The sequence below is a fragment of the Fundulus heteroclitus genome, chromosome 6 (assembly GCF_011125445.2).
Source record: "Fundulus heteroclitus isolate FHET01 chromosome 6, MU-UCD_Fhet_4.1, whole genome shotgun sequence".
In the NCBI taxonomy this organism is placed as follows: Eukaryota; Metazoa; Chordata; class Actinopteri; order Cyprinodontiformes; family Fundulidae; genus Fundulus; species Fundulus heteroclitus.
In genome coordinates, this window is record NC_046366.1 from 21,853,110 (window position 1) to 21,925,198 (window position 72,089).

The following is a 72,089-nucleotide window of genomic DNA, read 5'->3' on the forward strand; positions in this document are numbered from 1 at the left end:
AAAAAAACAACAATAAAAAAACAAAAAAAACAAGGATACTTTTTTTAAACTTGCCACATGGACAGGACTGACTGCAGAATATGCTCCAGATATGCAGATAGGTTTTCCAGGTTGATGATTCATGATGGTTCATGATTTTTGCCACACGTACAAAAGCACACTAACTGTGCTACTCGCTTCACTGCATGTTAGCATGAATTAAAAAGCAAAAAAAAACAAAATGTTCTTCTTCTTCACAGGCCTCAATGGCTGTTATGTGAAGCTAAAATCTTACTTTCTCAGTCCTTTTGTTCATGTGAGCTGGACTGGAGTACCAAAACTGTTGCAAGTGACTAAATAAATAAATGATGGAATAGTTATTTGTTTATGACACAAATAACTGGAATAAACTGGAAATAAAACTGTGAATAGAAAATAAAGCCTTTTGTGTAATTTATTGTAAGAATTTCAATGACTGATTTGAAATAGGTCCTTCAACAAACATAATCAACTGTTAAATTCAACAATTAAAAATTAAAGAAATGTAAAAATGAATAATACATTTTTTTAAATCTTTATTCAGTCCTTTAATTGTTCATTCGCTGTAGCAAACAACCACATAATTTAGACGGTTACTGTGACGCTCCAAATGATATCTGACTGGTTGGCTTTGTTAGCTTTCGAGCTTCATGCTCTGACAACTGAATGGAACATATAACAAATATGTAACATGTGCAGCAGCAAGTGACCAATTAAAATGTTTATTTATCTATTCATTTGTTTATTGGATGAAACAAATATACGTAAGAAAGTCTATTTTTATCAATTACATATTTAATATATGTAAATTGTGTTATTCATTTTATCAATTTATTTATCAGTTATTTTTATAGGTTGAAATCAATAAACTAACAAATACATATTAGTTCAGTTGCATGCTTAATATATTCTTATATAGTTGTTTCTAATGGTTAATTAATTAACGACGACTCACATTAATTTGTTTATTACCAGTTATTGAAATGTGACGCCAAAGAACTCAAGCAGATTGAGGTTACGTTCAATGATGAAATGGCGCCACCTTGTGGCCACTGTTACTTAAAGCAGATTGTTGACCAAAACTTTAATGAATTGTTTCCCTATACCTGTCTCAAAAAGTGGGAAGTTATTTTATTTATTTATTTACTGTATTTTAGGACTGATAAACTCAGGGTGAACAAGTACGTTAAGAAAATATACCAGCGAGGAGCAAATTACCGTCTTGCATTATTCATTCCTGGAGATTGGGATGTTTGAGGAGCAGTGAACAATCACTTGGATTGTTAAAATGATAAATTGAGAATATGTGTGATGTTAAATAAAGAAAATAAAGACAAGTATGTGATTTATTTTTTTTTAATTTTTTTTTTTACGTCATAATGTGAAAGTGGGTTCATATTACGGCCAGGCAATTTATATCAAAGTTTGGGTCCTGGATTATACAGGCCATTAGCTATTATGCCCGCAAAGACAGGTATATAGGTCAATAGAGTCTGTTCCTCCTTACCCTATGTGTCAAGAGTTGGTGCATTTTAGGATAAACCTGCTTGTTCTTCATTCAGTGAAACAAAAGAGGTATAATAGTCAGTAATTGTACTCAAATAGCAGCAGTGTTACTTCAAAATAATGTTATTCAAGTAAAAGCAGAAAGGATGGTGTAGTAAAACTACTCCTAGAAGTAAAGTTACTCAAGTGAAGGTACCTGGGAAGTTTCTGCCAAACTCTGTTCAGAGTTATATATTTCCAAGCATATTTAACAAAACATTGCGTGGAAGGAAAACGCGTGTTAGGAAAAGATTGATTGAATCGATTGATTGAATGGCTTCATCTGTCCCCCTGGGGGGAAATTGCATTTCAGTACAGCCCATCCAAGAAAGACAAACATAGGTAGGCAGGTGACTGAAGCTGCTGCCACGAGGAGCAGAGTAGAAAAAAATACATAGGGATAGTTGAAGGGGGAAAAAAGATGCAAAACCAACAGAAAGTGATACTGGGATTGGGAAGCAAAGCCCATTTAATCAGTTTGAGAATGTTATCAAGATGTGAACTGTAGCTGGAGTCGATGCTTCAACAGCCAAGGAATACATACACATCTGTGGACAGTTGTCCAAATGCCCTCGTTTTAGATAAAAGTTAATTTTGCAGTTCTTTTATAAATTGATCTCTAATGTTAAAGAGAGATTCTTTATGCACCATCTTCATCGGTTTTAATGTTGTTTTCTATCCACTGAGCAAAGCTGTACAATTAAGAGGTAAAGGGAATATAAAGCAAATATATTATTAATTATCAATGGAAGCACCTTGCAATGTTCTGATGTATAAACATGTCCCTTCTGCCTGAATTTCTTCTTTTGTCATTTTGCTTACTTGTTGTAATTTTTTATTTTAGTATTTGAAATACCAGAATTTTGCAATTACATAGAAACAATTTCCATCTGATTACGTATTTTGTTGTAAGTGCAGCTTCTTTTCACAATGACCCTTTGTCGACGGTGTTTATCTGAAGATACTGATGTCTGTTCATTAGGCATCCATAAATTCAGGAATGTGATCACGCATTAACGAAGACTAAATGATTAAACATTTGGAACCTAAACTTTTTAACACATACATTTTTTCAGTGATGCTGTACGTTTCTGTTTCATCAACTCCTTTAACAACAACAAAACCAACAAAACAAGGTGAGCTTTGTTTAAACTCTACCTCTACCTCCCATATATTCTTTAAATCCTCGGTGCTGTAGGCCAAACCTGCCCTTAAATTTACAAATTATTGATTTATATATATATTATAAAATATTCTATAATATATAGTTGTGTAATTTTATCCAGATAGGATAATTTTGTTATACATCTCTTTTTAAAATTAAAGTAACCACTAATGCTTCTCACATCCGTCTGGTTCCACATCACAACGCGAGGAATGTGACATTTTTAGCCCATGCCTTGGCCTCATCGGTGTCTGGTGGTTCTTGAAGTTCTCATATTCTTTATTGTGGTCTCAAGCCTTCTCAAGAATCCAACTATCCTTTGTTGCTTGTGCACTATTTCAAGCCCATTTTTCCTTCCACTTAACTTCCCATTTATATGCAGTGTTCTGTATACAGACAGCTTCTTTAGCAATGACAATGTGGTTTACGGGGATGTTGAGGCTCTCCTGGACCGCTGTCAAGTCAGCAGTCCTCCGTGTGATTAAGTAGGCTGTAATGTAACATTTGCGTATAAAATATGTATATTTTTATTGCTCTGATTTTATAATTCTGATTGTATGAGAAACTACACATAGCTTTTCATTTGCTGTCAGCCATAATATGAGTTTCCCTTGGTTGCGGTGTAGCTCATATCTTGGATAGGGCTAGTGCTGACTTCAGTTACCGTTCACTCCTTTGAATCTCCTCCAAAGTCATCGCCAGTGTTGTATAAAGTACTGAAATCTCAGAGTCAAGTAAAAGTATAGGTACCTCTCCAAAATATGACTTTGGTAAAAGTCCAAGTGACTGACTGAAATGTTACTTGAGTAAAAGCCTTAAAGTATCTGAAATGTCTTGTACTTAAGTATGAAAATTACTGTAAAAATAGATTTGCGTACGTGAGTCTCTCTCTCTCCTTTTGTAACGAGTAAAAAAACCAAACATTGAAAATGTATTGGAGTAAAAGTATGCAATTAAGTTCAGAAATATAGTGAAGTAAAAGTAAAAGTTATCAAAAAATGTTATACTCGAGAAAAGTATAAAGTACTCCAAAATATACTTAAGTACAGTAGTGAAGTATTTTTACTTCATTACTATACAACACTGGTCATCGCTTAACAATCGTGTGAAGACTGCGGATATCCATGTTCCTTGAGCAAGCTTTTCCCACCACACCTTTTCTTTCCACTCAAGTTAAGAGAGTCAGAGTGTACGCCGTCTTAACAATTTCTGCCGGCTGTTTCCGAGCCGAGGAAATACGCAACCTCTTTTAATGTGTGCTCTTTGCTGCTTCTGAACACGACATAAAAGTGAAATGGGACAGAAAAGAAAAAAAAACAGGATAATGGAAGAAAGGTGTAAGCCGAACGATGACAAATGGCAATCGGTCATTGGAAAAGAAGCTGCATGTTTGAAGAACGCTGTATCCTGGTGTGTTAAAGGAAAGTTAACTGTGAGAATACGACGGTGTTGCACTGCAATGGTGCGTTTGTCAACGCATTCTGCGTCAATTACGTTTCACCTGCAGTCGCAAAGTTCACTTACACCTCGGGTTGGCCGTGAGCTCCAATCAGCAGTCCACCCCTCCCCCTAATTGTATAGACTGACATCTTATCTAACATTAGAACATTTCCAAGAAACACATTTTTTCTTGTGTGGGTTTTACTTGTCATAGTCAGAATCAGAATAAACTGCACCTATATAGATAAGATGAGTTTAACTCTTTTTATTTTTTTGACTGGATGAACTTCTGGGTGATATTGTGTGGAGCTGCAGCTGTACAGAGCGTCCTGGGGGGCAGCACGTCTCCTCTTCTCCCGTGCAGGCTGCAGCCTATAGGGCAGCTCTTGTGATGCTGCGCTGTGTGAGGAATCAAAGCGCAGGCGTGGAGTCGGGAGGGAGCCTATCTTGCGCAGACTGGGTAGCTTTACTGTACATGGCCATCGATACCGCTGTGGATGGATGCAGCCGCTGGCGTGAATCAGAATGGCGAGGGCAGCAGCCGTGACGCGCCGAGTCCTCTCCGCTTGACACCAGGGGCACGCATCTCTCCAGCACGTCGTCGGCGGGATTCGCGTTTCTGAATCAAAAGACGTCTTTTTTTTTTTTTTTTTTTTTTTTTGGAATCGGGCCGAATCCTCGCCTTGACAGCTCGCACCGATGGTTTTCATTTGACACAAAGCAGACGGGCGGCTTCTCCTAAAATAAACAGCGAGGAAGGAAGAAAAGCGGGTCATTATGACCTTAGTATCCGCCAGTAAAAGAAAACCACCGGATTGCTTTTACGCGGCAGCGCTCTGCTTGCATCTCTTGCTTTGGATTTCGCGATCCGTGTCCGGAGAGGAGCAGCATCAGTTCAGCGTTGAGGTAAGATTTATTTTTTTTGATCTCCCTCTTTGCACGGCCTCCCCTCCTCCTCCTCCTCCTCCTCCTCTTCCTCCTCTCCTCCACATCAGCTGCCTCTGCGCGGAAAAACAACACATATGCATGCTGAATCTGCTCTGGATCGTCATCGTGGAGACATTGTGAACTGCAAAAGCAACAAAAACACACATACACAAAAAAAATGGACATGTTCCTCCTTGGATGCATTATTTATAGGGAAACGGCTCATATAAAGGTTGTTTCATTGCGATGCTTGAACCAGATAGGATGCCTGTTTTCATGTTGAAGGTGTTTTCGTGACAGGTCATCATTAGGTGAGAGAGACAGGTTATTATTATTATTATTTTTACAGGATCATCTAGTGTTGGAGCAGATTAAACATTTACACGTTGCATAATAGGATTTGCTATTAGTTTGTACCTGATTAATTGATGTCATTACCATCCTCACCACAGGCTGCCCCCCCCTCTCTTTCCACTGTGAAGAAATTAAACGCTGAAGCTGACAGTAACACATACGCATCATTATTCAGTTTAATGGCTTGCTTCATTCTGCCTAGTATGTGTCTAAAATGTGTGCCTGCAGACAAGGCACAAGCCGAGCAGAGGCAACACCAGGATAAACAAGAGGTTTAGACGAGCAGAAAAGGGGAGCAGTTGGGGAGGAAGGGAGGAGGAGAGGGGGGGGGGGTGGACAGGGGAAGCAGGTGGGCTGCAGATAAGGTGGGCACACCTGGACCTCATGTTTTCAGCTCTGAGTCTGGTGATGCTCTTAAAAGAAAAAAAAAACAGTCTGGTTTCGTAGAGGATGAGCATGTAGGACCGGGCCGCACACTCACCGACCGGAAGCTGCAAAGACACAAACACTGGCTGCTGTCACCATCCGTGCTGTCTGCCTGCTCCCTCAGCTCCTGGTGAGAACATTTGAATCCAAAGCTCGGCCCGAGTGCACCGTTTCTAACGATGCACGGTTTCATTTCTGCTGACATGCTCCTCTAAGCACTCCAGGCTCACCGTAGAGAGAGGCTTGACAGTAAAGTGTAAGATGATAGATAATAGGCACTGGGTGTTGTGAGATTTCCACTGTGGAATGATACCACCGTTCCGCAATGATTCCACGCAGATTTAAAACGTCCGGCATCAAATAATAGCAGTTTTAGAGTAAAAATAATTCCTTTTGCTGTTAAAATCGCATGCAGTGACTGTAAAAAATATTCCCTTCCCATTCTGTTTTTTCCCCCCCCACATTTTGTGTCGCTACAAACTTGTTCTACAAACCCATCTGAGTGTATTTTGATTCACTTTGAATGCAGTTTATTTTTATACCGCTAATTCACGGCACCTGCCATCCGAAGGCCCCTTTAAAAGACAAACACCTCTAATTTATATGCAGAAATCTGTGGTTAAATTATTCCAATCATAGACACAGAATATAATTATTTCACTGTAATTCAATCCCAGTTTTAATTCAGTGCAGTGAAAAAATCAGTTTTGGTAAAGTATATTTTTTCGCACATTGTTTTCTTTCTTTTTTATCTACTAAAAAACAGCCCTTAATTACAAATTCAAATACATTTTCACCGATATTTTTGGTGTAAAATTATTATTATTTTTTTTTAAAAACCAACATTTAACCATAAATGGTAAATATGCTCACTTTGGTATGAAGGCCTAAACTGAGCTCAGGTGCCTGTGATTTCCACTGAGATGCTTCTGCAGCCTGATCGGAGTCCAACTGGGTTTCATTCAGTGGGCTGAACTTGAGTTGGTGTGGAAGACACTTGACTACATCTGTCTTTGAGCTGACCGCGTATACTACATATGTTTCTACAATGGAAACCAAGCAGGGAAGTCAAATGAATCATTTGTAGACCTCCAGGATCTGAGCGTACCGAAGAGTTCTGCAGTGTCCATTATTTAAAGAAGAGAAATTCAGAACCAGCAAGACCATCTTCTGATCAAACTAAGGTATCATGGATCAAGGGTTTTGGTCAGAGGTGACCAGGAACTCAATCGTTGTTCAAGCGAAGATTCAGTGTTCCTTTGTGGAGATGGGAGAAGCATCTAGGTCAGGGATCTGCAACCTTTCCAGTCCAAAAAGTCATTTTTTGCCCTCAGTCCAGCTAAATATGTTTTATTTAGAGCTGCAACATTAGTATTACCTTCTGAAAAAGACAGCTTGTTATTTTCATGAAATATCTATAATAGGAAACTTGTTGTCATTTGAAAAACATACAGTTTTATTTATTATTATTATTTTAAAATAAGAAAAGTGGATGAATACGTCTTATTCTATGAGATCTTGATAATTTTGGAAAATTACGTACAAACATTGCACATAGTTTCCTACCCAATGACGAGAATGACGAGAATCTAAAAAAAAAATTTAAGGACTTTTTTTACATACTAAATACTTAAAAAATTTTTTGTATATATTCAAAAATCTTAGTTGCTTCTTTATCATTTTTAGTCAAAGTTATCAGCGGCCTTTGTGGAAGGTCCAAAGAGCCACTTGCTGCTCCGGAGCCACGCGTTGCAGACCCCTGATCTAGAAGGTGAAATACTGCTGAAGCACTCCACCAATCAGACCTGTAGGCCTGACAGAAGCCACTTCCCACTGAAAGGCTTATGGCAGCTTGCTTAAATTTTGACCAAAAAAAGCATTTTAGAGAATGTCAAACCATGAGAAAAAATCTCAAGTCTAATGAACCAGAATGCCCTTTTTCTCCTAAACTCCAAGTATCAGTCCTGGAGAAAAACGGGCACTGCTAATAAGCAGTCTTACACATTATTTACTCTGAAGCATGGTGGTGGCAGTATTATGCTGTGGTGATGTTTTTCTGTGTTGGGAACTGGTAGAAAATACCGCACAGAGGGTAAGATGACAGAAGCTAAGCACTGAGAGATTCTTTGAGAAAATCTGCTTCAGAAAATCTGCTTCAGAGTGCTCTGGACCTCAGACTGAGGTGACGAGTCATCTTACGACAGGACAATAACCTGAAGCGCACAGCCTGGATAATAGAGGGGTTCAGGGACAGTCTAAGGTTGTCTTTGAGTCCAGTTGAGCATCATGTATAAGAAGCTGACATCGTCTGGTTTAATCTAGTCAGGCTACCTGCTTGGGGCAGCAGTTAGAGCTGTTGCCTTGCAGCAAGAACATCCTGGGTCTCCTGCGGTCTTTCTGCATGGAGTTTGCATGTTTTCTGCATGCATGCATTGGCTCTCTGTTGGTTCTGCAGTCCAAAATAATGCATGGTAGTTAGTTGGTCTCTCTAAACAACCCTTAGGGGTATTTGTGCATGGCTGTTTGTCCTGTGTGTCTCCGCATTGCCCTGTGACAGAATGTCAACCTGTCCAGCGTTTACTCCGCCTCTCGCCTAGCGATAGCTGGAAATAAACATTATAACCTTTCCCAACCCTTGGGAACATTTCTTTAAACCGTAGTAACATTGCGAATCTTAGCAGTTGTTAAAAGTAACTTTTTTATACCTCTATTTACCATTGTACCGGTAATTGTCCCTTTTAAACAAAGGTTTTGGTGAATAGTCATGGAAAAGACAATGATACCTTCCATCAAAACAATGTTAAAATGCGGTTGACAACAGAAGAAAATAAATCAAGGCATCAAAATGGGCCCACCAAGCCTAGTGTCTTTGCTTACTAAATTTGGAAGGACGTGTGGGCTAAAGTTGTCTAGCTTTAGGGTGTTTTTCTGGGCTAGAGAGCAAGGATTGGTCAACCTGAAACAATTATTAAAAACAATTGTCCACTGACCTCCCGTGGAAGGTGGTCACTGCTTCAAGACACAAACCTTAATATTTACTGTTTACATCTCCACCGGGGCCGAGATCCATCTTCATTACTGCCGGTCTGCCAGCAGGTTTAGGCCAAGTCTGCCAACATGGATTTAACGAGTCTTTGCAGAGAGCTGAAGTGCAGGCAAAGGGTGTACCCATTATAGTTTGGAGCCGATCCAGATCACTTAGACATCTAAGACCTTGTCGCTGGACTTCTCTCTCTCTCTCTCTCTCTCTAAGTGCTCTGCCAATCTACTGTGGGACTGGAAGAGGAGAATGGAGCTTGAAGAATGTAGAACTGCACCATAAAATTATCCCCTTTATTTTCTTTTCTTTTTCATGCTAAGGTTGAATTTTTCGATTCTACTTAAAAAGTTAGCTCTTTTTGCCGGGCAATTGTGATAAAGAAAACGTTTTCTTCAGGGCAGTGGTTTCCAAAAACCTTTCAGCTTATCAGCACCACAACACTGGAAGAGACGTATGACCCAGACTACTGCTTGGTTTTAAAGGAATTTATAAGTGAATGAATTAAAAGATATCACACCAAAACATTGTAATCATCTGTTGTAGGATAAAGACAGTATATGTGTAAATGTGATTTTTTAAATAGGGCTGGGTATTGTTTTCTAGAGTGGACCTTAAATCTGCCTACATGTTGACCTGCGACCAGCAACCTTCTCACGCCGTTGCCTGAACCAGATGCAGAGTATTGTGGCTTTAAATCATTAAAGTCAACGACGCAACACCAGAAATATTTTATGTTCTGCCTTTTCTAAAGCGAATCTGCCATAATAAGGCAAGGTAACCACACCACCATACTGTTTGCCTAAGCTGACTTCATATTAAAAAGCGATTTACTTAAAAGATAATACAGCAAACTTTATTGTTTTCTAATTAGATTGCAGCTCTGACCAAAGCAACATTGCTTTGCAACATCCTGGGATGGGATGGGTTAGGATTATGTGTTTGCTCTCCCCCCCCTCACAGGGATGGCTACAGAGGTACGGGTACCTTCCCCACACAGAACCGGGAATGTCCGTCCTGCGCTCGGCCAAAACCATGCAGTCCGCCATTGCTGCCATGCAGCGCATCTACGGTCTCAATGTCACAGGGACGCTGGATGAGACAACCAAGGAGTAAGTGGACACGCGGCACGCGTCGCAGACGCACAAACACAACCTGTGCAGGACAAACATTTTAGTAGGTCACACGATGTCCTGCTGATGTAGTGGCTCCAGCTAATCAACAGGTAACAAATCAGAACGGACATTTCAAGGTCCATCCATGCATATACACTTGAACAATAGGTCAACATTTGAATGTGAACTCTGGAAATTTGAGTCTGGAAGACTTAGGAACGTGGGGAAATGACTAGGAACAGGCATTTCTTAATGGGTTACTAAAGGAAAGATACACATTTTTACCTCCCCCTCGCTGCCCCCATAACCTCGCCTGAAACAAGACCAGGCGAAGGTTTTAACCCTTTTCCCTTTTCTCGTTTTGCATGATCATGCAGTGATATCACTCTAAGGTGAGAACTAATGTTTTTGCCTTCATATTGTGTTTGTACAGTAGTTGTGATAAACGATGTTGTACGAATGAAAAAGAGCTGTAGTCTTAGAAGTAGTCTAGCGGTGTCTTGCATCCGTTTGATTATTGTTTCTGATTATCATTTTGGCCGTTGTGAGTCAGTGCGGGCAGAAGAGAACCGACGAGTTCACTTCTGCGCTTTGTGTCGTCGTGCAGCCCGAAAACTGCGACGCAGGCGGTTTGAAGGCCAGCGTAACTTTTGTTGCTTTCTCTCCATTCCAGGTGGATGCAAAAGCCGCGCTGCGGAGTCCCGGATAGGATTAAAAGCGCCACGAGGTCACGGAGGAGGAGATACGCCCTGACAGGGCAGAAGTGGCAGCGTACGCACATCACCTACAGGTGAGGGGCAGCGGCATCGGCTGCGGAGGCTGGCGAGCTTCCTGCAGGTTCATCCCATTCCCCGTATTGTTGTTTCAGTCTCACAGTTATTTAATTTTTCTTACTTTATCTACTTATGTATTTTTATTTGTTTTTCATTTTTCGTTTTTTTCTGTTTGTTGGTTGTTTTGCGCAATGTTTTTAATTTTTTATTTTTTTTCACCATCTTCATTCACCTGGGATTGCATGCTGCTTGTTGTCATAGAGACTGAACAAATATGTTGCCTGTGTGGGGGGTATTCACACATGCACAGACCGACAGATTAACACCTAAATTTTGCGCTGCGGGCATTGCTTGCATTGCAGCACAGAAAATAGCATGCAGCACGGTTAAAAAATGAGCTGCGACGTGTTTCGAAACCGTTACATAATCTCTTTTTCATTAAGTTAAACAAACTGTCCTCACCCTGGTGTATATAAAGCCGGGAGTCCAAATGATCCACAATCTCAGCAGAAATAGTCAAACTCTCATCTTATCTGGCATAATTAAGCTCTGGGTTTTTAACGGGCCTGAGGAGGACTGATAAACGGGTCTGCGGCAAAAGCGCAAATTGACAGGTTACAGCAGTAATAGATGATAACGCTGCCAATTTATTTAAATCCTTCTTTGCTTGCTCGCTGAATTTGAATTGATGAGACACCTCTTCTAATGGAATGTCAATCAGTGCTGAGCCGGTGCTGCTGCCCAGGCTTTACGCACCGAAAATGAGGGGAGAGAGAGAGAGAGAGAGAGAGAGAGAGAGAGAGAGAGAGAGAGAGAGAGAGAGAGAGAGAGAGAGATAGAGAGAGAGAGAGCGAGGAAGATGATTTCTGCCTTCCTCTCTGCCTGCCAGGGCCTGATAACGACTGTTGTGTTAAAAAGTTCAGTGAAAGCTGCTGGTCTTGAAATAGTTGTGTCAAGTGTTACTACCCCCCCAAGTGTGGCTTCATTCTGAAAACTAAAAATGTTCACTCCCCGTTAATGAGATAAAGAGTGGAGCGTTTTTACGCCCGTATTTTGTGGCAAACGTTTTATCAGCCCCCGCGCCTCTGCAGCCTCCTAAATCGATGTCGTTGCTTGTCTTCCTGCAGCATAAAAAATATCACACCAAAGGTGGGCGCCCGGGAGACTCATGATGCCATTCGGAGGGCGTTTGATGTGTGGCAGGGTGTGACTCCCCTGCGCTTCGAGGCCGTTCCGTACAGCGCCCTGGAGACTGGCAGGCGTGACGTGGACATCACCATCATCTTCGCTTCTGGCTTTCACGGTGACAGCTCGCCCTTCGATGGGGAGGGCGGATTCCTCGCCCATGCCTATTTTCCGGGCCCTGGCATAGGAGGGGACACGCACTTTGACTCAGACGAGCCTTGGACCCTTGGAAACCCCAACCATGATGGTGAGACGGGAGTGTTATCTCAAATTAGGGTTAGTTACAGAAATAATATTCTGAAAACTGTGGCATGTGGTAAACGTAACCTGCCCCCATTACTCTGATACACCTAAATAAAATCCAGTGCCTTTCAGAAGTAGATAATTTTATCTAAGTGCCTTTTAAATTCTCTGGAGGTTTTTCACAAAACATTAGTGAACAATCAGCATCATTAAGACCAAGGAGCACAGACGACAGGACAGGGAGAAATGCGTGGAGAAGTTTAAAGCAGGGTTAGGTTACAAAACAAGGTTTAAATGCCTCATGGATCAATCCATTGTCCAAAAATGGAAAGAATATGGCACAACTGCAAATCTGCTAATGCATGGGCATCTAAACCGAAAGGGCGAGGCAAGGAGACATGACCATGGTAACTGGAAGATCTGCAGAAAACGAGTGGTCAGATGGGTGAATATCTTGACAGGACAACTATTAGTTGCACACTCCTCTAATCTGACTTTTCTGATAGAAGAATAATGAGAAATCCACTGTTGAAAGAAAGCCATAAGCTATAACCGATAAAATTTTTCCAACTTTGTAGTAAATGTTCACAAGCTGTTTAGGTCAACAGAAAACTAACTAACTGTATATTAAGTTCAGCATCCCTACGATGGCTCATGGTGGTCGAGATGCTTTTCAACAGCAAAGACGTTGAAGCTGTAAGGAGTGGATGGGAGAAATGAATACAAGAAAATCCTGGAGGAAAATCTGTTAAAAGACTTGATACTGGGGCAGGCGGACAAGACCCTTAGAGTTCATGTGTTATATTTGCCCAGTCAAGAGTCCTGGCCTAAATGCAATTGAAAATATATTGCCAGGCTTGAAAGATTTTGTTTATGTCAAATTTAATCGAGTGTGAGCCGTTGTGCAAACAAGAATGGGCAAAAGTCTCCAGATGTGGAAAGGTCTGGGGGTAAGGCCTTTCCACATCTGGAGACAGGGGGTCTGAACGCAAATGCATGCCACACTTTTCAGATTTTATTTGTTATAATGTATATATCTATATTTATTTATGTATCTATATATATATATCTATCTATATATATATATATATATATATATTTATTTATGTATCTATATAATATATATATATATATATCTAGATATATATATATATATATATATATATTTATTTATGTATATATATATATATATATATATATATATATATATATATATATATATATATTATATATATATATATATATATATATATATGCGACGTGTTTCGAAACCGTTACATAATCTCTTTTTCATTCAGTTAAACAAACTGTCCTCACCCTGGTGTATAAAGCCGGGAGTCTAAATGATCCACATATATATATATATATCTATATATATATATATATATATATATATATATATATATATATATATATAGATAGATAGATAGATAGATAGATAGATAGATAGATAAAAGTTGGTTTGTGCAACATGACAAGATTGGAAAAAAGTTCACGGTACCAATACTATATATAAGACAAGAAAAGAAGAGGCAACAACAGAGAGACAGATGACAAGGAAGATGGAGAAATAAATAACCTAAGTGGAAGAAGTGAGGAAAGCAAACAGTAAAAAGTGCCGTCGTGGGGAGAGATTGATAAGAAGTGATGGATGCCAGATCAGGGAAGTACAGATGGCCTGGCTGGAGGGTGTTATGAGAACGACAGTATCTCAGGGCAGAGTGTGAGGGACGCTCAGCCAAAAACAAAGAACACTAAGATGTGTTTGATGCGACGCTGCTCTATAAAGATGCATCGCCCCATCTGTCAGGACTTTAGTTTCTGTCTGTATAATAAGCTCTTCAGATGACAGGATGGAGTACGCTGCTATTTTAAGGTTTTTCCGCGTTTGCTGGCACATGATAATGGTTATCCGCATTTATTAAATTTCTGTAGCACAGTGGTTGCAGCGACGCAGCTCTCAGAGAGGAAAATAGGATACCTTTCTAAGGCATTCAACCAAACACTCTTTAATTACCCTACCTACGGGGTGGCAGGCTTGCGAAAGCGCCACCAGACGGCTTCGCTATTATCAAGCCGCCATGCTCTAACTTTCTCCCCTTCCATTCGGGAGGGAGGAGGGTTGTAGCTCGCATTGTGTTTGTTCAGGGATACCACTTGCCTCCCATCAGCTCCTTCCCCTCATTCTCTCCTTTTGTTCTCTAATGGTAATAGTCTTGGACTCCCAAGTCAGATGCATGCTCGCCCCCTGAGCAGCATCCCTTGGTTATCCATTTTGACCGCTGAGGCTGAAGAAAAAAAAAGAAAAAGAAGAAGAAAAAAATAAAAAGCTCCTTTCTCAGCATGTGTGCCAAGGAAGCAGCACCATCTTTAATGGGCTTTCACAGCAGTGGAACTGTAAATGCTGCATGTTGACATTTGTGCTAATGGTAGCTCCAGTTTGTCTCCAGGGAGTCCTCACGGGCCGCTTTTTTTTTTTTTTTTTTTTTTTTTTTTTTGCCCATGGGTGGGAGAGGCTGGTTGGATGAGGTAAAAAGGGGGAGAGAGAGGGGAGGTGTAACCTTTTTGCTGCTGGCTGAGGGTCAGTGCTGGTTCTATGCAGCGCTCCTGGCACCAGCGCATATCATCCTTGCAAAGGGCAACCATCTCTTCGGGACAGGTTCAGTCACTGTACGTACATATGAGTTGTAATTCCTCCCTAAATCGGACTGACACTCCGGGCTGACCACATCCATCGGCTGCGACGTTTTTAGTTCTCCGTCTGTGCGCGCTTTGGCAACCGGCAACGACTCCCCGAACATATCCGACGCTCCTTTACGCTCAGGTGCATTACATGTGTGTCCTTGGCAGAAACGTGAGCGTGTGTCCTTCTGCTTTATTCGAGCCGTTTTCCCACATGTGACTTATCCTCCTTTGTGTAGGGAATGAGGAGAAAGTCCTGCTGCTTCATGATTGGCTTTCAGTTATCTTTACTCGTAATGTTTCGTGCCATTTTTACAAGAACAAAACTGCGGACCGGGGAAACCAAGTAATTGTTCATTTCAGACGTAAACCATCAGGCTTTTTTTGCATGTGTGTTTTATTTATTGTCTGTTTAAAACAGAGTGCACAAGACTTGGGGCTGGGCGATAAATCGATTTAATCGATTAATTCGAATTTACAATTCTTTAAGATTTCGTTTTTGGAAAATCTGGATTTTATTTTGCCAATAGACTCATTGGGTTTCCATGAAGAGAACAGCATGTGATGCTGAATATATGTTTAGGCAAATGTATTGTCAAAATATTGTAGAAACTTTTTTTTACTATAATACGAGGTACTTCATTTACTTATTTACTCTTTTTTTAAACTCAGTTTGAAGTTCACAAGTGCAGTGCAGCATGTTCTTAGCTCAATGTGTAATACCACTAGCAGCAAATGTTTTGTTATATTTTCATTGTTTATAATGGCACGGCTGCCATCTTGTTTTACAAGCATGTTTCACAGCTTGTTTTTAGTTGCACTTTGAATTCAGGTCAACTCCCTGACAAAATGCTTGACATAAAAAGCAAGGTGTTAAAATAATTTCTTTAATTTCTTTTTATGAAACAAAAAGGAGGAAAAAATCGATTAATCGGATTTGGTATGATAAAATCGGAGATTTATTTTTTAATCCATATCGCCCAGCCCTAACAAGACTGTGCCGGATTGTTAAAATGCTCAGTTCACAGAAACCATTAAAGATGTAACCATTAAAGGGGGCGGGGGTAACATTGATATTGAATATCGATTGAGTAATACGTTTCCATTAAAGTGGTTGATTTATGTTCTGACGTCGGATGCTTAGTTCCCAAATGCACACATAGTTCACGGCAAAAGAAAATAAATCAATATGCATTACAAATCAGACACAGAAGTAAGCAGCTCTGGCAGGCACCAGTAATAGAAATTACAAACGATCAAACTAAATCTGGATTGCATGCGATGGGTCTCATAACCTAAAGCTGAAAGATGCAGGGCCTTGTTAAAGCGTTCATGTTCCTCGGGCGTTTCCTTATCACCTGATCGTAACTGTGAGGTGGACGAAAAAAAACAAAGCATGGTTTTAAAACACTGTAACAAATAAAAATCGGAAAAGTGTCAGCTGCATTTGCTTTCAGCCCCTCGTATATGCGGCCGGGGATGCCGGTCAAAGATGATGGGAAAATAGATGGATCTAAAAAAACAGGCAAATCCTGGAAAAAAGAGACACTCTGCACCAAATCTAATTAAGCTTGAGGTATTTTTCAAAGAAGAATGGGTAAGAATATCTAACTATATTGTAAAGTTGTTCTACAAAGTATTGATCGAGCGTTGACTACAAATGCATGGCACAATTCTCGGACTGTGATTTAAGAAAAGTCTTCAAAAGCATGCACTATTTTTTTTTTTACTTCACAATTATGCATCACTTAAAATCAAATTAAAATACATTGAAGTTTGTGGTTGTGAAGTGAAGCTTGCCGTGACAGATGGATACAACTATCAACACGGGGTTTTGGAGACAAGAACCAATTTCCTTGATGTTGAAAAATGTTTTTATCTCATTTATGAGCCTAATTCAAGAGTCGCTTGCATCATTTGGGTTTATCGAGTCTTGCTCGTCTCTGAGGGACCACTGTGAATCCTACAAATGGTATAGGCCTCAAGTCTGGGTGATACGATCACATAAATATGCAATTACCTGCCATTTGATGTTTGCTTCATGACCACGAAAATAAATATGCAGCTTATGTCAAATAGTAAAGCTTTATGCTGACTTACCTGCTGGAGTTTTTCCAAGTCCGCTAATGTTTCTGCAAAAATAATACATTCATTCAATGACCTAAAACCGCTTTGCCATTCACACAAAATGCATTTAAGATCTGCCCGAGTTGCATTTAATGTTAAATTGCTTACAAACATTCAATTCCCCAGTAAAGTTAGGAGCAGAGCAACTCAGGCAATCAAAAACACACGCTGAGGCTCTTTTTCAGCTTTCCTGCACGTCCTCAGCTGTTTTCTACTCCTAGTTGTCCAATTCAACCTCAGAAGATAGCTTAAGTGGTCTGAATGCTAATTTTACTCCATCCTCCTGAGTTTATTTATTCTTATATTTATTGATCCCTAGTTGTATTCAGATGTTAGTACCAAATAAATATCCAAGTATCCATCCAGACTGAGCGTTACATACTCTCCTTCCCTACGACCGAGGAATTTTATTCTCACTGCAGATCTTCTCTTTCCCTTTCTAGGCAATGACCTCTTCTTGGTTGCGGTTCACGAGCTCGGGCACGCCCTCGGCCTGGAGCACTCAAACGACCCCACCGCCATCATGGCTCCCTTCTACCAGTACATGGACACGGAGAACTTCAAACTACCTCAAGATGACCTGCAGGGCATCCAGAAAATCTACGGTAACGCTTCACTTTACAACAGGGGTGTCCAAACTTTTCGGCACATGGGCCAAAGTTGTCAAGTCAAAGGAACTCGAGGGCCAAAAAAATTAACTCTACGAAATATGATCATTTTAAATAAATAAGTCAGATTTTTGTAGGAAATATATGTGCAAATCATTGCAGATCAAAAATGTAAAGGGTCTTGCTCATTTGTTGTGTTCATCCAGTTTGCAGATTATTTAGAATAATTTAATTTGTCTCTAACAATAATAAACTGAACTCTTTTTGGTCTAGAAATATAAGAACAGTATTTGGGTGAATTGTTCTGTGAAAACACTTGCTGTAATTAGTTAGTTTTAATAACTGAATTCAAAGAAGAGTTAACGCATCAAAGTCAGTATTTGAGTGATTAAATGCCATTGGATTGATGTTACAATGAAATTAAAGAGAAAGTCAAAAGGGTGTTTATTAAAAGATGAATACTTTATGTTGCACTTTACATTTTCAATTGCAGGATTTTAACTTTTCTGTAATAATTTTGCCCTAATTAAAACCTAAAATCTTCCATCTTCATCAGCCACCTGTGCTGGTAGACCAAATCTTTCTTCAAATGCAGTTTGGGGGGCCACCCAAAATCAGTACAGGGGCCACAAATGGCCCCCGGGCCACACTTTGGACATGCCTGCTTTACAATCTCTTTTTAAAATGCTACGTCATCTAGGAACAGTTTGCATGCACCACGCTGTTCAAACACTTCAGTAAAGATGCACCACATCACAAAGCACCAAATTACACAGCCCTGAAACTTCGTCACCATTTCAAATGCTGCGGTGTCAGTCCTGCTGGGTTGAATGCCAGTAAGCAGCATTTGTCAGCTGCTAAAGAGGTCAGCCAATTTGTGTTTTTCAAAGCAACGTGAGTCAACTAACAGATTGCAAAAGAGGGAAAAAAAAAATAATCAACCCAGAAAGAAAAGGTTGCGTTGGTGAGAATATCTCTCAGCGGGGAGAGTCTTGGAAATAGCGAAATCTCACAAAAACACAGCAGTGAAGTTCTGATTCAGAGAGAACAGGTTGTGACACTGCAGCTTGTATTTATAGGACCACCGGATAAAGCGCCGCAGCCCACCAGCCCTCCACCTACGGTTCCACCTCCTCGTTTCCACCTGCCCTCAGACCCCCGGAAACACGACCGCCATGCCAGACCCCACCGCCCTCCGCAGGGGTCCAAGCCGTCCAACCCCAACTCCAAACCGAACATCTGCGATGGAGGCTTCAACACTCTGGCCATCCTCCGACAGGAGCTTTTTGTCTTCAAGGTAAATTGAATTATCACCATGAGGAAAGCATTCCTGCTGATCTTACAGAGATTTAGAGACAATGATGGTTCTAAACTGTGTATTTCTGCAGGACCAATGGTTCTGGAGGGTACGGGACAATTCAGTGGTCCCTGGCTACCCCATGCCAATCAATCACTTCTGGCAAGGGTTGCCCCCCAAGATTGATGCAGTGTATGAAAACAGCGAAGGAAAGTTTGTCTTTTTCAAAGGTAATTTAAAAAACGGCTTTTACTTTGCTAACTAATTAAATATTATGATGTCAATAAGATTAAATGGACACTTACAGTGCTGCTATTCTTTCCTTGTACAATTTGTGATTGTATGCAATAGATCACCACAAGGCAGTGATCTATTGTGATTTGGAGGACAAATTAAGCATGGTATATTAATTTTTTCACCCAAAAATCTGAACTTTTTGGAATAAATCTGTATTAAAATCAGAACCAGTTTTAACTGCAAAAGTTGTGCACACAAACAAAAATTGTAACTTCAGTTCTACTTTAAACTCAATAAAGACTTATTTATATATATATTTTATATATATATATATATATATATATATATGTATATATATATATATATATGTATGTATATATATGTATGTATATATATGTATGTATAGATATATATATATATATATATATACATACATACATACATACATTTGGATATATATACACATATATATATACACATATATGTATATATAGATAGATATAGATATATATAGATATATATATATATATAGATACATAGATATAGATATATAGATACACATATATATCTATATATATATATATATATAAATATATATATATAGGTTCTCCATTTCTTGGGGATGATGGATTGTTCGAAGCAGGAGGTGAACCTTATACAGCTCCAGAGACCTGATGAAGATCTGAGTGCAGATGAGGCCCAGTTGGTCAGTGCAAGCTTTCAAGCATGAGGGGGCGACATTGTCAGGTCCTGGAGCCGAAGGGGTGGGATGTGCACATGGAGCATGTTTGTCAGAGTGAGATGTGGACGAGTCGGTAGGAGCTGTGAACCTGTAGTAGAAGCTGGTATGGTCATCTACAAGATGAGGATTCTGCTGAGGGTGGTGGTGGTGAGAGAAGGTTAAACTATGAGTTTAAAGTAAGGCTGGAAGGTAAATCAATCACGATATATACTGATTGATTGATAGACGTATATCGATGATAGACAAAAGGGTCAATAAAAAGTTCAATAGAATAAAAGTTTTCCTTCCTTGTGCATTTTATCCATGTAGGTTAATATTACATTCATTACATTCTCCCAACCAATCACAACGCAGACCCAGGAACCTCTGTCACCAAGCTCTGCCCTCTTCAAAGGGTTCAGAGAGCAAGGGTCTGTTTTTCTTTTTTAAAAACTTGTAGTTTTGGTAAAAAGTTGGTTGAATAAAAGCTTGAGCTTGAATTCAGTGTTTGTGAGTACTGTATCTAAAAATAGGTTACTAAGGAACAGCATAAAATGGCCAGGGCTGCACTTAACATATGTGTTTTGAATTTATCGAAATTGATGCAATATGATTTCTATTTTATCAATATGATTTTTTCCCTATATTGTCCAGCCCTAGTTTAAACTGAGAGGCTGTGGGAGGAGAGCATTGATCAGAGTGATGTAAGTCTACAAGAGGTCCATGGTAACTCTGGAGGAGCTAGAGGTCGTTAAGGACAACTATCAGTCACGCCCTCCATAGATCTGTCCTTGATATCCTTTTAGAAAAGGGTAGGAAGAGCTCCCGTCTGCAGTTAGACACAAGTCATGTAGGGGGCACGGCAAGCTGCAGCTGCAGAGATGCAGAAATATATCTGCTTTGATCTGCAAAGCTGGTAGAGACATGCCCCAAGGGACCTGCAGCCGTACTTGCAGCACAAGGTGGTTCCACAAAGTCTGGCCTCTGGGTTTGCTAATATGCACTCAGAACTTTTCAGATTAAATTTTTTTTTAACTAAAAATTCAAAACTATGCATCATTTTCATTCCACCTCCCATTTGTGCATTGCTTTCTATTGGTCCACCACATAAAAACCCAAAAAACTACATAAAGTGTGGTTGTCATGTGACGGTGGTGGCATTGGTGCATTGAAAACACGTGTCTCAACCGATATAAATTGAACTGTGAACTCTTAAACACACAATATCCTTTTTTAACCACATGATAACAGAGTGGCTCACTGTGAGCTTTTGCCGACTTCTGTGTGGCTGGAGAATGGGTGCAGGTCCCAGAGAGACATGCGTCCATCAGGCAGATTAACATGACATCTGTCACCCAGTGGGATCAGAGAGCCTCTTGCTTTATTTATTCACTCACAGGGACTTAGCCATGTGTGGACGCATGGGTGTGTGTGCGTCAGCGTCTAGCCACCTAGCCCTCACACACACACACACGCACACACACACACACACACACACACACTGCGCCACACCAGCTTTCCTCCCTCTGCCCGAGGCACTTATGATCAAACTGAATTAAATGCAACAATAACTTCAAAAAGACTCAGAACAACAAGACTCAGCAGAGTTGCCTTCAGAGCACCACCGAGCTTAGATTCTGTGGCGTGCAGATAATCTTTAAACAAGCTTATGAAACATCTGGTCTGTGAAACCTCATGAAGAAAAATAACCCACAGAGAGGGGCGCGAGCGAGCAGAAATCCTGCAGGGTTTTTTTTTTTTTTTTTTTTTGTGTAGTGTGATTTCAGGTCATCGTTGCATGCTAACGTCGTTTTTTTGTGTTAGGAAACCGTTTCTGGGTGTTCAAGGATCGGCATCTTCAGCCCTCCTACCCTCAGGACATCTCTCTGTTCGGGAGCGGCATGCCCACGCAGAGCATCGAGACGGCCGTCTGGTGGGAAGAAGCCGCCAAGACCTACTTCTTCAAAGGAGACAGGTCTGTTTGGATAATTAGTTCCAGTGGCGGTTTTTCTGCTCCGTGCCCAACATATTCAAAATAGAAGAGTAATTTGGCTTATGACTATGAAGCGAGACAAGAAGAGATTTTCCTGTACATCCTTTTTTTTTTTTTTTTGTTGCTAAATTAGCTTTTTTTTATTCATATTACTTAATCTAGTCTGTAACTCTGGTGCATCCTGTCAACGTGGCTTTGCCACTGTCAAACCAGAATTTCCCCATTGTGGGACAATAAAGGTATTTAATTAATTAATTAATTAATTGATTCTACTGCGACAGACTGGCGACCTGTCCAGGGTGTACCCTGCCTCTCGCCCATTGAACGCTGGAGATAGGCACCAGCACCCCCCGCGACCCCATGAGGGATAAAGCGGTTTGGAAAATGGATGGATGGATAATTGATTCTATTCTATTCTCACTGTAGAGTGTTTCCTTCCAGGTTTGACCAGTCTATTTGTTTAGGACAGTCAAGTGCTGTCCTAATCAAAGCTGCACAATATATTGAATCCTAATCATTATTTCCATATTGAATACACGCACACCAGCAGGCAGCTTGGCGTGAGGTACCTTGCACGTCAACCTGAGTTTGCTAAAATATTTTGCATGGTCAGGTCTCCCAACTGGAGGTGCCATTACACCCTCTAGCTAAAACGTACCAACCCCAGCATGGACGTAGCATTGGGCTTAAATGAAATGACCCAGCTGGTGGTTGCATTTTAATTTTTGGATTTATTTCCATCAATTAAATATCAATTGTAATGTTTTTTTTCTGAATCCTTGCGAGATGGGCTAAGAGTCAAAGAAGCCAACTTTTTATTTTCAGTTACATGGTAGCATTTTAAATCAACCTGATAAAAACTGCCTCACTATTTCCCATTCCTACAAACCAAGAGGGACCATTTTCCAGAATATCAGGGCATTTTTATTTATACAACCACAGCAGTGAGACTCAACTTTAGCAAATGCAATGACTTTAACGCCTTCGTTGGAGGTTCTTTATGGGACCAGGTGTTATTTTGATTTAAAGGGACCCAAAAATAATTTTTGGAGTCTCTCTAGGACACCTAAATGAGAAGATCTGTTGTTTATCTACGTGCGTCACAGCGGCCGTACAGTATGAGAACATACGAGTCTGACTCACATGTTCAGCTGTTGAGATAAATCACATCCTGGAGGTTAAAGCGCCCCGTGGAGGGAGCTGACAAAACGCTTTGTCATCTCAATCCGCAGATTGTTACGATCGATAAAAAAGGGATGTTGTGCTGATAATTATAAAGTTGATTTCATCCCTCAGCCGGGATGAGTGGCCATGGGGCTGATGGTCCTCTTCGAATGGCCTTTTGGTTGATCATTTTACGGGTTTGCGCACCAGCGTGTGAGGAGCGCGTCAGTCACAAAAGCTTCTGAGACTAATCTGCGTTGCAGATAAACGCGGCGTGGATGACTGATTGTGTTTTCCTGTCATGTGAAATGAGTCAGTTGTTGGTCGCTAAATACAGTGAGAGATGGCAAAGAGCCGGTCCATAGGTTTCATCATCGTATCAAATTCCCCACCGTTTACATAAGCACAAACGTCAGGTGTGTTTTACAAACCTAGAGCTAAAATTAGCTTCCAACTCTTCATTAAGGAACACATAAACCTAAACCATTTAGAAATAAAAAAGGAGGTTTTCACAAAACGTACTACAGCACTCAGATCAAACCTACTCAGCTTGTGAAATTGCATCACTGCCTTTACATACTAAAGCACAGGCAAAAATTATCGATAAAAGTACGTTTGGTTGGAAAATCTCTTCTATGCTAAATGATCTGGTGGACCTGAAGCAGAGTGCCTGAGAGAAGCTTAAATGTAGCTTTATTTGTTTAACTCCTCACATCCGTACATCATCAGTTAGCTGCTGTCTGCACACTCGCCGGCCAAATACTGCAATCCAAAAGCATCCCCAATACAGCAGCATCAAAAGCTAAACATTACGAAAATGCAAGCAAAAAGGTCATGACTCTGCAGATAATATGCCTTGCATATTTTCATGTGGTTATAAGAAATGATTCAGCAAATTTAACTTAGTTGTGTTGGGGCCGTTCTGCATAGTGTGCATCTTAGGGAACAGAGAAAGTGCAACACCTATACATAATATGCTTTTGTTTATTATAATGTATGTTTTATTAGTAACAGTGAAAATTGTCTCTGTCTTTGTGAGAGAACAGAGCATTTGAGCATGTTGGATCAATTAACAAGAGACAAGCATCAAAAGCTCTAATTACCTGCTGGTGTTTATCACGTTATTTTAATTTTGATTAATTTTTTTTTTAGATACTGGAGGTACAATGAGGACATGAGGACGATGGACCCAGGTTACCCTAAACCCATCACCATCTGGAAGGGCATCCCTGACTCTCCACAGGGGGCTTTTGTGGACAAGGCGAATGGTACGTGGATTGCAACAGTCTAAGAACGCCTAAAAACCCTGGTGAAATAAATGCTAGACGAAGGTCTATATGCATCTTTCCTTCAAACACAACGAGGCGGATGCTTAATGAGGTCAGGCATCTCGGGGTCAAAATGTCTTCACAGTAATTATTTAGACCCAAACCGCATTACAACTGCTTGCTGGGGTGTGCAAACAGGAAAGAACAGCCTTTTTCTATCCTCATGTCACAAGTTTAAACTTGTGGGGTTTGCTAAACTCCAGTGGGGATTTAACTGGAGCCACGTGCTTTGGTCCGGTGAGGGATTTCACTTTTTGACTACAAATGCTTCAGAGGGGGTCTAGAATGTATGGAAGAGTACCTGCTGTCCACTCTTAACACAGAGGAGGATCAGTGATGCTGTGGGCTTGTGTCTCTTCCAAAGGCCCTGGGAACCTTGTTATGTTGCAAGGCATTGGGAATATTTTGGAAATACCAGGAGATTTTCTTAAGAATCAGGTGGCTTCTGCCAGTAAAATGAAAATGTGTCCCTACTGTCTCTCAAAAATACAGCCAAGCTGCACAGAAGAGGTTTACGAGACACAAGATCAACCTTACTCCATGGCCATCACAGTTCCAAGACCTATATCCTGTAGACCTATAAATGTCTTACCTGTCTGCTCCAGCTTTTTGAAATCTTATATAAAAGACAAAGTGTTGACCTGTGTGCAAAAAGAGGGTTGTATTAACGAAGTATTAACAGTGGGGGTGCAAATACATGGAAAAAGAATAACACTAGTGATATTTCTTTATATAGATGTTTTTTTCCCAACTGAATAATCAAGATAAAGGTTGGACATTTTAAAATTTCCAGAATGACATTATGCCACTGCATTACAATGACCATGATACTTGTACATTTAGAATGGATATAACTGTGGTGATAAGATTGTATACACATTTTATCCAGATTTTGTATGAAACTACAGGTTGCTTGAGCTGTGGCACATCCCAACAATTTGATCTTTGTGTTTCTTCTGAGTTGAAGTAATATTAACATTTTGGTGTGGCCCAGCCAGAGTCCCAACTAAGATCTGATAGAGGATCTGTTCAGGCTGATGGAAAGAAGGCCTTTCATCACCAAAGATAAATCATCAAAACACAAGGGAATGGACTGCTGTACTGTCATTTTCTAAATGCAAATTTTTGTTAACTTGTGTTCTTAAAAATAAGTATTCCTTTTATTTTTTATCATCTTTTGAGAATGATCTGTCTTCTGCCATTTACGCTACTGACATTTTTTACCTCACTGTTTTTCTTTACTCCAAAAACAGTAAATAAATACAGCCTCTGTTGTATTGTTTACAATCCTTTACTGTAATTTAGACCTGCGATCAGAGCCCAACCAAACTTAAGATCCCGAAACTCAAGAATATTTTCTTTTGTCCTTTTTTCATCTGAATGTTTTAATTTAATTTTGACTTTTTTTGTCAAATATATCAAATGAAAGTTGCCATTTTTGAAGCTTAAATTATATTTTACGATTGTAAAATAAATGCTCCTATACTTTAATTTGACTTTTCAGTGAGAGAATTAAAAGTGATAGTCTAGTCTATGATCTCCAGTATGATCATATGCCTACCATCCCAGCATGACATACATATATATATATATATATATATATATATATATATATATATATATATATATATATATATATATATATATATATATATATATATATATATATATATATAGAAGGTTGTACAGGAAATGGATAATGTTTTGTTGTTTAGTACGTATGCCGCCCTAGTTGCAGTACTTCACATGACGGCAGAGTAACTAAACAGGTCAGCATTAAAACAACCATAGCTGGGCTAATATTTAATCCTAATTAAAAATAAATAAAACGTTTGTGCTCCCTTATATCCCCATCTCCCTTGCAGGCTTCACCTACTTCTACAAGGGAAAGGAGTACTGGAAATTTAACAACCAGCTGCTTCGCGTGGAGCCCGGCTACCCCAGGTCTATTCTGAGAGACTTCATGGGCTGCGACGGCCTCCCGGCCGACCCCGACTGGGGCTGGAATCCACCGGCGGCGGACGAACGGCACTGTGACAACAACGACGTGGATGTCGTCATCAAACTGGACAGCGTAGGGGGTACGGAGAAGGCCGTGGCCATCGCCATTCCCTGCGTCCTGGCGCTGTGCATGATGGTCCTCCTCTACACCGTTTTCCAGTTCAGGAGGAAGAGCACACAGAGGCACATACTGTACTGCAAGCGCTCCATGCAGGAATGGGTCTAAAGGGACTGTTACTGTATAGAGACTGGTGTGGAGCTCTGATAAATGCCTAGTTTGTGGTTAAAGCCCTAGAAACTGAAGGACTGTAAAGAAGTACAGTGCTTGAGGTTTTGCCGTTTGGGCAGATCTCAGAACAGCTGGAACATGTAAAACGTGAGCTGCAAGGAAGGGAAACTATCAGCTGACCTCGGTAGAAGACAGCGGCAGAGCTCCTTTGTCCTACTAATGTGTATGTATCTGCTTTGATTTTTCTTTGGATCTCGAAATGAACTCAGTTAAGTGGGACAGAAATAATCTACTGTAAGTGGGATCTTTGTCCATCCCCGTCTCTGCACGCCGCTTTAAAAGCCCCCGGCGCTAAACTTCAGAGGACAAATTAGATCTAGGCCTCTACTTTACTTAACGCAGTCGCCCTGGGTTGTGCTTTTTTTTTTCTTCCTCTTTTTTTTTTTTGGTCTAGTATCCCTATATAACATAATTCACCTTGAGGAGATACGAATCCCATACATAAACCAAATATGACGTTTTCTTCCAAAGAGGATTACAGCTTGATGTTGTTTTCGATCGGATATTCTTCCTCCATGGAGCTAACGTTTTGGATCACTCTCTGGTTTTCGTTCACCTTTACCGTTCACACCTACTCATCTCTTCTCTGTAAGGACGAAAAGCCGGAGCAAAAGAAACTCATGACTGTTGTGGCAGTCTGTCTCCACAACAGGAGCCAAAATAATAAAAAAAAAAACAAAACAAAAAAACAAAACCACTCTGCAATATTAATGAGACTGCCTTAATCACAGATTGCTTCGATCCTTTCTCCTTCTGTTCCGCCGGTGTGGAGGATGGATACCGAGTGACACAGCAAGCAGACAGAAGATATCGCTGAAGTCCTTCCTGCTGCCCAAAATGCAACATTAAACCAGTAGTTGAAGACGTTTCGGTTCGCAGAGATCTTGTAAATGTCAGCTGCCAAAGATCAGCTTTCATTCGCAGCCTCACAAGAAGGAGAAAGGGAAGATTATTTTGCGAATGTGTCTGCTTGTACGTGTGAAAGAATGAATAATCACCCTTATTATGTAAGTACTGAGCTCTGCTGTCATTAATCATTTATCTATGTTGGTTTGTGTCGTTTGAATCAGTTTGGCAACTTTTTCTCAAGTGTTTGGGTCAGAAGTAGGCATGGGCCGGTTACCACTATCAAAGTTTACCCGGTTTTAAAATACCTTTTCTTCCAAAACAGCTAAAACTGTCCCTCCCGTCACTTCTACAATTTAGAGATCCTTTAATGAGACGCTTGACAAAGTGCCCGAGTGGTCAGAGAAGTGCAGTCGTACCCTTCCTCAACGTGTTAACTGAAAGAGGTCTTCTATAATTTGCCTACTTGCAAACATTTCTGTTCGCAAAAAAAAGCATTTACAGCCATGGCGTGGGACCTAAAGTGGCACCACTCGTCACTCTTGTTAATATAACGGTGTTTTGAAACTCCAAATGGCCAGCTAGGAGCACTGTGTATGTTAAGCAGCGAACCTGCAGGCTGTACCTTGTCTTTCTGAGTTACCACCCTCCCCTTAGATTGGTGCTGTCTAAACGTTTTTACCCCACTGGGCAAAACGGTCAAATGGAACTTACTCATAGGCTGCAAAATTGTATATTTTATTTTTAAAATGTTTAAAAAAAATAGTATTTTCTATTTCAGTTTTACCTGCTTAACAAGAAAACTGAATTGCACATAATCTGTATCCAACTGCCTCTAGTGCGTTTGGTTTTGAGCTAAATTTGTGCCACTCTTGAATTGAGTTTGAAGAGAAATTCTTTTCAAGGGCCTCAAATGACCCTTGGAAATAGTTTAGGCACCCCTACCTTGGGCCGTTGCCTACTAGGCAATCCCGTGTAGGCGGTGTGGACAACTAAGATAACATCATCAGATATTTGCATATCAAATAGTCACTACACATGCCCTCAGCTGCGCTTCTCCCCTTGCGCCTGTTCTCCGTCTCACTCAGAGGAGTTACAGAAGAGAAGCCGGCATGCAGCTATGTAAAACCCAGTAAAATAAAATAAATATATTAATAACAGCTTTTATCTGCAGCTCACTTTCTATTGTTTCCCTAAAGAGCTTGTCCATAAATGTGGCTTGTTTCTAAAAATACCAACTCCATCGTTCCACTTCCAGTGTTACTCTATGAAGAGCAGAATGGCATAAGGGAATACTGTTTTGCACAGAAGGATATCTAGTGAAAACTTCAATTAAGTTTGAAGGGGTGTTTATTCAATAGCTTTTTAAAGTGTATGTTTTAAAAGAAAAAATAACTTCATATAAGCAGGTCTGGAAATCAGTTAAGAGACCAGTGCAAAGTCTTAAAATCAGCATCTCCACATGTGTGACAGCTATCCCATCCCACAAGCACATTAGGTAATCACCTGAACCTATCAGATATTAAACCTTTATTTAGTCTAATAGAAGCACAACTTCTCTTTTACAAGAGAGATGTGAAAGTGTGGTGAAGAACATGACAGGACACGTGACAGTAGTGTTTTTACTATTGATTTCAGGACTCTTCCTGTTGCAAAACATTAGTGTTGTTAATTAAAATTTAATATAGGCTAAATATATTTTCCTTTCATTGCTTGAAGTCTGAAAACACTACATATTTTTTTTCTAATATTGACCACTTGTCATTTTTATAAATTATTATTATTTTGTTAGTAGTTCATGAGATAAAACCAGAAATATCTATTTCAATCAAGCAAATACTTATAAGTAGTGTATAAAAAAATCTTAAAAGTTGAAGAAATTTTGCAATGGTATATTTCTTTTCTAAAATGAAAATAAAATTTAGAGATAAAGACATAAATCCAGAATCAAAAATGTAATAATGCTTTATATTGTTTTTACCTTGGTAGAAATGAGTTTGCCTTTAGCTCAAAATAAAAGAATCTGGATTAGATCTGACATATTTGTTTTAAAAGTATGTGCGTTTAGTATGGTGAAAATATTTTAACTGAATGTTGTCAAAGCAGCAGAATCTCATACTGGCCCATGCCTAACATATAAAATAATGAGCAAGGTGGGACAAGAGAAGGTGAAAAAACATCCCTGCTATTTTCAACACCAGAAGTAATTCAACCTCATATTAGTCATCTGCCTTCTTACAAGCTTTTCAACAATTTTTTTTTTTTTTTTTTTTTTGAAAGCTGAACTCCACTGCTTTTAAGAAAGCATTTCTAAGCTTTACCAGAGCATAATTTATTGTTTTAATCGTACTGCTGGCTGGATTTTTTTTATATTGTTTTATGTACTGTAACTACAATTACATGTAGTTTGTACAACTGTACAAAGAAAATACATACAGTTTGCTATGTTAACAAATTACTACTAAACCACAATGTTGTTGGATTCAAACAGCATATAGGAAAACCAAAACCAGCAAGGTTAAATCTACTGAACGCAACTTCAAATATGTATTATGAACCATTACATTTCATATAATCTGCACACACAAACAGACACACACAAACACATATATATATATATATATATATATATTTATATATACAATAAACATGTATATGTAAATCTTATAATGTTTCAACTAACTTAATAAATCAAACTAATCTCTGTGACAAGACATAAACTCTTTTGTAAAATGGAGCTAAAATGAACAAGAATGGAAGTTTTTTTAACCACTTTTTTTCATGTATAATGTGCACAGATGCAACTGATAACACATGAATGCTAGTCAATTTACAATTGCTTTTGGAGTGCCATGAATGCAACTGTATTACGGAAGCTGCAAAGAACTGCCTGGCAAAACAAAACAAAAAATAAACAATGAAATATTCCCTCGGTTTAGAAATCTGGAATTGCATAAAACCCTTTTGTTCATTCGTGTATTTGATGCAGGGATGGACTAACGATTGTATCATGAAATCTAATTATTACGTATTGTTATAAGCAGGAAAGTTATGAAAAATATTTAAAAAGTCCTTGGTTGTCTGGCAATAGATGTATAGCTGTGACTGGAGTTCACTGTAGCCAAAGCCTGAAGGACACAAAGACGGGTCTTAAAAAAAACCTACCCATAGAGAAATAGGCTACTTCAGACACCAGTAGTCTGGTTTTATTGCTAAATAGCACAAAAATGCATTTAATCACATTTTCAAATACACAGATTTGCATTGATGCTCTCATGGAACTAACATTGGGGAAATATCGTAGCAACCCCAACAATAGTGTCAGTTTTTGAGATTGCAAACATTTTTAATTGCAACTATAAATCACAATTCACTCCCAACCCCTCTAAAAACCACAATAACAATAAACAATGTTCTAATTGTCCAGTTTTCTTTGGAAGGGAAACTACAAAATTTCAACATTTCTTTTTTAACATCAGTGCTATTGCTTCTGCTGCTGTGAGTCTGATGGTTTAACTAGAAATATCTATATTTGTACAACCTAGAAAAATCATGGAAGATTTATCTAACTCGGAGATTTACCTGTTTTATTTAGAATAAGGTGTGAGATACTTTTGGTTACAATGGGTGGACGGTTTGTTTAAAAGTCTTCCTCCTGTTAAACTGATGTTTATCTGCCTTGCATTTTTATAGCGTATGAAGCAACACTAAAAATAAAGTTCAAGTTTAATGTATCTGGTACCATATTTCAAAGTTGACTGCGATAGATTTCTTTGCTATAAAAATACAAGTGCACCGACTTAGAGATGACCTGTATGCTGCACATTTGCCCCAGCGCTACAAAAAATATACAGGTGCCATGCAAATGTTGCAGCAATGACTTGAAAGTAATGTTATATTCTACCCTATGCAGTCACTCTGTCTGCACAAATGAAGAGCAATTCACCTCATGCTTAGCCAGATAGGGGTGTGTGACTTGTTTTGTGAATAATTTGGGCAATGACTATTTTCTTACTCGGGGTATTAATGGACTGTGCATAATTATTCAACTTTCTACCTAATATTTTCAGTCAAACAATAATTTGGAAAAAATAAAAACAGAGTGGCAGCGCCTTTAGTCGTCCAACAAGGAACATGTTCAACTTTCTAATGTAAGTGATTGCAAATATTGATCTATTCCTTCTTATATTGAAAAAGGTTTGCTATACCCTGTCGTACAGTTGTTTCAGTTTTGTTTCAGTAACATAGGAAAACATGATACCATGGGAAAATAATGCTCACAGCAAAGGTCCTAATATAACATTCGTTAATCTCGCACTATGTCATACACATTCTTCTCTGACCCCAGAATGCTGGATTTCTTAAAACTGCAAATAAAACTGACAGTAAAGCCTACCCTTTGATTAATCCTGGTAATGATAATAGTACTTGGGGGCACTCACAGTTGCCAAATGGTCAGTTGATGCTTAAATATGAAAAAGTGAAACATGAATGCAATGTCCCAGTAAAATATAATGTACCATGCCTGACTTTGCAGAACACTGAAGTCCACACCCTTGATCTATACACATGCACTATTCAGAATAGATAATTCAGGAATGGATGTTGAACAAAATATCTTTGTTCAGACCTGTATAACAATAACTAAACTAAGGGAATGAATTGCAAATCTTGGCACATAATTTCTTAAACCGAGGGAACTGGCCGTTTTCTTTTTTGATTTTGTTTGAAGGCCTGATGGGCTCCGTACATTACAGATGCGTGGTGTGTTTGGCATATTATTTGTGATTTTGCTTAAATGTCATTTATTTTGTTCTGTAAAAACAGCCCTCAGCTATACAGGAGAGCTGATGTGAAGGAAGGGATGTTTTAAATCAATATGCTCTCCTATATCTGTTATCTAGAGGAGCTCTGAGTGAACCGTGGCTATTAAGTTGGGCAATTTGTGTTCATCATTCCAAATGGTTAAGAAAGTACATATAGCAAAAGCTACTGCATGCAGATTTCAATCAGGATAACATCTGTTAACCATGAATCGCTATTCAACCCGTCTTTCTCTCTGGGATTAAATGACAGGATTTTAAGGGATTTCAAATAGTCCTCTTTTGACTTTTTGTAAAAATTCTCCTCGCTGCAGTTCCAGTCTTCATCATTAAATTCTGTAAACACTTAAAATAAAACACATAACAGAACAGTTTTGAACAGCCCACATTGATTCATGACCAGTGTAGCCTAAAGACGGGGGCAAAGTCTGTGACTCAGTGTTGTGCTTGACGTCGTGTGAGTTTGTTTGCCAGTGGTGAGGGTGACTTAAACATAACCAGGGAGGGAAGGTTGTACTGTACATTTATGCCATTATCCTTCCAAGTCTTGCATCGCATCAAGAAGCTGTCAATAGTGTTATATTTAAAACACATTTTGTTTCAGCTCAACAGACTCCAGGTTATCCTCCATACGAAGAAGGTATTTCATGGTCTACAGACCCTTTTATTTCCTTGTAGACGTAATTCATTAGCGGATAGCCGCAATTTTCTTGCTTCATTTTTAAGCCTGACTTCTAGTGTCTGTCCTGATGCATCAATCTGGGTTGACTCTTTAGTGCTTTTCTTTTTTTTTTTTTTTAAGTCTGTCTTGACACTTGCTGCTAAGCACTAGGGCTAATTTGGAGTGACATTAAAGGAAGCAGATGGGACTGATTGTACAGCAGTCAGTATGCCAGGGAGGGCAAAGAAGAAAAGACAAGGAGCAATCTCTGCACTCTAGATGCAGATATGTGAAGTTCATTCTCACAGACAAACTGTATAAGATGTTACATTATTGCTTTGCATGTATATACTGTACAAGCCAAGCTCTCTTTACTGTCTGTTTTGGACATTTTTTTTCTCCTTTTTTTCTGACCAACTACATGGATAAAGAAGATGCTTTGTGTTGTAAATAAAAGCAGTGCATAATAAATTTGTCTGGATGTGAGGCTCTCACACAAACAATCAAGTTCAATATTTTTTTTTTAGTTTGGATGCAGAATGAACGACGAGTCGATCCAAACCCACACGGCAATGTGGAAAATGTGTGTGGAATCGCAGAATTAGACATGTACAAATGGAATATGGTAAAACTGGGATCTTTTTAGATTTTGCCCATGAAACACACAAAAACATTAACAGAGGAATTCTTTCTGCAGGTCTTGTGCACACATAAAATATTGGAACAGCAAATAAGACTATGCTATAAAATTAAGAAATGGGGCATTTTAGTACCAGATAGGTCTACACAAAACTAAAGCTGGTTGTAAATGTTTAACAAAGCACTAAAACAGCAATTCTTAGGTTTGAAAAACAAAGTGTATTAAACTTGACAAACCGTGTTTTAAAGACTAGGCGAGGAAAGTCCACGGCTTATCTGACAAGTCCAACAGTAAAAGCTTTTGAAACTGCACCAGTTTTATCGATGTATTGTTTTATAATTTATGGACCATATCGATAATAAGACCCAACTTCTGTTTAGCCAGGTTCCAGGGTTAAATGTTTTACGCAAATGCAAAAATTCAGGAAGAAAATCTAGATATTTGATTCTGTAAAAAAAAAAAAAAAAAAAAAAAAAAAATCCTGTGTTTTAGTATGTAAAGAAAAACAGTTATATTTTTCAAGGCGTGAAAATTATATTAATCCTCAGTAAGGTAAAATGAGAAACCCCTGATATCTTATCTGCAGCAGTTCAGTTTTCATGGAAATTAACATAACTTGCATTATTTTATGTAACATTTTGTGCCCACGTTGTCTTTTAAATTGTGTCATTACTGCGGATGTCATCAAAATATTTAGCTTTTCTATGGTCACAGCCCATGAGCCCAGAGTTTTAGTTTTATAATTAATGCAGTTTCCTCATTAAAATCCACAACTGTTTTTCAACCATTCCTCATCCTCTAAAATTATTTTAATTCATATTTTTTTTCCTTTTTCTCTCAGTTTAGTTATTCCTGCAGTTTTTTTAACCTCTGTCAAGCACTTAGAACTGAAAAGTGCTCTACCAAAAATGTTTCATTGGTTGATACTGCAGGCCAGAGATTGACTTCTAATAACATTTCAACAGAACTCCACTTCGAAAATCTTAAGCCACCCTTTTAATGTGTAGTTTATTGAGAAATAATGTCTGGATATATATGAAAAATTAAATGAAGAAAAAAAAAAGAAACAACAGTAAACGCCATAGAGTTAAATATCTTTTTATTTCAACAAGAAAATGGAGAGACTGTGCAGAAAGTTTAATTTTCTACTGATTGTGAGCCTTGATGCAATCGAGGCACGAAAAACTTAGAATTATCTAAAAAGGAGAGACTTTAGGGCAAACATTTCACACATAAATGTCTCTGTCTTTGTCGCAGTTTGCTGAAGACATTGAGGGACACTTCTCCTTATTGCAGATCTCTTTGTAGCCTTCTGCTTGGGTCAGACCACTTGCTGGTTTTTGGGTAAAAAGTAAAAACATAAGAACAAAATCATGATTTTTTTTTTAAATTATTATTTCAAAAAACAACAGTAAATATTTTACCATCAATTAGGTTGTAGAGGAGGCAGTAGTCATTGGGAAGGGTTCCATTCTTAGATTTTGTGGTAGAGATAGCCTTTGAAAACACACAGTGTTGCACATTTAAATGAAAACAAAAAAAACATGCTGTATAACTATTCATTTTTCAATGTAGAAAAGCAAACTAACTTTAATTTTGCAAAAGGACTTTGCAGCTGTCGGGCCAAAGAAAAATTTGATTTCTGTAACTTTGCCTGACTGAGGGGAGGTGTGCTTCACTTCAAGCTCTTCTGGAGACTCCTTCATTATCTAAGGAACCAAACAAGGAACCCCACAGGAAGAAACACACAAACCACTTATTTTCCATAAACTATCCATTACAAAGATTATATTGCTAGGTTTTTGCTCAGTGTTTCATCACCTTATACATGCACCTCTCTGGACCATCTTTACACTTCTTAGTGCTCCAAGCCTTCAGCTGGTTCACCAGATCCGTCACGGGGTCAGAGCAGGGCAACCTAAAAGTCCTGCAAGAAGGATTCTTCTCATTCTTCAAAACAAACATAAATGACGATAGGAAGGGTCTTCAACTCCAGTTCTTGAGGCGCGGTGTGCTGGAACCTTTAGATGTGTCACTGGTCCAACACGCATGAATCAAATGGCTGAATTACCTCCTCAGTCTGCAGTCAAGCTTTCCAGAGTCCTGCTAATGACCCAGTTGTTTGACTCAGGTGTGTTGAGGCAAAGGCGCATATAAAAACTGCTGGACGACAGACCTCGAGGACTGGAGTTGAAGATCCCAGGAATATAGCAAACAGAACAAAAAAACAAACAAACAGCAGTGCAACATTTGTCAGTATTTTTGTTTCCTACCATATTGCTATGCATTTTGATGGATCTACAGCGGACGAGGCAGGTGAAACAAACTGCAGGAGCAGAATAGAGGCGAGCAGAGATGTGAGAGCCATGGTGGCTGTCGATGTCTGGTCAACAGAAACTGACCGCGTGAGAAGTCACTTTATATCTTCTCAGATGACCTAACCTGACCCTGATCAGTGCGACATGAGTGAGGCTTCCACGAGGCAGAACTAACCAAACTATAACGCAAACGTCCTTGTGAAGGGGTGGTGACTTTTTGGTGACTTTTTTTTTTTTTTCATCTCTGAAAAAAAGGAATTCTTTACATGACGTCTCAAGTGACTAACTTTTCTTTTTAAAAAACTTTCCTTTTCAATGATCGTGAAGGAGCTCACATGTTGATTTCATAACTATGACAGAAATTGAGGTGATCTGTGAAATTGTTTAAATTTTGGTTGCCATTTAAATTTCTGTCAGATCTGTTAATAATAAATACATTAGAAAAAAAAAATCTTACTTTAAAACAGGGGTTTCCAAAGTGGGGTCGGGTCCCCGAGGGGGGTCGTGAGGTGATCCAAAGGATGACCTAAATTTTAAAATTTACAATGTCAGAGATATAGGGGAGACCAGGGCTAGTTGTCACACTTTTTACACTCGTACATAAATATTGGAATCAAAACACCATATATAAAAAAAAACATATGTACCAGATAAAAGACCAAAGTCTCAGGTATATTTTTTGTATTCGGGTATATTTCATATCTTATTCCTGTGCAGAGTTATAAGCGGTCTAATGGAGATTGTCACCATGTGACAAGTTGCCCCTCCAAGGGGTAAGTTGTCACATTATATGGGGTAAGATGTCACACGGGGTTTTGCAACCAATAAAATGAGGGCAAAATTTATTTTGTTGTTATTTTTTAATGTTAAGTGAATAAATGACAATAACTCACTTTTACTACTTATGAAATAATATGCAGCATGCATTACGAAACTGACACTTAAACTTTGAATGCAAACAAAAGAACAAAAGAAAATCTCCCGAGTCAGACTCCTCATCTGAGTTGCAGTTTTGGCATAGTTTATGTAAATTGAATTGCCAGAAGCACATGCATCATATGAAATAACATGAAATAAAATGAAATATTATGGAACATTGATTGATAGCTGTCTGACCCTGAATTTCCTCTGGTGTAAATCAAGTATTCCACTTTTTGGTTGCACCCTCTGATGGAGAAGATAATTGCAATGTGACAACTTACCCGTGTGACAACTAGCCCCGGTCTCCCCTACCTGTTTTAATTTCTGCAAATCTATGTAGAAAATTTATTCTTCTGTGGCCAGTATTTATTTTCTTTAATCTACAATGGCCATAATACATTTATTTGTTTAAATTAAAAGAATAAAGTAAGTGTACAAGAACAAAGGACATTAATAAAGTTGTAATATTACGAGAACAAAGCGCTATTATTTCAAAGTCCTGGTATAGATAATATGTTGCTGCTGATTTGCTAAAAATATTTGTTACATCATTATTGGTGAAACCGACACCAAAGTATAACTTCACAAGATGCTCAACATTACTTATTTTAACGTAGGGGGAAGACTACACCTTTTTTTGTAAGAGGTCTTGTAAAAGTACTACTTTATAATTGAAATTTTTTGTCTTTATTCTCATCATTTCCAACTAGAAGACCAAAAGGGGGGGTCACATGTCCCTGGCGTTGTTATTTTTTGAATCGCAGGCTGATAAGTTTGCTTTAGAAAATGAATATACACATATAATAACAATGTAATAAATAAAACATATACTTGTTTTACACTCCAAGCTTAAACATTGACAGTATCCTTGTCTACGTAGAGGTTTTTCAGAAAAAACATAACAAGCATCCGTCTGACTGAGGAAAAACACAATCGCCGTAATAATCTAAAAATAAAATAAAATAAAACAAGCACTTTTTCTATATCCCAGAAATAAATGTGGCTGTTAGTTTCAAATTATCTTACAACTGCACTGAAGGGTGGGTAAATATTTTCTTCCCAGTTTTAAATAGATCAAAACAATATCTTGCATTTAATGTATAAAACAACATAATATTTAAGAATAAAATGATAACTAATAACATATTTAGTGCTGTAAATTGTACTTACAGTTTAGACCAAATATATGCGTCTCCGTGTAAAAACACCACTTTTCTTCTTCTGGCTCTCTGACGTTGGACGAAACTTTTCCTGTTTTAGTTCAGTTGGGATAACCAAGATTATTTCTATTTCCTAAATACCAAAGCAATCTTTTAAAGAGGTTTTAGTACTTTAATGGACATACCTTACCTAAATGGCTTTCCTTTACGCCTTTGACCACATCGATCAGTTAAAGCATCTTAACTAGCCTTGAAAGATGAAAAACAGGCTGTCTGGGTCATGCTCACCATCATCCAAATTGCATTTCCACAGCTCTGCGTGACAATCCAAGCCCCCTTCAGGTGCTGCCTTTCTGCGCAGCGCTCCATATAAACCCCAAAGAAGGAAACAATGACTCAGTCCTCCCTTTGGAAGCCGAGGAAAGCACCTCATCATGGCTGCGAGGACTGTTTTGGTGGCGTGTCTTCTCCTTTTAGGAGCGTGCATCATCGTCGCAAGTGGAAGACCAGCTCCATCTTCAAACGCCTTCTGCAAGATTGTCTGGTGAGATGCCGTTTCGTCTGTTTTTCTGTTGTCTAACAAAGTGTTGTACATGGAGACAATCGTCTGCCTGTGGAACTGATGCAGGTTATTTGGAGTTCCATGTGATCAAGCCAACATGGCCATTGTGACGAGCATCAAAGACAACAAGAAGGCGTACAAGGTGAAAAGAAATCTTTTCTGTGCAGCAAAACCTACATCACTGCTTGGCCATTTGTATAGATATTGATACGTTGTGTTTTTTTTTTTTTTTTTCTTCTGTCTGCTAACCCAGCTTGGCCCGGTAACACCAGACCAAATTCTGGCCAATCACACCTCTAAAGACGGAGAAGTTGCAAACCTTAACTTCACAATGGACTCCACCACCATGAGTATGGGCTGCCATGTACAAGTGAGACATCTTGATTATTTTTTTTTTTCATGTCAGAGCAAGTGCAAAAAAAGAAATAAGTAAATACTTACACAAATGGTTCTTCTGTTCTTTTGTGGCATCATTGTTCAGGGCTCCTCAGTGTCGCCATTTTGGTTCAGCCCATTTGATAACGGAACAAACTACTGCAACCTCTACGCCGTTATAAAAGGTCTGTTTGTGCACGTGGATAGTTAATAACCTAGTTAATAACCTGCATGACAAGTTTCAAGTCAAAGCATCATTCCAGTCCTGAGATGTTTCAGCATTTGATTGCTCATTATTTTGACTTGTTTCTTTTTCTTTTATTTGCTCAGGAAGTGGACTGGGCAATATCCCCGGCTTCGTTGAGTTCACCAACGAGTGGCTCTGTCTTGGTTTTGGTGTTTCTCTCTGCAAATGAGAGTAAAATCAGAAATGCGTGTGCATAATTGTGTCCTATTAAACAGAGGAGCAAGAAGAAGAAAATATGTTTCTGCTTTAGCACAACGCTTTATTTTTGCCGGAGGGGTGACTTGTCCTCAGCTGGTTCGGAGACATGACTAAACGCATGCCACAGCACATTGGTTGGTGCAACAATGAAAACTGCTGTCAAAAGTGCGTAAACCCAACTCTGTCCTCTGTGATCTGATGTTAGTGATTGAAAAGTGTGAATAAATATTTGCCTCATGAAAATACTGTTGTCTTTGACTGAAAATAACTATAATACTGCTTTTTTTCTCCAAAGCATGAGAACAAATTGTTCCTCTTTAGTCATGCTCAAAAGAAGATTGTTGTGCTCTCGAACAATTATGCATGTGCATTTCATATTATTTTCCGTTACTAAAGACAACTGCTGCATTTGCCGCACCTTCAGGCTGCTGATTATCCTTCAGCGTGGAGGATAATTGCGTGTTAATTACCATATGTGGTACAATAGCTTAGACTGTATAAATATATTTCAGGGGTTTGGAATCAAAGTCAACAAATGAATTGTTCAAAAGAATTGAGGGAAATGATTCTAAGCTTGGGAACAAGCTCCTTCATGTTGGGAAAACCCCAGCAGAAATATGGTTTTAGCATAACATTTTGTGGATTCATACGCTTCTATATTTGTTTAGTGAGTTTGATAGATAATTTTAATGTCCTTTTGCATGTTGTTCTTCTCAGTTTGAAACAACAAAACACTGAAAACTTGACCACAATAGACATATTTTCATTTGTCTGTTTTTCGTCATTTAAAATGTGGATTTAAGCACTAAAATCTGATGTTTTGGTTGACTTTTGGTTGTTTGATGATTCAATACATAACTATCTTGTCTATGTTAATAACTTGAACAAACAAACCAATAAAAACGACAAGGACCGTATTAGGTTACTATACTATAACAGACTGAGGTAAAAACAAATAATATCTAAAGAGTATTTAATTTATTTAATGCAGTTTTTAAGATGTGATGATAGACATAAAATCTCAGCACTGGTAAAAGCTCAGTTCAATTCTTTTGATACCAACATGATTTCAACACCTTTGACACAACTGGGAAAGGCAAACAAGGGCAAGTGCTTGACTAAGAAAAACAATGTTTGCAAAAATGTAAAAGAAAAAAAAACAGGAAATAATCTCAAAAAGGTTGATGTCTTTAGATTACACATTGAAACTGTAAAACAAACAACATTGATTATGTTACATAGCGTCATCATGTTTCGTGTTTAAAACAGGCAAAGAGAAAATAACAAGGAATTTAAAAATTAATCAATGAAGAGAAATGAAAATAATAAAACTAGTGGCATTAAAAGAGTTCAAATGTTTGAACAATGAAACTGTAAAAACTTGCCGCTGAAGTCCAGAGGTTTTGGTCTGTTTGCAGTAAAGAACCAGCCTGTCTGGTCCAGTTCCCAGTGTCACTTAATTGGTCCCAGCTGCATCTCCACCATCCCATGGTACACCGAGGGAAAGAAGTCTACCAGCAACGTTTCCCAACTCTTGTCGGGTTGCATCAGAAGGACTTCACACTGATGAATCCTTGGATCTTTCCAAGTATGTGGGGCTGATGAGGATAACAACAGGGATGAATACGAGCGCCTTTGTCACCCTTCCCTGTTGGAAATGATGTCCATTTCCTTCTTCAACATTCAGTGATCACAAAAAAAGTTTTTCTACCAAACCCATCGTGCCATTGATCCATCAGCAGTCAGTTTTCTCCTGTTTGGCTGCGGTCAGCTCGGCAGGTCTTCTTTGCTGCATTGAGATAAATACAGGGTTAAAGCACCATACAAGCAGGGGTGTCCAAACTGTTTGACACGTGGACCAAAACTGTCAAGTCAGTTTTCAACTGCTCGACAAAATATGATCATTTTAATGAAACACATTAGTCAGGTTTTCTATAGGAAGGGGATGTCTACATAACTGTAGATCCAAAGTTTAAAATGGGGTTTGCTCATTTGCTTTACTTAAAGATGATCACCAAGTTTGCAATTTCTTTTGGGCTTGGTTGAAAAAAAATTTAACTGTTTTTGGTCTAGCGACATAATAACAGGATTTAGGTCTGTATTTCTTTGAAAACACTTGCTGTATTTAATTAATTTAGATAACTAAATTCAAAACAGATTTGTATGCACAAAAGTCTAAGTTGAAGCCCTCGCAGAGATGTGGTCCTTATTACTACGAAATTGAAGAGAATGAAAAAGGGGTGGTTATTAAAGGTGCATAGCCACGTTTTTTGACCTTTTTTATTTAAACATCCGTAGCTCACTCTGGTAGCATACAAAGTTTTTATAAAAGATTATCACATCCTGCTTGCATATTAGTGGTAATTTTGGTGTTTTATGCTTTGCTTTTACTGAATTGGTTAGCAAATGAAGCCGTTCGTGTTTATTTATAATAACAATGGATGGACATACTGTGCATGCGCAGCAGGGGATAAAACAAGGAAACGGCTAACGGCTATTAGTAATAGTAATATCATCTTTATTGTCATTGAAACAAAATTTGTTTTCTGCTTTTAACCCATCACCCTTGGGGAGCAGTGGGCTGCCATGTGTGGCACCCGGGGAGCAATCTGGGGTTAAGGGTCTTGCTCAGGGACCCAGAGTGCGGGACCGGTGATCGAACCGGGTACCTGCAACCTTCTCTGACTGCAAGCATGCTGCTCTAACCACTCGGCCATGACCCCCTCCCCAAAATGTGGGGGCCCCCAGCAGGTTTCGAACCTCCAACCTTTTGAGCGGCAGCCCAACACCTAACCCACTGAACCAAAGACTAGTGCCATTATTAGCATCTCCCACCGAAACAATGAAGAAAGGTCCAAGAAGTTGCGGTGAAAAAAATACAAAAAAATATATACGATTCAAGAGGGAAAAGAGTAAAAGACTCAAATGTCGCTTGGAATACAGTATGAACGTTTGTGTTCTAAACCTGCTGATTCCTCAGATGTGACCGCAGAGTTGATTGAATTGAGTAAACGTTCTGATGTGAGACTCTTAAAGTTGCTCTTAGATCGCTGGTCTTCGATCACGCAGAGCTGCCGCTTTACTGCTTGGCATTGCAGAGGGTCGGACATTATTTACAATTGATTTATTAATTAAGCATACCGGCATTATGATAGTTCTGCAATACTGCTGGATGGTGCCACGTCTGTTTATATCTGCTCATCATGCCTGTTGAGGGCTTATATTTAGCCTCAAAAAGGACCATCAAAACATTATCAGGATAGATGTTTTGTGAATATAACTTTATTTTATCATGTTCATACGTGGCCATATAACGTGGCCTTTAAAAGAAGTATAGCTATAAAAGATTAATACCTTATGTTTTACCTATCATTTTCAATTGTAAGATCTTAACCTGTCTGTAATAATTTGGCCCTAATTAAAAATAAAAAAGTCTTCAGCTGCATCAGCCATTTGTGCAGGTGGACCAAGTCTTTCTTGAGATGAGATGAGATGCACTTAGAACATGCCTGAGCTAAAGCATGCAAATGATGATACACAAACTCAGTTTAAAACAGTAAATGTTTTCTGTACAGATCCAAACACTTACTAAAATGTCTCTCGCTGAACTGCCCCTTAAACTAACGCAGCAGTCTGCAAAATCCATGATTCAAATTTATAATTAAATAACATCCATAATTCAAAAGGACATTTATACAGCTTTCCTCCTAAACTAAATGACACTTAATTAAAAAGAACATAAAGTTGTAAAAAAAAAAAAAACACTTGATATATAAAGATAGAAAAAGAAATATAAAAATGTCAGATCAAGAGTTATATTTCTCATATGTTTATGTTTTAAATCAAATAAAAATATGATTTATATAATGAGAAAAATGACCACCAATTCTTAAACTTTTTGAAGTTGTAGGTAGGTTATAGAAGGGGTTTCATATTAATGGACAACAGGCTAATTCTTTATGCCTTTATTAAACCAGATTTAGGCTACAAAAGGATTTCCCAAACTTTGAACATCTCATGGAGCGCTGTTCATTCCATAATCTGGAAATGGAAAGAGTACGGCACAGCTGTAAATCTACCATAACAAGGCTGTCCACCTAAACCTACAGGCCAAACAGGGAGAACACTGATATGAGATGCAGTCAAGAGGCCCATTGTGACTATTGTCCCTACTGTCCGTTGGAAATCTACAGATGACGGAGATGTACATATTTGCCTGAGATCTTTCTGTAGGAAATCTGCATGTTCCCCCCGTGCATAGGCGGGTTCTCTCCAGGGACTCTGCCTTCCCCACACAGTCAGAAATCAGGTCTGTTAGCCGGTTTCTCTAAATTGCCCTTAGGTATGAGTTTGTGTGTGAACGACTGATTATCCTCTGAGTCTCTGTCAGAGGTAGGTAGAGATACCAGACATTTTCACTCAAGTAAAAGAAGCATAATATCAAAATAATGTTGCTCAAGTAAAAATACAATTCATTTTGCAGTAACACTTCTCCAAGAATGAATAAAAAACAGTTAATTATGTAAATTTAACTGAGTAAACATAACCTCGTTACTACCCAATCTGGCCTCTGTTTTGCCCTGTGACTGCTAGAGACAGGAACCCCAACTCTGTATAATTAATTTGGTATAAATAATGGGTGAAATATTATTTAAGGCAAACAGCACAAATCTAATGTCCTCTTTCATTAATGAAAGTATTTTGTGTTGAAATTAATAATATTGTAAGTAGAATGGTAGATCTTGTGAAGAATAAAAGAGAGCGACATGACATGCGGGGAGCAGAAATACATTTCAGCTTTAATGTTTTTCGAAGTATACATGCAAAAGTAAATTCCACCATATAGAAGAAAGATGATTCTTATCTATTATGGCAAAAAAATACAAATCAAATAATTTCATCACGTGACTGATCACCTAAAGACATTTTTAAGCTATGCATTTGGCCATTCCGTATCCCAGGCAGGCCCATTCGTTTGTCATCTCCATGAAGCCCGGAGCGGAGGTGAGTCTACTGGCTGAAAGTAGAAAATTGAAGAACAAAAAGTAGTTCAGTCATAATAAAGTCGTATTTTAAAGTAATAATATCCCGTTTGAAAAGGTACTTCCAGTTTGTCTGCTCACCCGACAGCAGCTTGTACAGGTTGCAGTAATTGAGGCCATTGTCGAGAAGACTGGAGAATCCCAGAGAGATGGACTGCGCCTGTAGGGTGGATTAGGTGGTCCATTAAAATATCGGTGATAACCAACCGTTCAAGAGTTTCTCTGCATGCTTGATTTAAGATGTACATATCGTTAGCATTCAGTTTTCTTCTTTTAGATTAGAAAAGAAAAAAAAACCTGAAAAGTAATGTACGATTAAAAACCTTTCGGACGTCAAAATGCAAAACGACTTCAAAAGTTTAAAAAGCAGATACACACGGAGACGCGGCAGCCTGCAGTCAGGACGGTGGGACTGAAGGAGAAGGTGATGTTCTGAGCGCCGATGCCATCGGGGGACGTGTGGTTTGCTTTGATTTTCAGAGGCGTCGCCACGGCGAGCTGCAAAACAGTCGGTCGCAGAACGTTACACCACATGCATTCGTTCGCTTGAGGACGAGGAGCTCGTGCTCTGTTACCGTGTACTCAGGGCTGAAGGCTTGGATTTGCTGGGTGATTTTGGTGCTGATTTCTGCACAGGGTGTTGCAAAGAGCCTAGAAAAGGAAGTTGTTCTTCTTTAGCACATATATTGACATCAAAAATAATTCAGATTCAGTAAAACAAAAATGTGGGGGTGGCGTCGGGGGAATATACTCACCACAAAGCTCTGCAGAAAGCATGGTATGGAACGGGAAAGGGGAAAGGAGCTGGGGGAGGAACGGCGACCAAACAGCCGAACAGTCCTAGAATGAGAGCGGAGGCCAGCAGCACGGTCTTCATGGTTTCTTTCTTCTGGAGTGGGACACTATACGTTCGCCCTGCTTCCTCACTCAATAAATCATGGATGAGTGAGACGACCGCGAGCCAATTTATACATCAGGCTTGTCATGAGGTGCAGCGATGGAGCCTGAAATTGATTTGTGTGACTGAAGTCTTGTGGTTATTGTCTGACCTAAGGGGCTCGGTTCTGTCGACTGCCTTCAGTCTAACAACAAAGTCGAATTTGATGAAATAGCACGATGTTAAAGATAATTTCAGCTTGCCATAAAATGTTTTATTGAGCTGGAGAGGATTAGGTGGATTGGAATAATTCAGGTGTAGCGCAAATGAGATTCAAGGGGACATTTTAATTTGGCCAGAACAACCTTTTGTCACAATCCTTTGTTTTTATGCCCTTAAAGTGTTGCTTAAAGTATCTTGTCTGGAAAGTCTTGTACATTTCTTCGAAATATTGAAACACTTGCAAGTTTTAGATCTACTACATTTTGATATCAAACAAGAATAAATTGAGTAAATATAAAGTGTTTTTAAATTATGGTTCCATTCATTAAGAGCCACAGATATTTTTGAGTTAGACATTGGTGAGGAAGGCTAATAATGTGTGCGTTTTTCAACTGTTTTGGATACAGAGATAAGCCGTGCAACTAATTGTGAGGTGAAGGTTTGCAGCTGATCTTATCACATTACAGCAGAAGCTGTATTCTGTTGCAGAACAACACAAGGTAGCACATAATTATAAATTGGAAGGAAAGGATGCATGGTTTCTCCACGTTTTTTTTTTTTTTAGCCACGAGGCAGTGCTTTACAGCAGCAAGTCTTTTAGCTTTTCAAATCTATGGGCTGACTACATGAAATGGGCTGAAAGACCCCAGAAAGCAGCCCACCATACAACATCATGTCTGTCTGGAAAAGGGCAAAGACTTAGAGGAAAATCTTCACTAGACTAACACTAGGCTCTCTAGGCTCATGCCGACAAAGTGGTGGTAGTGGGTTGCTCTGGGGAAACGTTATGCAATTAGAAGTTTGGTGATTTTACCATAAATTCTGTTCTGTTGTAGAAAATCTTTTAGAGAAAACATCCAGCCAGTGTTTAGGTTCTGCAGCAGGACGGTTATCCAGCGAGTCCGTCTCTTAATAGCGCCAAATAAAGTTTTGGAGCGACCCAGTCAACACCAGAACATCTACTAGTGCATTCACTGATTAAAGAAAAGATCCAAGTTTTAGTTCCAACCAGCTGATCACTAATCATGGTTGGTCAACACCAACTCATTCTTCAGTGAATCTTAGCCTATCTTATCTTGATATTTATTATACTTTTTTTAAAATACATTTTTCTTTTAGCTCAGTTATTAAATAAGACTTGTCATGACATTACAGTAAAACATTTCATTGCTGCATCATTCAAATTCTTTTATGACCCATACAAGTTCTGGTTTTGAACGTTTCTGAGAGAGAGAGAGAGAGAGAGAGAGAGAGAGAGAGAGAGAGAGAGAGAGAGAGAGAGAGAGAGAGAGAGAGAGATTCTCATCAATTACATAAATATATACAGTCAGTTTGTGTGTCATTCAAACTCATGCTGACTTCAAAAGAAAACCTCATCAAGCAAAATGCACAAAGTGTGACAGCTGCTGTTTGTTCAATGCCTCCTCTTTCCCATTGTCTCAGTTTCTGGACTTTCACAAGGATCACCAGCATCAATGTCATCTGCTTGATGTAATCTGACTTTATCCGACTGTCCGCTGAATATTCTGTTTATATAAAGCCATCTTGTGATGTGCCCAGTGTGGGGAGGAGCCTAAAAACCTGAGCAAGGCATTTCTTCTGGGTTTTAGCCCCTCAGAAGAAGGCTGATCGCTCCACGAAACTCCATTAAGGAACACAACAACAATGGGCTTTAGAACATTGCTTGCAGCATTTTCTTTGGTTCTGCTGCTTCATATTCTGCTCTCTTCAGCTGTAGATCCACCAGCATGCAAAGCAATGTGGTAAGTGTTATGAATATGGCATTTTCTGCTAAATATCTGCAGCTTTTCTGCGAAGGTCAATTCTATTTCCCTCTTACAAAGGACTTTCAATGCGCCCTGCACCAAACCTGAAAGTGCCATGGTGGAACAGGTGAAGGCTTTAAGCACTTACACGTGTTTTGACAGCGAAGAGCAGTGTGCGTACGAGGTAATTATGGCGTCCCAAGAATAGATTTAGAATATTATGGATTCGTAACAAAATGTGTTTGTTTCTCATGTTAGCTGCTTAACTGTATATTTTTTTGCTTTCAGATTATAAAGGAGATGCCTTCTTGCCTAGAAATCAAGCATACATACCTGAACAGCCAGAAAATATCAACTCTAAATTTCACATTCAAGCCGCCTGCATCTCCTTCCTTCTGCTCAATGATGGTAGGTATCCACTTTTTTATATATAAAAAAACAGTGTATTATGTCTTGATTGCGCAATCAAATCATGCACCTTGCCATTTTAGTGTGCATAAATTTGCCTGTAATAAAGCTACCTATTAACTCTGCAAAGGGCCTCGCCACCACTTTGTCTCCTGCAGAGACAAATCCTTACTGCCTCCTCCACAATCTTGTTAATGGTATGCAAATGATATCAAAATTTTATTTAGACGAAAACAGTGTTTAACAGTCTGCGTGCGTCTCTGATTTCGTACTTTATCTCTGCACTTTGCACACAACAGGAAGCGGTCTGAGCCAGGTCCCAGGCTACAGGGAGATCTGCAACAAAGGCTTGTGCCCTTCAGTGGAATTAGCGACATGCAACAAGGGATTATAAATTCTCATATGTTCCTCATTTCCTTGTTTCTGTTGTTCCTTTTGATCAGACGTGATATCGAGATGTCGTCCAAACATGGAGCTTCATTAAGCAGTTTCCTTTGCTTACTGATATCAAATGAGTCCATCTGAATGCAGAAACCGATGCTTTGGATTCATCTATGTTAATACCACCAGACATGAAACACTGATTCATTTTCTTCTGTGAAATAAAGGCTGTTTATCTTATTTCTTTATATGGTTCTTCTTCTTTTTTTTTTGGAAGGACTTGTGATATTTTGGTTACAATAAAGCACGAAATAATAATAAAAACTCTTAAGCGACAATACACTTTCTGGTCAGCTGGTAATCAGTTTGAATAAAAAGGCCTCAGTCAGAACCTTTTGCATGTGCATTTTATCTTTCCTTTGTCTTAAACTATTTTATCAGGCTGATGAATCTAAGGTTATACACCGACTTGCATAATTATTCATCTTGAACTGTACCAATTGTGCATTAATTAATTATATTAGGATTTTATGTTGTAAATCAACACTGATTGTCGCATGGATCTATAGATTTGTGTTTACTCCCTGTGAGTCAATATTTTGTGTAAACCTAATTTCGCACCCATTATTTAGAGGTATTTCTCCACCAGCTTTGCTCATACTGAGACAGAGATCTATGCCTATTCTTGTTTGAAAAATAGCTCGTGCTCAGTCAGACTGGATATGCACCTAGTGACTAATATCCTGCAACCTTTGGACGTGTCCCAAGCCCAGCGCTCATGAATCAAATAACTTAATGACCTCCTCGTGCACTCCACTTCTACAGAGTCCTGCAAGTGACTTCATTTTGTGATCCAGATGTGTTGACTGGAGTTACTAAACCATCCCATTGTACTTTTTAAGCTTTATATTTAGGGTTGATATCCTGCTGGAAGACAAATCTTTAGGAACCGTCCTCAAGTTTTTTGGAGCCTCTACAGAATTATCTTCTATCCGTCCTCCCATTAACCCGGACCAACATCCTTTGCATGCATGAAGAAAGGCACGATGCTCCCACCACTATTTCTCACTGTGGGGATTTCAGGTCCAGATTGATGTGCAGGGTTAATTGTTTACAACATATTGCATTTAAAACCAAATCTTGAATTTTAATCTCTGATTGCCAGAGCACCTTCTTCCTTATGTTTGCTTTGTTTCCAACATGTTATATCCTTCTATTTTTTTGGATGATTGGTAGACCAGTGTTCTGGGAAGCCTCTAAAGCTTGGTATATTGTTTTATGATCTAAACCCCGCTTTAAAAGTCTCCACAACGTCATCCCGGACCTTTCTGGTGTGTTGATTGCTCTTCACGATGCCGCTTGTTCTCCAAAGTTCTCTAACAAACCTCTGAGCCGTTCACAGCCGCAATCCTACTGATATTTAATTAGACGCTTAGTGGACTCCATTTATTAAGTACTTTTAAAGTAAACTGGTTGCACTGAGGTCTGCACAATAAAGCAGTTGATAGCGCATTTGCCTCGCAGCAAGATGGCCCTGGGTTCAAATCCCAGCCTTTATCCAGCACAAGTGCACGCCGCACGTTCTAGATTTCCGCAGCCATGTATGATTTTTCCTTTCCCTTCACAAGGATGCACCACTTCGTGTTGGTCTACCGCAAAAAGGAATTCCCAGTAAAGTTAATTGCACTTGTGCTTGTAATGGTACAAATAGAGGTTGCATTATTGTGTCAAGAACAATGACACACATCATTCCTATTTATAACAAAACGTCACACTGAGGAACCTTCGACTGGTAATAAGGTCACTTGTTTCGTACAGTTTTCCACTACAGCATGACTAAGGTATTCAGCCTTGCCAACTCTAAGGGGAGCATCTTTTGGAAACTAGGACACTCCCTGGAAAGGACCCTGAAAAAGCCGGCACCCCTGGGCCTTGGCCTGAACAGCGCCGTATGAAAGTATAACACTTTGTCAGTGTGAAGTACGGTTCAGACTTCGACCTTTGGTGTAGTGACCCAAGTGAGAACGCATTTGCCTTGACTTGATCCATGTGAACCCTAATATTGAAATTGAGTGAGCCATCTTTATTTTGTAAACATCAAATGTTTTTTTTACTCAGGCGTTTATCACAAGTTCACCCATTAATCCTCGTAAAACCTTCAGACAGTTTTAATCATTCCTAACAAAGCTCTGAGATCCTAACCTTTATGGAAAATCATCTAAAAACCGAAGGGATTTTAAATTGAATCAGCCATCTCATTTGGGCAAGTGTTTTGTGTGCCGATAAATAAAGCTGATTCGTCTATCACCATGCGACAGATAGTTTTCTTCGCAGGTGATCCCCTGTCATAAAAGTCACGAGTTCCATGTAAACGAGACAGAAATGATTTACACTGAAATATGTGGAGACGATCCTTAATGAAAATACTACCCATAAAACTGCTGTAACTAAATGCTTTTTCAATGAGAACAAAGATAATTACACGTGTTGCTGCATACAAAGGGTGATAGCGCCAGTGTTTCACTGTCATCATGAATAAGATTTTGTATCAAAGCTTTGATGTTGTTTTTATTGTTTTTATTCCTCTCATGGTGCCTGAAGACTATAAACTGCTGTGGTTATCTGACTCTCCATGTGACGCTTTGTTTTCACATTGTTGGTCTCCACCACGACTAATGCAGTTTAACCGTGAAGTAATGGAAGACAAGCCTGTCAAGTCTGCCTGAAATCGATTTGATCCGGGCTATGGCTTGTGGTTCTTGTGGTTTTTATATGCACACGAGGCATGAGTGCAATAAGGTGTTTGACCTCTGTCATCGTTACGGATCAGTTGAAAATTGCTAATCTCAACTAAAAGTCATTTCTCAAATTATGTGGGAAAGAACTGGTTTATCATCCAATTGCGGATGCTTGAAGTTCCTCTGTTTAAATAGTAATATCGTCACCTTGCTAAAATAATGGCCCAAGTAATTTTTTTCAGGTTTAAACAAAAAAAAATAAAAACTATATAATACAGCAATAATTTATTAGGTTGATTTAGGCAAAATAAATATTTTGGCATAAAAAAAAGACTTATGCCCTTATTTTAGGAAGGTGACGAAATCTAAATTACATGTATATATAAACAACTTATGAGTGTCTAGCCAACAATGTGTTCAAGGAAGAGATGGATTCTGTGAGACTGAGATTTTGTGCAAAATATGAACTATGTGTTTTAGCTAACAGCCAGCTAGCTAAATGATCTGTTTGCAAGTAACCTGTTGTATATCCTGATCGCTTTTTACCTGTTTTATTACATTCCGACCTGCAGTTTAAATGTTTTAGGATCTACCTAAAACAGTCTAGTTTTTAAAAAATAAACAGAAAATTAAACTGTGTACATGTACTTCCCTAAAGACGTTCTGCTGCAACCAGTTACCTCCAAAAGGCACATAATTGGTGAAATCAAGTCTGGAAGGAAAGATGGATGGTGCTAAATGCAGGGGATATTCTTGAGTAAAACCTGTCAGCCTGCCTGTGATTTAAGACTGGAAAATAAGTCTATCCTCCAGCTGGACAAATCACCAGAAGCATGCTGCTAAAGCTACCCTCGAACGATTTAAGGGAAAACATTTATATGTGTTGGAATGGATGGTCTAGTCAAAGTCCAAACCTTCATCTCATTGTGGATCTGTGGTTAGATCTGAAAATCACTCTTCACAAAAGTTTCCTGTGGAAACCCAGCAGATTGCATCAAGTCATTGACTTGCAGCGTTCACTCCCCCTGAAAGAGCACGCAGCCACATTGTCGTCTGGATTGTGGTTAACTTTGCAGCAATCCCTCATACTGACCATGTATGTGGCGACAGTGGAGAAAAATGGCAAGAGGGGTGAATACGTTTAGTTTTGCAACTTTTTCCCACATATTTAAGTTCATGTACGCAGTAATTTTACATGAGCATAACCTTTTGAGATCATCGTGGTGAGGGATGATCACTCTTTCACTTTTATGAATTATGAATTTTAATTAACTTTAAGTGTTAACTACATTTTATTCAGCCTTTTATTGTACAAATGTGTCTAAAACTGAAATGAAGCTTGATGTTATCGTGCCACCATAAACCCCGCTTAAAGATGATTTAGCTGTTTATTTATGAAATGTTCCTCATGCCTTCTTCAGACCTATTTTGACTTGTTCAGGGTCGGGGTCGACACAAGATGGACAGCCACCCATGATCCCACTTGGCCGTTTGGTCGATGTGGAATAGATCACACTTCATAGCTCTCAACATCCATTATACCATGGTTATTTCTAGCAACAAACTGGCTCATTAATTCAAAGTGCAGGAAAATCTGCAGTCTAACCAGCTGGAAAATGAGGAAAGGAGCAAAAACGGGAAACCACAATAATCTGCTGACTTTAAATGTCATTCCTCTCACTTGAATTCGCTGAGAGAACTAGGCACTGGGAAGGGACAAAATGTAAATAAAAATAATATTTTAAAAATATAGAGAATTGGGGGAAAGTATTTACCCCTTTAGAGTTTTCTTTTGTTTTTGCTTTTTATATCACCCAGAACAACAATCGAAAGCAACGTACCTCACTTTCCTCAGGAAGGGTCGGTGTTCATGATTTAACAAAAGAAACTGGGCATAAATTACATTTATGGGTGAGTTCCAAGGCCACAACCCTTGCTGACCAAAAACAACAAAAAGACCCATCTCATGTTTAAAAAATAAAACATAAAAACATTGACAAACCAAAGTGAAAAAAAAATCCCCTTTGAGAATGTGTGCATCCTCTTAGTTGTTAAATACCTACAGCATTTAAAATAAAAACATAATTAAGCAATAAGGCAATAAAACGGTGGTGGTGCGATAGTCTGAGCTGCTTTGCCTGGACAACATGCTGTGACTTATGGAGTGATGAGTTCTGCTGCCTACCAGAAACTCCTGAGGGAGAATGTCATCTTAGTCTGGGACTTCAGGGTCAAGCCCACTTGTGTTTTGCAGCGGAACAATGACCCAAAGCACACCAGCAGGACCACCTCTGAATAACCCAGAAAAAAAATTAGGATTTTGGAGGTACCAAAAGTAGTCTGGACTATGATTCCGGTTTGGATGCGGTGCCAGGACCCTAAACAGGCAAAATTAAAGCATTTCTGCATCCAAGAGCGGACCAAACTTTCCCCCTCATTGATGTAAAGTGACGTAAGACGCATTTAAGGGTGAAAAAAAAGTAGGATCAAATACTCTTTCACATGAACCCTGCAAAACATCTGCCTGCAGAGGGCGCCAGATGATAACACCGGGTAGATGTTTTCTTTACATGTTGTATCCCTAAAGTTCTGCAAAAAAAAAAATAAATCAGGGGACACTCTTTCTGGCATGTGTAAAAAACAATCAAATTAAGATTGTGACAGATAAAAAATAAGATTCAGGTGGGGTGCCTCTCTGAATGATGATATGTGATATACTGAATGTTTCTCACACGTTTTGTGAGAAAGTTTCTGTTACGGCCTTGCAAAATGGCTGTTCGCCTCCGAGCTTCTGAGAAGAGAACCATCCCATAATAGGCCACTTATTGTGTCATTTTCTAGTGGCGTCATGCTGATGTTGTCAGGAACGCGGCGCGGGCCTCTGTCTCTATCCCCCGATTTTCTCCTGTTTTCCATTAAGTGCTCAAAATCAAGCTGGGTTGCCAGTCCCATTTCTGCTTTTCTGCCTCATCAGCTGCCTATAGGGCTGACAAGACTATTAAGAAACCACAGGAGTAAATGTCAAAATAGCCTAATTCCCTGTAAACTTTTTTTTTCTACAACTGTGGAGTTTTGATATCTATATACAACACCAGATGAGATCAAAATTTCAACCCTTCAAGCAGAGTACAACAAAACTTAGTTCAAATTATGAGTTGCATTAATCATTCAGTCTGTTCTTAAATAGTTTCACTTTGCATATAAAAATGTATGTTTTATTGAAAAAAAAAAAAAAAACAGAATCTGAACAGGACCCAAAAGATCCAGCAATGAACCAAGAATGATGAAGGGCACAATTACCAAGAGGTTTGTTACTGAGTGGGGACCAGTGGACAGGTGTGGGAAGCTGGAAACTGAGAAAATGGAGGGAATGGACTCTAAACACTGCTCCAAATAAAGAAAACCACACTAAATAGAAATCCAATTATAATTATTTTATTTATACAGCACCTGATCTCAGCAAATCTCAGCTTGTGTCCAAATTTATTCCAGGTTTTATTTAACATGTTTTATTAACTCTTATTGGACATGATCCATGAACTTCGCTAACTCTGCGGAACGTCTTCAATGAATGGCACCTTAACGTTCAACTTTATCTCAGAACAGATAAAAACAAAATTGATCATTAAAAGTCGTTCAACTTCATTTCAGAAAAGATAAAAAAAAAACATATCTTTTTTTTAATCATCAAAAATGCCATTTGGTTTTGCAAAAAGCCAGAGAACGGCAAACACATTTCCTTTACCTTGTTGCTTGTACCATAAAAATCAAAGTAAACTAAATCAGAGCCTTATAAAAGAGCACAAATTACTGATTAATTATTTGTTTTTAATTTCTAAATCAATTATAGCAATGCTAGTTTATTATTCTAGTTTATTAAAAGTTAATAGCCCATGTCTTAAATCACAAAATAAAACCGATGCTTGGATTGTGACAGGATGTTTATGCTTTCAGCAGAAAAAAAACACAAAAACGATTTTCCAGCAATAGTTCCTGTAACCATGGCATAATTAGTCACAGCATGTCAAGATGCTCCAGTGATGAAGAAGAACACATGATCTCCACAAACAAGGCTTTTATTTAAACAATTCACTGGATGGTAGGATAAAATGTAAATTTCCACACACATTTCAGGACTGGGGAACGATCAGCAGGGTGACTGTCCACAGCCGAGGCAGAGCCACTCGTTGGTGAACTCCAGGAAGCCGGGAGCTTTGTCCAGTCCACTTCCTGCTCAGGAAGAAAAAGCCAAGATTAAAACTGAAGAGCTTTTAGAGAACTGGCTGTGGAAAGGCTTTCACTGTCACGTCTTTGAACAGTTACCTTTGATTACGTTGCGGAGGTTACAGTAGTTGGTGCCGTTATCGAACAGGCTGAACCAAACTGCTGATACGGATGTTCCCTGGTCACCAGTTAAAGGAGAGATGATTGTTTTGGTTTGAAGCAGCGCTCAGGAAAAAAGGTCTTTAGAAAATGCACTGCGTATTCAAAAATGTTCACACCCCTTAAATCTTTTCACATTTCGTCACATTACAACCACAAAAGTTTCTGTGTTTTGTTGGGATTTTATGTGATAGAGCAGAAAAAAAAGTGTTTCACACGTGTGAAAAAATCAGGTTATGGAAGATTTTTTCATTAAAAAGAAGTAAAAAATGAAAAGTTTGCCGTGCATATCTATAGACTGATCCATAAAGGCCAAATATTATGGAGAATACAGCTACTGGTTGTGTTGTGCACAGATTTTACAGCTTAGACGGACTGACCGGTCATGGTAAGTTTGCAGGAAAAAAAAACAAAAAACTTTGCAAACCACGTGTCTGTTTTGTTCCACGTCACAGTTATGCACCGCTTTGCATTTATCGCATAAAATCCCATTAAAAGCACAACATATTTTTGGTTGACAAAATGTGGAAAGGTTCACGGTGCATGAAACCACCTTTCAAAGCGCTGTTGCCGTGTTTGTTTCTCTTACTTGTACGTGGCAGCCCAGGACCATCGAGGTGGGTATCATGGTGAAGTTGACTCTCTCAAGCTGACCGAACCCAGACGTGTGATTGGCCTGAATTAGTTTGGGAGTCACAGAAACCAGCTGGAGAACAAATACAAAGAAATCAACATGCCGTTGTGTTCAAGCCTCAAATATCAATCTGTGCGAAAATAGACATACTATCTCCGCCTTACTTTGTATGAAGCCATGGCTTTAATCTGAGTGACAATGGCTACGTTAACCTGATCACACGACATTCCAAGAAGCCTGAAAGCAAAATGAGTGAAATGAGTGTAAACCTTTTTTTTATTTTTTTCCACATCAGATTTATTCCTCTCTGTCTAACCCAAAACCTTGTGACAGAATACTGAAGTCTTACCAGACAATCTTGCAGTAGGCGCTTGTTGTTGGGATGTTGTCTTCTTTCCCACTTGTGATGAGGCACACTCCCAAAAAGAGAGCGCAGACCACAACCAGCGCAAAACCTCTCGTAGCCATGCTGTTATTTGTCTGTCCTTGTTCCACAGGGAGCAATGACGGGAGGTTCCAAACGATTATGATTTATATGAAGCTTGTCATGTGAAGAAGCACCTGGAAGGCCATTGGCTTGTCATGTGGAGCTGTGGAGAAGTGATTTGCGTGACATGTTTGCAGGGAGTGACTGCATGGAGGGTTGGCCAAAGCGAAATCAAGATTTGAAAGGGAAAAACAAAACCATATGCTATTTTTTTTATCATTTCATGTGTCCTGTGTTTTAGAGCTTTTTAAATGGAATCTAATTGCTTCTCCTCAACCGCCATTTTAGCTTGAAATCACTGGCGATTTCTCCGCGAAGTGTGGCATGTCTCAAAGTATCAGTATAAAGTTCACAATAACAGCAAGTCCCTCTGTTGGATTTCAAGTAGATTCATCCCCGGCAAGGCAAGTTCGTCTTTGAAGCGCCCTTCATACAAAGGGTAATTCGCATCTTGGCAAGAAAATAAGGGAACACTGAATAAGATAATCACATTAAATCTTGATATACGTCAAAACAACAGTAGCAAAAGTGTGGGCCTCACATAAAAGGAAAGAAATGTAAATATATATAAAAAGGTATGACATGATAAAACCAACTCAATGGGTAAGCTGCAGTGAAAAAATATATAATTTGTGGCAACACGTTTTTTGCACATCTCAGATTTTCATTTGGTGTGTTCCAGAGTTGAGGAGCATAGAAACTAAATGCTGCATCTTTATGTTTAGTTTGGTCCCTGAAACACTGAGGGAACAGGCCTCTGATGAGCTGAGGGGTGGTTCACACCTGAACAACGACGCTGACATGTATGTAGGTTGAAGGCCGTCCATAGTGCATCAGCATGAGTTTTTGTATCCTTTTACATAAAGTGAGACAGTGCAGTGATTAAAAGGCTGGTGCTTATTTCCCTAGCATTGGTCAGGACCCAGCAATTTTGATGAGCTTGCAGCTGCCCAATTGCATTTATAGAGACCAGCATTAACATTGTTACAAGAATCCTCTGTGTCCTAAGGAAACTCTTTATTCTGGCAATGTTTTTAAGATGGTAATAGGCTGATTTAGTGAAAATTGTTAAAATTCAGGTGTGAAATATGATCACAACTTGTTTTTGTTCTTTTGTTGTTTTTTTTTGCATATCATGGGTTTTTATTAATTTGCTGTGGGGATTGATGATAACTGATTCCTCAGTTACTTATGGAATAAAAGGAAACGGTGAACTGATCAAGTTCCAGCACTTTACTGAGAATCAGAGCAGAGCAGCATTAAAAGTAATCGCACCCATGGCCCAGCTGCAGCTTTAGCCCCGACTCTCACTCCGACCCACCACCGTTGCATCTTGCTAGACCAAACTGCAGCTTAGCCGTGAGACATAACAAAAATAACTCACGGTCTAAACATTTCCAATTCAACACATTAAACATGCAAGCAATGACCCCAGAATTTTTCCATTCACACAATTCTAGTTGAAAACATGATTATTAACTTGGTTTTGATGGAACCAATAACAATTACTTCTGACCCATCCATTCATGGATATTTTGGACATTCTGACTCACTAAGTAACTGTACTAGACTACAGTCAAGTGGCAATATGGAAATATAGTTGTATGTCATCAGTATAGATGGTGTAGTAGATGTAGTACTCCACTTTTGGAGTACAGGGGATTACTTAGATGTTGTATAAATGTGTCCCAAGAATATAGCTTTGATGAATCCCACTTGTGATCCTAGTTTGTTTTGACTTATAAAATTAGGAAATGATACGAAGTAGTTCTGGTCTTCCAAATTACATATAAACCAGTTTAGCACAGAGCCGCACAATTCCAACCAGTTTTTCAAAACTTCAATCAGGATGTTATGAGCACAATTTCCCAATTGGGACAATAAATTATCTTTTCAATTCTAAACTAAAAGAGGATCGAAAACTGCAGTATTTAGGGCCTTTGGGAAATGATCTGAGTGAAGATAAGATAAGAATTCCTTTATTGTCCCACAATGGAGAAGTTCGGGTGTGACAGTGGCAAAAACACAGACACTTACACACAATTATTAGCAATGAAAAAGAAATGAAAATATTCAAGTTTAACAGTGGAATATTTCCAGCGTATTCACAGAACACACAATAATATGATATGCAGTATGCATGATAGTACAGCAGCATCTCGGAGTAGCTAGGGAGTGTGCAAGTTAGCGTAGCAACTGGGAGACAGTGTAAACGAGTCATGATTGGATCAGAACCCATGCAACCATTGGCATGTATATAACATTATTGAGTCTGTTGTGAGCAGCAGAGGTTAGAAAGTCTAACAGCAGCTGGGAGGAACAACCTGTGGAAGCGCTCCTTTGTGCATCTAGGATGCAGCAGTCTGTCACTGAAAGCTCTCTAGCTCTGCAACGGCTCCATGCTGTGGTGGGAGACATTGCCCATCAGTGATGTTATTTGTTTCTTGCAGTCTTACAGTTTTCTTACAGATACGTAAGAAGAAAAAAAAAACCTTTGTGAGAACCATATCATGACAGCGAGTCCTGTATTTTGAGTTATGAAGATTTTCTCAAAGATACTCAATTCTGTGTCTTCAAATAATCTGGATGCCCTGATACATCTGGAGATACAGGATACGAAACCAAGACGTAGAGCCACATGCCGATTGTGTTCTCTCAATTTTGTCATTGAAATATCTTCTATTCAAATTTAAGTTTTTCAAATACGTTTAAGGACTCTTCAAGTTTTTTCTCATCTGTGTAAAAGAAAGTCAGAATTGAGCAGATTGCAAAAAGATGATCTTAAAGATCAAAGTGCTAAAGGTTTGACACTTTTTCTGTATGAATGATTTTAAAAAGATTTTACCAAACAGATTTTCCCTTTTATACACAAATGCAAAACAAAGCCCCCTAGATAAATATTGTTGACTCTGTTGTTGTTGTTGTTGTTTTTTTACTACTGATCTTGTAATTCATTGGTGCCGTGGCTTCTTCTTCCTCCCTAACTTTCTTCATTGATTTCCATTACTCGGGAGCCAGGACAATAAACGACTAATTCAGAGAGTTCTTGTATCTGATTTGATCAAATCAATTCAAGCTGTAATCTCTAAGAACAGCACTCTGCTGTCCGCAAACAGAGTCCCTTCACATCTGGCTTCAGCAAATAATTACTTAAGAATAAAGCTCCACCATATCAGGAGACTTGATTGTGGCAATAATGCTCAGCACTTTTTGCGGCCTTTAGCACGTTGGGCCCAAATCTGTGTCAGCATCTGAAATTTACTGCAGGGAGATTTTGTCCAAAAGACTGAACAACTTTTTTACATGGTAAGTGTGCATTCATAAAACTTGAATTAACAACCAACAAATATCATATGCCAAACAGTCCTTGGCTAAATTAACAATGCTCACATAGATATTGCAATAGGTAACACAATCACCATCAAAGTAAAGTGTTTTTTTTATTAGAGCAGCATATTTGGATTTACAAGTGGAATAAACACGTCATGGATATTTCCTTTTAGATTTCTGGCCTGCCACTAGGGGCCAGCATGGGTACTTGAAGGCTGGGGGGGCCAGAGAGCAGGAAAACCCACAATAACTGATCCATCCATTCATCCATCCACCGACCCACCTGTCCATCCATCTATCCATCCATCCATCCATCCATCCATCCATCCATCCATCCATCCATCCATCCATCGTCTCATGCTTATCTGATATAGAGTTGTGGAAATAAGAAGGCCAGAAAAAAAGCCACACCATCCCTCCTAAGAGTTCAGAGTCTCTCCACCCAGTGGGATGTTCACACTGGGCACCCGGATACATCCTGGATGAACAAACCAACTCAACTGACTGCTTTTGCTGTGGCAGAGCAGAAACTCTACTTTAAGCTCCTGTTGTAAAGTCTTGAAGACCCCTAAAGCTAAGCCCAATCACCCAAGCATGTTCCTTATTAACCTTGAGTTTACATCTTCTGGTCCTGATCCTCGTCAAGTTTATCTTTCTCGACACATTTACTGAAACAAACCCCACCTTTAAGTCCTCTTTTGGACAAGAGCATAGTTATGTGATTTTTTTTTTTTTTTTTTTATGTTGCTCCACCACACCTAATTTGAAACACTGTTTCCCCTCTCTGCCTGCAGAGGGCAGCGGATTACAAGTTATGTTTTATTTGCTGCTTTTCCTGCTGCAGAATGCTGACACCAAAGCTGCATTTTTGATGAGGCTGTTGGGATACAGTTAAACAGAAATGGGAGGTTTTTATACGTATACACAAGCTGCCATCATCTCTGCCCTTTTTCCTACTTTAATTTGCCTCTGCTGATTTTTCCTGTATATTGTGAATGCCCAACATTTTCTAGCACATGTTTAATGTCTTGTGGGCTTTGGGTAAGACCAGTTAGATACTCAGAACCACTCATCATTTAAAATAAATGTGTTTTCCTGTCGAATGTCAATGCCTCAAACATTTCAAGGCAAATTGAACAAGTTCACCCTCTTTTGAATTCTGATATTTTAGCCGCGAGCTATGAATGTGTAAATGTGGAGAATTAAAATGACTTGAGAAATAAATAATGGCTTTGTTAAAGGCTTATCTCCTGGTTTAGTGTTTTTGCTATCCTGTACCCGGTCGATCATTGATTCACGTCAGAAGTGTACGAGTAAATCAGTCCCAGCACATCTAACTGTATATGAGATTAAAACGCTTGTTATCGCTTGAGTTGCTCCTCTGGAGGCCTGTCGACATGAGTGAGATGGTTTTAGTCAGCCCCCTATTTAAGAGGCTCCCTGTGGCTGTGTTCGTCTGAAACATGTCAGTCATACAGACGAATGGGAGGCGACATTTTGTCTGTAATAAGAAACCCCCGGAGAGGAGTGATACTCCAGGTCTATGAGTAACAACATTTTCTGATACTGTAAGTTTAAACATGTAATCTGCATCTCTGTTGCCTCTCTGTTTTATTATTTCCACCCCCCCCCCCCCACCCCCATCCCCGAGAGTAAATTATTTATCTTTGACTGTCTTTGTACTGTTAATATTCTCTCTAGGCTCCACTGTCCATCTTTTGGGATTTGATGCACATGTGCTTTTGATTTGGACATTTAGATTTTATAATTTACTCTTATTTTGAACATCCTGAGCTACCTGTTCAAGACTGTATGTTTGCATTTGTGTTTTAAACAGCATAAGAGCAGAGATCAGATGTGCCAAAAAAAAAAAAGAGAAAGTAATCAACAGGAGAGAGGATAATGATAAATAGCTCTTAGATACACTCTGTCAGAAAGCCAGCTTTTTTAGAGGGTACTTCACCTCGCGCTGGTTGACTGCTGGGATTGGCTTGACCGCCGTGACTCTGAACAGGTCAGAGTGCATGCTAAAAATAAACAAATAAACAATGATTAAACCATTAACTAAAACCAACTAAAGGTTACATACATGAACTTTAAGCTGTACATCCATCCTTTTCAGTCAATTTTAATTCCAATGCGTTGGAGGAATTTAAAAGATACAAAAAGAAACTGTTCTGGATGAAAGAGGTAAATAATCATCCTGGCATCTTTATTTAGTATAAATCTAGATTACCTGATTCCACGGTCTGAAGCTAAAGCTAGTCCAGCGGGAGTCTGTGCCAAAATGACCTGTTACCATCATAAAAACTGTGATATCTGGAAGAACCGAGACTAAATCTGCAGAGCGCTTATCTGGTCCTGCCGATCACTAAAAGCACTTTACATTATATGCACACTGACCCAGTCGCACTCACTAACATGCACATAACATAGATCGGCAGGCAACCTAGGGTTAAATGCCTTGCCCAGGGTCACATAAACATGTGCCAGAAAAGTTTGTCATTTATTTACACAATATTAATTTAATGAAGCTGTTGCTGGAGAAAAAAAAAACCCAAATAAACAAACTTGGACTGGACCAATCAGACTTGAAAGTCCAGCAGCAAGCAAGTAACTGTGGACGAATTTTATTTAAGTAGAGTTTATTTTTACATTGTACACTGTATGAGTTGACTAAATTTGACTTTGAAATGACATGTGCTGTGAAATGGCATTATTGTTCTGTTGCAATCCGTTATCTCTAAGGCTACATTCGTACAGCAGGCAAAATCAACCCAAATCCGATCTTTTTGGCAATATGCAACCCAAATCTGACTTTTTCATGGCAGTGTGAACATCCAATTCTTTTCACCTCCCAAAAAATTCAATGCCACTTCCACATGTGCTACTAAATCACATACGATAGATTTCAAAGCGTCCACAGTCTGAACGATGCATCAAAGACCTGCAGTGGTGAAAGTTTGTTTCTGACTAAGGCTACATTCACGCATTTTCAAGACTCACACCCCTCAACATTCATGCAGTCACTGAGATCTCATCTCTCCTCAAATAAGAAACATTTATTCTACAGTCTAACAAGCAATCTTTCCACGAGAAGTGTTTCAATGCCACTGAGTGTCTGCTAAACACAATGCTTGTGTTCATGGCTGGTGGCTCAGTCCAGAAGAAAATGTTCATTTGCTTTAAAAGCCCTGCAGATGCTTCGTATCTCTGAACACATCAGTGTTGTTTCAAGTTGTTCACAAAGGGAGGGCATTGTACAAGTCGCAGATACAGTACAAACGACGGCATTGTATGTTTGAAAACAATACAGCTGTGACACATTTTTACCGTAAATAAACAAGACAAAGAAGACGAACAATAAAAGGGATTTTTAGATTTTAGTGTCTCTAAAAACTCACACTCTCAAACATGATGCTTTCTGTGGTGGAAACATTCTAGAGAAATCATCCACAATACCTTTAAATGATAAAAAGACCCTTCTGTCTTATGGTGCGTTCACACCAAACTTGTTTTAGCGTCAAAAAGGCGTCCGACGCCCCTACTTGGACTCTTTGAGCAAAGTGTGGACAGACTGGTCTGACACGTGTTGGGAGGAGCTACCCTGTTTTTTTCCTCAAATCTTGGGAAATATTTATTAATGTTAAAAGTATTGATAACTTACCTGGGATCCCAACTTCCTCGCTAATCCTACTCCACGTAAGGTCCTCTACTGTCCTCTACTGTCTCTGCAATGGTGCAAATATGCAAATGTGGTACAGAGTCCAGTTTATAGCTTCAGCAGTTCAACAGTCTGATGGCGACAGGGAAAAACTTTCGCAGAACCTGATGGACATGCAGCTGATACTGTGGAACCTCTTCCCAGAGGGAAGCAAGGAGAACAGTCCATGGTGGGGGTGTGAGGGGTCCCTGATAATGTTAAGGGCTCAGGACACGCAGTGCTGAGATGAAATGTCCTTAATGAAGGGAAGAGGAGCCCCGATGATCTCTTCTGTTGTCCTCACCACTCTCTTCACATTCCAGTCGGAGGCACTGCAGCCTCCACACCACACAGAGAGACAGCTCGTCAGAACGCTCTCTATGGTGCTTCTGTAGAAGGTCGTGAGGATGGGCGGGGGCAGGTGGGCTCTCCTCATCCTCCGCAGGAAGTACAGTCGCTTCTGTGCCCTCTTCACCAGTGACACAGCCCTGAGGGGAGCCCGTGCTGAGGGTGATGACATCAGAGGTGTTCTGTCCGACCCGGACTGACTGAGGTCTGTTGGTGAGGAAGTCTAGCAGCCAGTTGCGAAGGGGTGTGCTGAAGCCCAGATGTCCCAGTTTTCCCACCAGATGCTGTGGGATGATGGTGTTAAACGCTGAACTGAAGTTCAGGAACAGCTTCCGCACGTGCGTGTTCTTCTCCTCCAGGTGTGCCAGGCTCAGGTGAAGAGCAGAGGAGATGGCGTCCTCAGTGGAGCGGTTCCGTCGGTAGGCAAACTGGAACGGGTCGAGTGTTGGGGGGAGACTGGAGACGATGTGTTCCTTTACCAGCCTTTCAAAGCACTTCATCATGATTGGAGTCAGTGCAACGGGCCGGTAGTCGTTGTAGCAGGTGACTTGAGGTTTCTTTGGCACCGGAATGATAGAGGCAGACTTGAAGCACGTTGGCACTGTGGCTTGGTCCAGCGAGGTGTTAAACATGTCTGTGAGGACACCAGCCAGCTGACCTGCACACTCCTTGAGCACCCGCCCAGGTATGTTGTCGGGGCCTGGGGCCTTCTGCGGGTTATGCAGCTCTCGAAGTAAGCTGATAGAGAACACTCGTTCCCATTTTAAGTGCATCTTATCCCACTGGCAGATAATTTAAACTTATTTCAGGAAAATGTTACTTACTTTTAGTTCCCTTTTCGCAGTGCATGTTTCTTTTCTTTGCTTATATATTTGCATAAGTGATAACTCTCCCTGGTGACAGGTTCAGTCCATTAAATTGCATCACTTCTTTCTTTGGGGCCTGTCTGTTGTGCTCATAAAGTACATTACAAACAGATCTGTAAGCAGGCACTGAACACAGTCGCAATCACAATGTTTTATGAGCGAGCACAGAAAGTTTAGCGTCAGCAGCAGGATTCAAGCAGGAGGAGATGATGTTATTTTTACAAGAGTTATAAAGTATGACAGGAGAGGCAATGTTTTGTAGAGAAATGCTCCATATCTGATAGCAAGCGAGACTTTTCTAAATGTAAGAGCAATATTTTGTGGGAGAGCCTTGAACAGAGTAAAAATAAAGAACCTTGATCTCAAACTAATAATGTGTGCCTTTGGGTCTTTAAAATGAAAATCCACCCATAAATGTAATTCCCAAGATTCAAAGTGAGAAGCAAATTGACAGCTCTTATTGGATAAAACACAATAAATTTGTAAAGTAGATAGTAAAGTATTGATCCAACCGCAACACTCAAGAATGATTCAGTCTAATGGGAATTTAACATTGGCTAAACACACAATTTCAGCTACACAGAACGGAAAAAGCAAACAAACAAGAAGCTTGACACTTTGGGAGAAAGATGCCCAATAGTTAAATCAGCAGCAAAAATCAATCAGTTTGGGCAGTTTAGCTTCAAGACAAGGATTTCACTTGAATTTACCAGAAACCCAGTGAGTTGTGAAGCCATGCCCATTACTGTCCAAAATAACGACACAAGCTCAGGGGCAGCAGGGCAAGACGCAGAATGAAAGTAGCATTGCGGCCAAGCTACTCACTGTTTGATAACAGGTGAATGTGATCATCCATACATCACACAGCAGTCGCATTGTTTCTATATCCACTGGGGGGAAAAATCCTGCCCCATCAGTTTGCCCCTGAAACGATGAAGTAGTTTTACAGTCTATTCGCCTCTGAGGACCAAGAGGGACATACTAGTTTGGCTTCTATCCATTTAAGAGGAGGCTGATGAGTTCTGGACAACACAAACAAATTAATATTATTCCTGCTTTGCATCTCATTAGCAAAACAATTGAGTTAAGACAATAGAGGAGCAATCATCTATACAAAATAGCTGTAATAGGTGTAGAACAGCAAAGAAAAATGAAATTCTGAACCACTTTGATCTTCAAAGTCAGACACATTCAACTATGTTTATTTTTCTAATTTGTAGAGTAGTTATTTCTGTGACCAATTAATGGCATATATGTTCCACAGGCTGTGAATTCGCTTGACCATTCGCAGAGACGGCGGTGACTGTGCAACAGGGCAGTTCCCTGCAACAACTGACCAAATGCTGCTGTGGAGACCATCTGCTGAGTGGAGAGCAAACAGAAAAAGTCACAATCTGTTTCCTGGAACATGCCTCATCTTCACATGTTCACTGTGGGCATGTGAAAAATCCAGCCAATTGGCTGTGATAAAAAAAACATTTGTATTTCTCGCTGATAAAACATTACAAACACATACATTTACTAAAACCTAAACGATGTGTTATTAAAGATGTTTAGAATCACATATTTAAAGTATTTGTAAAACAAGCGAAATGCAGCTGCTTTTCAGTTTTGGTTTTGACTTTAGAGGAAAAAGCAAATGAGGAAAAACACGAGGTTGGATATTCCAATAAACCTCTCTTACGTGTAAATGTATACGGAGATGTCACACAGAGGGGCCAGGGGGTTTAACTAAACACAATCATTAAATGAGAGGGGATGCCTGAGGAGCAGGGAGGCGTTCTGGTACCAATTTGCAGATGTAGAGGAAGTTGATCAGCCATACCATAGACGTTATATACGTAGACGCGTCGCTGGGTGGGGTCTGCCTATGCTGCGAATGAGTCAGAGCATCCGCCATGTTGAATGTGGCAAATCTGCTGTTAGACTCAGACACAAACAGAATCAGAAGGACTTTAATCTCAGAATATACTTTATATTTGTAATATTTTTATTTTTGTAATATTACGAGTTTCATATGTTCATATCCCTTTGGTTTCATTCTCCTGACTTTATTCTCATAAAGAATAAAAATAATTAAAGGAATCCTGACTGGCCCTATTACTCCAGGACTAAAATAGTTCTGCAAACTATGACTATTCTGGAAATGTTCCTCCTTAATTCTCATAATATGATGTTTTTTCTCATAATATTACCACTTTTGTATTTTTTTTTTTACTTTATTCTCCTATGACTGTTTTTCTCATATTAGTAATTTTATTTATTTCATACTCCCCCACAAAATCTGTTCCTAATCTGTGTCTGTACCAGATCGTAAAAGGTTCACATATGACACGGTTTTATGAAGTAATGAAGGCCACAATGTTTAGATTTAACCAATTGATTATTATACTCATAACACACACACACACACACATAGATAGATAGATAGATAGATAGATAGATAGATAGATAGATAGATAGATAGATAGATAGATAGATAGATAGATAGATAGATAGATAGATAGATAGATAGATAGATAGATAGATAGATAGATAGATAGATAGATAGATAGATAGATAGATATAGATATATAGATATAGATATATCTATATCTATATATAGATATAGATATAGATATAGATGTATTACAAGTATATATAAGCTCCATCTATATCTTTCTATCTAAATACTTAAAGCATGTATACAGGGAACGTAGACGTTCACTACTTTCTGCCACATACAGTATGGTAGTGACGTCGGCATGCAGACCCAATGAGGCGTATACGTATATATGTCTGTGAGTCATACAAGTAGTAATTGTTGACCTTTAATTAAGAAAAGAGGTGGCCTTCCAGTAAGCAGCAGTATGATTTTAATAAAGAGGTAATATTTCCTTTGAGAGTGTTTAGTCGTGTGAGTATAAAGGAGGTCAGAAGAAGCCACTATGTGCAGGGGCGGTTCTAGACAGGGGCCAACAGGGGCCTGTGCCCCTGTAGAACTGTTCCTGGCCCCTGTTATGGCCCCTGTACTAAAGACATGATATTAAATTTCTTAGGATGATAAATGCTGACAAAGATACCGTGACTGACTGGTCATTTGGATGAGTTGTATTTTTTTCGTTTTTGTTTTTACCCAATAACAAAATAACAAAATAATTAAAAAATAAATATAACAAAAATAACAATAATTAAAAATTAAGCCATTTCACGTTAAGCTCCCGCTGTATTGAGAAAAGATCAGGGGTCTGCAACCTGCAGTTCCAGAGCAACAATTTACTCTTTGGCTTACTTAATATATTAAAATTATATATATTATATAAAATTATATATTAAATATATATTAAAATAATATATTAAAATAAATTTCGTTCAGTATGCACTCTGTGCATACAAAATGACAATAAATTCCCCAATATTTGTTCTGTGCCCCTGTGAAAAAACACTGGCCCCACCGTGGCCCCCCTGCTAAATTTGGTCTAGAACCCCCACTGACTATGTGTCTTTGTGTTTTTAAAGGAGTTAGATGAGAAGGTGCCACAAAGTAAAGTTTTGTACTTGTATGAGAAAGTAGGGTGAGATTATAATCACCTATTTTGACCAATAGATGATGCCAAACGTATGTGCAGTGAGACCGTGGTGAGGCGTGAGGTAAGAGGGCCAGATGGGTTCACGGTGGGGATTACATCATATTGGACGGATTTACAGAAGAGGGCACACAGAAGAAACTTGTTGTTATATTTTGAGATTGTGATTTATAGTGACAGTAAATAAAATAAATATAAAGTAAAACAGTAAATAAAAGGTCAAATAAAGCCATTACAACCAGGTAGAGGTATGGTCTGGAGTGAAAATGAATAAAACTCAAATGAAGGGTGACAAAATATGTGTGTAAATGGGGGGCAGGTAAATTAGCAGAGTTTAAGTACCTTGGCTCAACAACTCAAAACAATGACCAGAGCACAAGATAAATGAATAAGAGCGTTCAGGAAGGTTGGAGTGGAGGTAAGCAGTTGTCAGGGATGATTTGTGTCAAAAGGATAGCTAGAAACATGAAAGGGAAGGACTGCAGTGAGGTTCGCTGTGATGTATGGTTTAGAGATGGTGGCACTGACAAAAAGACAGGAGGCAGAGCCAGATGTGACAGGGTAAAATTTTCTTTGTTAGTGACTAAAATGAACTAAAGAAGGGAATAAGTATGTCTGAAGGACAGGTCAGGCAATGCTGTGTTGGTTTACTACGGATATTTAAGATGGAGCTGCCAGGGAGGAGAAAAAAAATAGGGAAATCACTGGGAAGATTCATGGATGTAGTGAAGAAGGGTGCTGGAAATAGGGTGAGATGGAGTCAGAGGATCTGCAGCTGTGATCTCCAAACAAATGAGCCAAAAAGCAGAAGATGGATCTACTATTCATGGGTTTTCCCCCCACCCCCAAACTATCAACACTAAAAGGTTAAATGATAACTATGCTGTACCTATTTGTAGCTAAATGTTGCTTTTATATTATTATTATTATTATTACATTTAGAATTTCAAACTTAGTCTATATCATAAAAATAGAAACAAAAAGCTCACATCTTTAAAAATACACACATTTAAACATCACTCTTCAGATATAACGGCCATTTATTTTTAAAAAAAATCTAAACATCTGCTGCTGGGAGTATCGCCTGAACTATCGCGGAAACTCTCGCGATAATTGACTTGTCAGCGCGACGTGTTTTGGAGCTAATCCGCTGCAGCAGCTGTCAGAGCTCGGCTTGTGGTGGAAGTAGAGTCCGTTGAACAGAAACCAGGTTAGAAAGCAGTCTTTTTGCAGGTTTTAACAATTAGGATTCAGTTTGTTGAAACGTTTTCTCGTCTGTGCGTGAACTCTGAACGACTGCGCCTTGTTGTTTCAGTGCAATTTAAAAAAAATCTCGCGACATTAATGTGGTTTGAGTCTGTCGCTCTGGCAGCTTGCAACGAAAGGGAACTTGCAGTTTTGGGGTTACTGTTACATTTACGCACGGAGTTTTCAATAAGGATCAAACACATGAATTTGGCTGTCCAAAGGTCATTTTCCCGCATGCATTATAACAAGGCTCGTTAATGATTTAACAGCATCTCTGCGTACAGAAACACAAGTATCCCACTGCTCTGCAGCATAGTTCTAGTAATATATTTGAAACTTTGTGTGAAACAATATTAAATTACAACATTTGCAAAAAACACAGCAAAAGAACAAAGACAATGTTCTTAGTAGGGAATCATGTCAAAATCAAGAAATAGCAAGTAGCTTAAATATTCATACCCCTTGATCTTTTGTGCGTTTTGTGTTTCATTGGGATATTGTGTGATAGAGAAACCCAGAGTTAATGTACGTAGTTGTAATGTTGAAGTAAAATTACGCATGTTTCAAAGTTGTTGTTTTTTTCACATGGTAATTAGAAAAGTGTGGTGGGAAATTATATCCAGCCGCCTTTACTGTGATAGTCCTAAATAAATCCCTGTGCCTGCATGCAATTTAATCTCATCTTAAACATAACTGCTCTGGAAAGGCCTCAGAGGTTGTTGGAGAACACAAGTGAACAAACAGCTTTGAGATGACCAAGGAATTTAGCAGACATATCAAGAATAAATCTGAAGAGTTTAAATGTCAAAACAGGTTTACAATATCACAAACAGCTCCTGAAGAATTGTTCGATCCATCATTTGAAAATAGGAGGAGTTTGGCCAAACTGCACACCCACCAAACGAGTATCCACCCAAACTGACAGGTGGGGCAAGGAGAGAATTAATTAGAAAAGCAATCAAAAGGCCCTTGGTAGCTCTGGAGTAGGAGCAAAGATGCACAGCTCAGATGAGAGAAACTGTCAACAGGTCAGCTAACTCCGCATGTTTAGCCTTTTAGAGTGGAAAGAAGAATGCTGTTGCTGACAGAAAGCCAACTCTAGTTTAAAATTTGCTACAAGCCATTTCTGGGACACAGCAAACATGTGGGAGAAGCTGCTCTGGTCATGTGACTTTTTGGTCTACATGTATGTGGAGGAAGACTGACAGTACTACAGTGGAGTAAAGTAATGGTGGCCACTGGTTACTTAAAAAAGGAACTAGTCATACTAGCTACTTCTCCCCAAACGTTACTCAGTCACTAACTCAATCATTGCTCTATCAAAGTAACTAGTTACTAGGCAAAATAACTATGCAGTTACTTTTTTTACAATCCCAATGTCAATGATTTTGGATGGCTTTACTGTTATTGTAGCTTTAAATAGTACAGAGTTCACCCATGGCCTATGTTGCAAATTTTTTTATTTATTTTTTTGGAACATAGAAGGCTGTGACATTAATCAAATCACATTCATGTGTTAAAAAGACTCAAGAGTCCAGATCTAAATCAAACAGAGTTTCTCTAGCAAGGCTTGAAAATCGTTGTTCACAGATGCTCTCCATCTATTAAAAAAAATAAAAAGAGAGAAATTGAAAACACAGTAACGTGTTTCCATTTCAGTTAAGAGCTAGTGCGTGTAGGTCTGGGACGCAGGATGCTAATAAAACACATTGAAGTTTGTTGTTTTAACTCGATAAAACACGAGAAATACTTTTCCAAGGCCTCGCATCTAAATCCACCTATTTACCTACAGGTTTGTGGGAATCCTGACCTCTGATTGGAGCGTCATGTCGGCAGCAAGTGGGAAGGTGCAGACCGTCCTGGGTCTCGTGGATCCAGACCTGCTGGGCCGCACCATGACCCACGAGCACCTGGTCATGGGCTTCGAGTGCAGCTACACCCCACCTCCACCTGGCGACGAGGCTGTGGCGGAGAACCCGTTCCAGATGCAGCACATGCACTGGCTCAGGCAGAACCCCTACAGCTGCAGGGAGAACCTGTTCCTGTCGCAGGAGGTCGCCGCCCTGCGGGACGAGCTGCTGGCCTACAGGAGGGCCGGCGGGGGTGCCATAGTGGAGAACACCACGACGGGCATCGACCGGGACCTGCCCGCCCTCCGACGGCTGGCCAAGGACACCGGGGTCCACATCATTGCGGGGGCCGGGTACTACATAGACAGCACCCACACTGAGGCCACCAGGAAGATGACTGTGGAGAAGGTGTGTCTCGACTGCTTAGTGGGATTTATGTGCTGGACCAACGCACATTATGGCATGTTGATCAAGTGGGAGGAAAATTATGCATAGTTGTCTTGTGAACACAGGATGTGCAAATGTGGACCTGAAAGAAAGTGTTGTCTCTATGTGTTTATAGCAAATCTAGAAACGTTACTTTTTGCAGAATGGCTCAGTCAGAGTGGATGGAGAGCATCTGGAAAAAATCATTTTAGGTCTTTCTGCAGATTCTTAATAGGATTTAAGTCTGGACTTTGCCTGGGCCATTTCAGTGCATCTAAATCAGGGCTGCACAACATTGGAACATTGCAATAATGTTGTTTAATACTGAAATAACCATTATGATTAACACACATCTTCCTCACAACTGTCTTTCTTTTCCATCGGCTTG

The 72,089-nt window shown here is 39.3% G+C and overlaps 2 protein-coding genes across 3 annotated transcripts in view; both read left to right on the plus strand.

The window, feature by feature from the left end:
• Window positions 1-4,530: 4,530 nt before the first annotated feature.
• Window positions 4,531-28,015, plus strand: mmp16b (matrix metallopeptidase 16b (membrane-inserted)). Of its 2 annotated transcripts, XM_036138336.1 has the most exons (11): window positions 4,531-5,074; window positions 9,876-10,024; window positions 10,405-10,419; window positions 10,701-10,817; window positions 11,928-12,232; window positions 17,481-17,642; window positions 18,725-18,942; window positions 19,034-19,172; window positions 21,725-21,875; window positions 24,210-24,325; window positions 26,251-28,015. In XM_036138336.1, the coding sequence occupies exons 1-11, from the start codon at window positions 4,946-4,948 to the stop codon at window positions 26,610-26,612; spliced, it is 1,863 nt and encodes a 620-aa protein (XP_035994229.1). In that variant the 5' UTR covers window positions 4,531-4,945; the 3' UTR covers window positions 26,613-28,015. The 2 variants fall into 2 exon arrangements, with proteins under 2 accessions (XP_035994229.1, XP_012710990.1); XM_012855536.3 differs by lacking the exon at window positions 10,405-10,419 and having other exon boundaries at window positions 4,532-5,074.
• Window positions 28,016-69,271: 41,256 nt separating this feature from the next.
• Window positions 69,272-72,089, plus strand: part of pter (phosphotriesterase related) — an 8,242-nt gene continuing 5,424 nt past the window's right edge. The window contains exons 1-2 of the mRNA XM_012882553.3: window positions 69,272-69,387; window positions 71,218-71,683. Of these exons, the coding sequence (XP_012738007.1) occupies window positions 71,252-71,683 (432 nt within the window). The 5' untranslated portion in view covers window positions 69,272-69,387; window positions 71,218-71,251. The remainder of the gene's footprint in view (window positions 69,388-71,217; window positions 71,684-72,089) is intronic.

Coding starts and splice junctions, on each gene's coding strand:
- mmp16b (XM_036138336.1), top strand. CDS start 4,946: ATGACCTTAGTATCCGCCAGTAAAAGAAAACCACCGGATTGCTTTTAC. Junction 19,173..21,724: donor AAAGTTTGTCTTTTTCAAAG/GTAATTTAAAAA, acceptor TTTTTGTGTTAG/GAAACCGTTTCTGGGTGTTC. Junction 21,876..24,209: donor TACTTCTTCAAAGGAGACAG/GTCTGTTTGGAT, acceptor TTTTTTTTTTAG/ATACTGGAGGTACAATGAGG.